General features: G+C 33.2%; 2 protein-coding genes across 12 annotated transcripts; both read left to right on the top strand.

Annotated features, from left to right (window-relative positions):
- The first annotated feature begins 19,413 nt into the window (after positions 1-19,413).
- LOC133182925 (eukaryotic translation initiation factor 5-like) lies at positions 19,414-24,076 on the top strand. The gene is made up of 12 exons (XM_061317783.1): positions 19,414-19,462; positions 19,575-19,714; positions 20,211-20,457; positions 20,675-20,756; positions 20,897-21,069; positions 21,386-21,502; positions 21,675-21,839; positions 22,000-22,167; positions 22,309-22,467; positions 22,635-22,802; positions 22,931-23,068; positions 23,267-24,076. The coding sequence occupies exons 3-12, from the start codon at positions 20,383-20,385 to the stop codon at positions 23,378-23,380; spliced, it is 1,359 nt and encodes a 452-aa protein (XP_061173767.1). The 5' UTR covers positions 19,414-19,462; positions 19,575-19,714; positions 20,211-20,382; the 3' UTR covers positions 23,381-24,076.
- Positions 24,077-30,726: 6,650 nt separating this feature from the next.
- Positions 30,727-60,705, top strand: LOC133182926 (kinesin light chain-like). Of its 11 annotated transcripts, XM_061317791.1 has the most exons (20): positions 30,727-31,007; positions 34,055-34,126; positions 44,002-44,245; positions 45,450-45,689; positions 46,008-46,098; positions 46,874-47,102; positions 47,911-47,998; positions 49,384-49,485; positions 49,672-49,755; positions 50,000-50,089; positions 50,523-50,612; positions 51,257-51,356; positions 51,535-51,584; positions 51,756-51,823; positions 53,182-53,290; positions 53,969-54,124; positions 55,074-55,186; positions 55,373-55,462; positions 56,324-56,387; positions 57,077-60,705. In XM_061317791.1, exons 2-20 carry the CDS (start codon positions 34,110-34,112, stop codon positions 57,155-57,157), a joined length of 2,106 nt encoding a protein of 701 aa, XP_061173775.1. In that variant the 5' UTR covers positions 30,727-31,007; positions 34,055-34,109; the 3' UTR covers positions 57,158-60,705. The 11 variants fall into 11 exon arrangements, with proteins under 11 accessions (XP_061173775.1, XP_061173776.1, XP_061173768.1 ...); XM_061317792.1 differs by lacking the exon at positions 34,055-34,126; XM_061317784.1 differs by lacking the exons at positions 30,727-31,007; positions 34,055-34,126; positions 47,911-47,998 and adding exons at positions 39,665-39,865; positions 47,501-47,588.
- The last annotated feature ends 4,730 nt before the right edge of the window (positions 60,706-65,435 follow it).

The raw sequence follows: 65,435 nt of genomic DNA on the forward strand, positions 1-65,435 counted from the left end.
TATTATTTATTGTATTAAAAGTCGCTTGGCACTATTTTTAGCACTGGGGCATGTGGAGAGTTATTACGTATAATACAGGTTGTCGGCGGACTTAATATTCTTATTACATCTATTAGAACTGTTTAGTAAAGGCTAAATTAGACACCATGTATTGTGTAAAATTTTGATAATATCGAACATGAATATAAACATTACATGTGACCTAATGTTTGCATTTAATTTGCTATACAATCAAGTGCCTCTGTGGTCTAGGGCTATGACTCACGCTTAATATGTGAGAGGTACCGGGTTCAAATCTCGCTCGATCCTTTTTTTTTTTTTTTTTTTTTTGAATTTTTTTTTTGATTTACTAAATGATAGTATTCAGCATGTGAAATGAAAAAGTTATTACGTCTGGCTTGTACAAACTCATAAAATCATCAGTACAGTGTGATAAATATTCTATATAAAAAGAATCTTCTAAACACATATTAAAGAATAAGCAATCAAATCTTTATATCCATATTCATTTGGCATTTTTATTTGCTTCAGTATATATGTATACATTTAATAATTCTACAAATCCAGGGGGGAGGGGGGTCCGACACCCCTCCCCCGAACTGCGCATGCTTTTCTTTTTTCCTAAGCGGGGGACACAAATTCTCTGAATTAGCTTGTTAAAGTTGACATTAATTTTTAGTGAGTATTTCCCCCTTATAAGACAGAAAACGTGGTACTTCCAATCTTTATGACAAACTTTGGGTTTTGTCTCCCAGAACAGTTGAATACTAAAAAAAACATTTCTCTAAAACAGAGTTCTAATCTTTCTGGAGTGGGCTTCAAGGGCGTCATATATATGCAAAGTTAAAATAGTTATTTAGAAAAATAGTTGTTTTCTGAAGGCCATAAAAAGTTTTTAGTCGGGGCGTTTTTTGTCAGTCGGTCGGGAGAGGGCAAACAATCAATTTTTTGAAGATGATCTAATACAAAATGCTGTGTGCTTTGTACTCCTATTTTTATGAACTTTCTTAAAATTCGGTCAAAGGATTCACTAATTCCAGTCAACAGCCTGGTTGTTGTTAACGAATACTATTTACATGTAGAAGTTCAGAAATACTTCCAAATACGTTGCGATAATTTCTCTAGGGAAATAAATATTTACTACTTGCCCATTTATTATTCCTATGTTTGTTTACATGCTCTATTGTAAACATAAACTTGATTTTTGCCCCACACAATTAAACTAGATCCACAGAAACGGCCATTCAGCCGAGATTTGGGGATAAGGTTAGGCCTCAGATATATTACTTATGGGAAAATGTAAAAATAATAATAATAATAATAATAATAATAATAAACCCCTTATTTCCCTCTCGTCTGTAATATATAGTAATCTGGGGGTTAAAGTTTTTCTTTCATACTTCATCAAAATATATTTTGATTGTTTATTCATGCATTTTTGTTGTTGTGGAAAACTACAAATGGGAAAAGATCATCTGCCAAAAATTAAAAAAAATAATAATTGTATCGTTTTAGTGTTTTTATATAATCTCTCATTTTTGCCCTCGTTTTAAGACTTAAAATATGTCAGTACTGCAAAAAATTATCCCTGAAAATACAATGAAACAGATCAATAATGCTACAGAATTCTCTAGAGAGTTTTTAATCATAACAGACGTTTATGGTAAATGGACTCGAATGAGGAGTTGCAAGTTGAAATTGATAAGGTTAATGTTCACAGGTACGACACCTCTTCAAGGTTCGGTTTAAGGCATTTTCAGTATGCGCATTATCTTAAGATATACCAGTGTTCTGATTCCAGTCCATAAAGAACACGTCTGAATTCCACAATGATCGAAAGGAAAATAATGTATAACGTGTGACCGTTTACTTGACGTGCAATGCAGAGAAAATGACATAACACATAATGCTCACGAACAATAAACAAAATAACCTGTATTTTGTGTTTTTAAGGATGGCATGAAGATCAATAACATATAATTATGCCTTTATGACTTTTTTAAAGATATAATTGATATTTTATTTACTTAATCAGTGTTGCTTTGCTTTTGACATATTTTACTGTCATGAGTTCATTTCGTGTAGTGATTTACGAAAGTTTGAACAAAGAAACGATATAACAGTGCATTTTTGTAGCCACATGTTTTATTCACACACACACACACACACAGATAGAGAGAGAGAGAGAGAGAGTCTATGCATGTTCCTAATGGGGAGTTTGAAACATAGGTCACTAGTATTTTATTTTTCTTATAAATACGTGTGCATGTTTTATTTTTTTAAAAAAACATTACAAGTTAATTACAATCTATACTTAAGAGCGTCGTGAACAATTTTTACTACGAAAAGTGACAGTCTGGTACATGTACTAAATCGCAGCTGAAATATTAAACACCTGACCAGTTTTTGCATCTGTCTATATAGATATTTTTTCTGGTCAATATTTAACCATATCAAACATCTCAAAAGTCCATACATAATTTAATTATATAGTCTATTTACAGTCCCTTATAATCTTTACAAACGCAAACGGTTCGTCACACTACATATTCACTGGATTTGAAATTTATTCACCGGAGGGTAAGTGCGCGAGTAGCAGCGATTGTCACGTCACAAACGACACCTCAGATACGTAACGACCAGAGCCATCTATGTATCTGAGCAGGAAAAGGGTTAGGCAAGCCTATTGCTGGATTAATATCTAAACATTTTAATGGAAAATGATGTCTTACACACTGAAAGGAAAACACGGAAGATGTAACTTGTAATCTGGACATTTCTTAATCTTTCTGCGACAGAAGTTCGTTAATTATTGAAAATGGTGTCGTCGTGCAGCCTTCGATGCACAGGCACTTGTTTCGGTAATAAATTTTTAACCCATAGTATAATAATAACATTATTATTCTATGGGTTAAAAATTTATTACCGAAACAAGTGCCTGTGCTTCGATGTCCCCATTTATTCGAATCCGGACTATATAATAGTTTATATAGTATATTATAGTATATAGTATACTATATAATATAATATAATATAATAATACAATTATGGACTCTTTTGGTAACTTCGGTTAATATTGATTTTTTCTGGTGAATATCAAACTATTCCCACCAAAAAGGACCATAATTGTATAGTATAGTACTTCGCTTTAATCAGTTGACTTTTAACTACGCTTAAGAGTTTATGAGAAAAACATATTCGGGAAAAAAAAATTACGTAATCAAAATGGCGGCCCCTAACCTCTGCTCAGTAAATTTTATGCAAAAGTTGTTCTGTTATTCAGTACATTTTCATCTTAAATACGTTTTACCTTATTGCTGTAGAAGGACTTGATAATTACTGTTGTATTAATTCTCCTGTGTGTGTTTGAAGGTTCTGAGTTAGGCTGCATATTAAGTGTAGTAAACGTTGTTTGGTATACCACTGGGACTAAGCAGGGATTTCAAATTCTAGTTATCGAGAAATATTCCCAGGACTTCTTTCAATTATAAATCTATTTGATAAAAAGAGTAAATCGTCTTCCGGTAGGAACTGAGGATATAATGTCTGTTCTGATGGGAAATTCGTCTATGAGAAAAAGATAGCTATGTCTCAAATGCATTAAAATGGTTTGGTAACGATAGAGTGATACATGTAGTTATGTATAACGATGAAAATTCAAACTTCAAACTTTAAATTGGAATTTATTTTACGTTATGTCATACCAATCTTTCCTACAGAGGTAGATGCTGTTATACATGCATCGTGCAATTCTCAAGACTAAAAAGATACTGATTATTTTCGGAAAGGTTCTTCCTTTTCAAAGAATTGCAAGCTTTTAAATTTTTAATTTTCATATCTTCTATTGAACTTTGATTCTTGAACCACCAAGAATGATAAAATATAGGCCTACACACAAAAAAGAAAACTGAAATCAAAGAATAATATTAGATGATATCTAGACAAATATCGTGGAAGTTAAAATATAGCTCAGGTAAGTTTATGTCAAAAAACCCGATATACAAACACTGACGAGAAAACCGTACGTGTCAATTCTCCGAGCAATGTGTTATAGGCCTATAGTTTTCGTATCAATATTGACCAGTTACTCTCTGCATACGGAAACATGCAAGGAAACGTCATAGAATGCATTTTATTATGACATCACAATAACTTTTATAAGTGACGTCATAATTATCCCTTTGTTGTTGTTGGTAAGTGTTTTACGAATTTACATTACATTTTTAGATAAAATCAATCGATAAAACTCTATAACTTACTTTGAAAAGCAGTCGGTATAAAGTAAGAAGACAACTGTTGCGGTAACTCCTATTACAGAATATAACTTTGAATAATATCAGTTCAGTCGATTTAGCGAAAATGAATGCCCAGCGTCAAACTAACTGTAAAAGAAATTATTTTGCGATAAGTAATATCTTACATGTACAAAATGCATAAAGTAAAAAAAAAAATAAAGGTCCATAAACCCTCTGCTCATTCATATAAATTTTTTCTTTAACTCATGATTTTCCAGAAGAAATGTAATTGATGAGTATTTACTATTTATTTTAATACAAACAGTTATAGCAGAGCTTGCGGGGCAAAATTGGACAAAAAAGACACTTCAACTTGACAGATTTATAAAGGAATAATAGACATTTATGTTATTAAGAGTTATCTCTCTTATCAGAGTATCGATGAACATTAAGAAAATCTGATGAAGGGAAAGCATAAATTTGTCATTGAATATTACCTATGGAAATTTCTATAAAGAAAGGGGGCATAACTCTGTAAACCCGTCCAATGTTATGAAGAAGTAATCAAACGAAAATTCCAATATTTAAGAGATCGTTATTTTACATAGATAAATACAAATTTGAAATAATGTTTTGAATTTAACGTTACAACTTTTTTTTTACACATTTCCTTTGATTTTGGCTAGGTGGGAATGGTATATATGATCAAGCACAGAGAAAAACAAGAAATAGACTAGCTGCTATTTATAAATGCTCTTATTTATGTTTTTGCAATGTGTTTGTTATTGCAATGCATACAATTAATATGATGTCTGAAATTTTACACTCCTATCTGAGGGGAAAACATGTGATTGAATTTTGAATGTGAATGGTCAGAAAGACAGTTCGACACTGGAAAACATGTTAAAATTCTTTCCAGATAAAACTATGAAAATTTTAATTGGACTTCTCATTCAGTCTTTAGACTGCTTTGCTCAAAACTTTTAAGATTATAGCTCAACGCTAAAATATACTGTGCAACGAAGTAAAGGAACGCTTAAAAGGGGGCGGGGTGGGGTGTAAACACTTTAATGTATTGCTGTTGATGACCTACAAATGTTTTTTTTTCTGCTGACAGCTTGTGACATTTCTGTAAAATGGTCTATGAATTTATGATTCAAATTTCAATCAATTTCATTAGAACTTTGTTTGCTTCTGTTCCAGGTGATCACAGTTACTATCTTTTGCTAAGAAAATTTGGGCGCGGTTTTTTCCATACCGCCCTTCGAAATTGCCCTCGATATGAAGATTTGAGCTTTAGAATTTAAACTAATACATGGTTATTATTTTTCTTGGGGGGGGGGGGGTAGATGGTTAACTGGTTAACATCTAACTTTACACAATTGAAAAATATGTTGGATATGCTTTACACCAACAGTTGACACTAGTATTTGCAATAACCTATGACTTATTATTAAAAATTGTCGATATGCTGCATTCAAAGGTTTGTTGATATCAAATTGTGATTTAATATCAACGATAATCTTTAGATCTACATAAATTTTATTTGTTGCTTATGATTGACATTGGTTCTGACGTGACGGCCTCCTTTATCGTTTTTTTTTTTCATAATGTGTGCACATTTCAGAGAATTTATTTAATTTTTTAAGATTAAATTCTTCATGAATTTCTATTTATATATTCTGCAATAGAAAATGGAATCTCCTACCCAGAAAAACTGTTCTCCAGCCAGCAGCGACTTCTGTGAATCGGAGTGGTCCATAAGCTCACTTGAGACGGAAGGGGAGCCAACTCCTACACCAACACTGCGAGAGAAAACGCAAAGTATATCACCAGAGTACAATGCTGACGAAATATACCACAGTGTGGATACACAATCTGAATACGATGTAGTGTCAAGCACAACTAAGGACAACTTCAATGAAAGATCGTATTTTGAGGACTCGTTTCCTCCGTTTCGAGGTCTGTTTGATACTGTAAGATATGGGGTCCCAGAAATCCCAAATAGCAGGGACTCGAACAGAAGTAATTGTACCGAAAGCAGCATGAGTAGCGCCTATTCCGAGTTTGTTTCAATTCCTGAACCGCAGAGAGTCCCATCTAGATACAGCACAGGAATTGACACTACAGACATTAGTTACTACAGCTCCTCAAATGTCATCTCCAACTCTCCAGTAGAACTCATATGTTGTCGATCTACAGATAGAAAACATTGTTCAAGTTCTTCCAGACAGTGTACTCTGAAGGAACATGCAAGAAGAAACAAAGTTGAAGACACTTATCATTATATAACTTCTGAAATTCCACAATGTCATAAAACTCTTTCTGTCTGTCATCAAAAAGAAAATTGTTATGATTTTGATGTCAAAGCATTGAAAAATTTCGAAAAGTTGATAAATAATTTGTCCGAGCAGGAAAGGGATAGACTTATGTTAGCAGTTAGAGGTATCTCCACGGGAAGTTCCTGTGAGAAAACTCCGGTTCGAAATAAATCATTTCAGAAAGATGATATGCTTAAGAATGTAGACTTTGTTGGTGCTTTCAATGCAAATGATGTCGAGGACAATAGAATCATTGCTAAGAACAACGACAATTTCAACTTTCAAATCCCCACAACTAAATCCACCGCAAGTAATGGTAATATAAAAGAAACCGAACGTAACTCAACAGTCCAGGAAACTACGTCAAACATGAACCCAAGGAGGAATAAGTCTGCTAATTTTTCAAAGAACTCTCTTCAAAGAAGGAAGGAATATGAAGCAACAAGAACAACAATAAAAGGAAAACTTTCAAAATTAAGTCATGACAAAAAGATACAAATGTTTGAAAACCAAAATCATGTAAAAACTAAACGAAAACTAACTGCTAAGAACGGTTACGTCAGAAACCAAAGACCTTACCCAAAAACAAGAACTATTAATGCTCTATCCAATCAATATGTGATGAAAAAAAACAAAAAAGTCAACCCATTTACATGTATATACGAGGATCTGAAAATGAAAGCCAGAATAGTAAATTCTATTTGTCCCAGCACAAATGTTGAAAACGAGAACATACATTCTGAATCTTTGAAACACAGAGAGGGTTCAGGTGAACTAAAACATAGTACAGAAAGGGGTAAGGTGTCATTGATTGAGCAGTCAGGAGTGGATGTCTTCGAAGATTTTGAAGACGATGATGTCGAAAAAAGTTTGAATTCAGTTTCTATTTGGAAATTTGATAGAGAAAACTTGATTGTTGATGATGAGGAAGAGAGTCAACATAAAAACGATCCACACTTTAGTATTATACCAAAGTATGTACATCAGACTGGAAGAATTAAAAGTATACCATTTATTAACATTCTTCCATGGGCAAATGCCCGTGGCTTAAATAAGTTTATAGAACGACACATGGATTATGAACGATTGGGTGGTAGAGGAAACCCGAATACTGAGCGACTGGGCACACCTGATCCATCGCTAGAAGGATTCGTTCATCAGTTCAGATATAATGGCAATTGCAGGAACCAAGAAGATGTCCTTCCTCTTGCAAAGTCGCGTTTTCCTGTTCTCGCAAATAGATGCCATCCAAGGAACGGAAACAAGTGCTTTAGTTACACACCTGCTGCTCCGGGGAAATTGACTAGTCGGGTCCTTTCCACTGCAGAAGCAGACAACTGCATCTATAGCAACGCAAGAAAGAAAACAACTGTCGGACATGTTCCTGGTTATGGAGTACTGCGTATAAATTCAAACAATGTCAAACCTATTCGTAAGAAATGTGTTGGAAATTGGGCAAATAGAAACAGTACTGTCAACGATTCTAAATTCCATTCCGGGAAAAATAGATTGTACTCTGTCCTGGGATACAGGCAAATTCGAGCGGAACCTGCTCAAGCAGTGTCACGAATATCTTCTGGAAGCACAAGGCTACCTCCAATCCTTTCTAGGCAAATTAAAGGTATTCGACAAGGTGATGTCAGAGAAAAGAAAAGGAATTCCGTCTTAAAGAAGACCAAAAACAAGTCTGGTGTAAATATCATGGAGTCCCGCGCCAAAGCGAGGCAATTCAACACTTATGTAGACCCCGATGCATCCGCAAGATTTGAGCGTCAGTACACTGTGGATCGTTTATTAGAACCATGATTATAGCTTAAGTAATCATGGCATCGTCACTCAATAAAGATGTAACAAAATTCACGTTAAATCAGTAAAATTAAAGTAAAAAAAAAAAATAAAGTAAATGAAAAAAAACGCGGCTTAGTTTTTAATGAAGAAGTATTATTCGTTATGCACAAGTGATCGATGTGTGCTGACAAATGGATTGTTCTTGAGATTAAATATTATGATGTACGTTTAGAACAGAGAATTCAATCCAATCTGAATTACACATGAATGCAATAATATTGACTATTTTACATTTCTCTAAATGATTTCGTTTTTGAGAAGCAATTTTATAACCGTAAGTCATATACATGAAATTTAATTGATATATGCTACATATATTTAATTCTTTTTCACCTTTATAGGTTACTGATGATTTGCTATCTAGTCGAAAGTATGTTGTAAATAGTATGCAATACCAGGCGAGTGTTACTAAATTAAATGGCTGAAATATAGCAATGATTTTATTTCTAATTGTATTTGAGAATGACTTTATGTTATTCTGCTTGAGGCCGGGGGGGGGGGGGTTACAAATGTGCAGTAAGGTTTCGGACGATGCCACTAACCCATATTTCATCAGATTAGGTGTTAGCCAAATTTTTCATGTCATTGAACTGTCTGTACATACTAGTATTGGGCTTTTATTCCCAAGTAACTAGAATTTTTTTTAAGTTGATGATTTGCACATGGATTGTGGCAATGTAATATACAATCAAGGAATCGTGTTCAAGGTTCAGCAGGTGGCCTACTTTTACAGCTGAAATATCAGTGTAAGATTTTTTTATAAGCCATTATGTAAGCAGTGGTAAGCTTTAAATGTCACGGTCTTACTTGAAAAACGGTATACATGTATATACCAACAATCTAGAAATTGTCAATCTGAGACATTTGTTTACATTAAATATGGAGGAAATCGAGTTCAAAAAGAGATGGTCATTTTTATATAATTTATTTAAAGATGATTAATACTTATATATGTGGCAATTATAAAGAAACACTGGAACTTTTACTTCGTATTATTTTGCCTTATAACCCCAGGAATCTTGATGTTACATATTTTTATGCCCCCGTATCGAAGATTCGGGGATATATAGTTTTTGCCCTGTCCATCCGCCTGTCTAGCTGTTTGTCCGCAAAAACTTTAACCTTGCCCATAACTTTTGACTGGTTGAAGCTATGGTTTTCGTATTTCACATGTGTATTTCTTGTGATAAAAACTTTCTTTTGGGACCACCATATTTGACCTTTTGATCTTGACCTTGGAGTTTGACCCAGTTTTGCAAAATTTTACCAAACTTTAACCTTGGCCATAACTTTTGGACAATTGGTGTTAGGGCTTTCATACTTCACATGTGTAATCCTTGTGACAAGACCTTTCTTCGGATACCAACAACCTTGACCCTTTGACCTTGGAGTTTGACCCACTTTTGGAAAACTTTAACCTTGGTCATAACTTTTGAAAGATTGGTGCTTCGGATTTCATATTTCGCCTGTATTTCTTGGGAGAAGGCCTTTTCTTGGGCACCATTAATTTTGACCATTTTGACCTTGATGTTTGACATACTTTTAAAAAAAAACTTTAACCTTTTCCATATCTATTCAATGGTTGCTGCTAGGGCTTTCATATTTCACAGGTTTATTCCTCGACACAAGACCTTACTTTGGGTACCAACATATTTGATTTGCATTTGAGAAAGTTTAACTTTTGCTACAAGTTGCCATACGGGGGCATCAGTGTTTCACAAACACATCTTGTTCTTATTAAAAATATATAACCCCATACCTAATACATTGTAATTCACAAGGGTGAATTATTAGGTATGGGGTTATATTTTTTAAAATAAGAAAAATAGATATGGAAAAGGTTAACTTTTTTTCAAAAGTATGTCAAACATCAAGGTCAAGGTGAAATGGTCAAAGTTAATGGTGTCCAAGGAAAGGACTTCTCCCAAGAAATAAACAGGCAAAATATGAAAGCCAAAGCACCAATCGTTCAAATGTTATGTCCAAGGTTAAAGTTTTTCAAAAGTAGGTCAAATTCCAAGGTCAAGGTCAATGGATTAAAACTGTTGGTATCCAAAAAAGGTCTTGTCACAAGGAATAGACATCTTAAATATATAAGTCCTAGCATCAACAGTTCCAAAGTTCTGTCCAAGGACAAAGTTTTCCAAAAGTAGGTCAAACTCCAAGGTCAAAGGGTCAAAGTTGTTGGTGTCCAAGAAAAGGTCTTGTCACAAGGATAACATATGTGAAGTAAGAAAGCCCTAGCACCAACCGTTCAAAAGTTATGGCCAAGGATAAAGTTTTCCAAAAGTAGGATAAACTTAAAGGTCAAGATCAAAGTTGTTGTTATCCAAAGAAAGGTCTTGTTACAAGGATTATAAATATGAAGTATGAAAGCCTTAGCACCAACCGTTCAAAAGTTATGGCTAAGGTTAAAGTTTTTGAAAAGTAGGTCAAGGGCAAAAGGTCAAAGTTGTTGGTATCCAAAGAAAGGTCTTGTCCAGAAAGGTCTTGTGAAGTATGAAAGCCCTAGCACCAATTGTTCAAAAGTTATGACCAAGGTTAAAGTTGGGTAAAATTTTGCAAAACTGGGTCAAACTCAAAGTCAAAAAGGTCAAATATGATGGTACCCAAAGAAAGGTCTTGTCACAAAAAATACACATGTGAAATATGAAAGCTATAGCTCCAACCGATCAAAAGTTATGGGCAAGGTTAAAGTTTTTGCGGACAAACAGAAAGACAGACGGACGAACAGGGCAAAAACTATATACCCCCGAATCTTCGATACGGGGGCATAAATATGCAACGTCAAATGCCTATGTTTTATAACCATTGTAAACATTGTATACTTATATATTAACCCTTTATTCTGCGGTCAATGTTTTTTTTCTTATCAGTTCCACTGCTGCGGGGAAAGTTTAGTGTAAACAGATATCAAACAGTGAATGTATGCTACCTTTACTTATCAGCTTGTAGCATCCTTATTTTTGATGCAATTAACACGCAAGTTGTGTGTAAAATAAAGGAAAAAGAAAAAGCTTTCTACTCATATAAGTTTTATTTCTATAATCCTTAGATCTATTGAGTTTAAATTGATTTATACTCAACAGTATGATTATACAAAAGTAATTTATATCAAATGCTATAAAAAATTATTTACAATGAAATAAAAATATTATAATTATACCTGCAAATGGTAGGAAATATATATATTCTTTATATATGTAGTTTATATATGGTATTTCTTATAAATCTCTGGAGGTTAAAACCAATTTTCTCTGTCCTTGACTTCCATCTATTTAGGACGGTGATCTTTCTGATTGGTGTATATTTTTACAAATTCTAAACTTTTATTTATATTTATACTTGTATCATTGCTCTGCTAAAAATAGCATGTAAACATGCATCAGATGAGGAAACCCTCCAAAACGACCTGAGGTCGCGATCAGCAGCAGCTTATCTGATAATCCAGCGCGACTTAGAGTCGCGATTAGCAGGATATAAGGGTTAAATATAAATATATTTTATAGTATATTGTCTTCCCACAATTTTTTAGTAAAATAGAAAATTTGTTGTAACGACAAATAGTCTTAACACCAAATTTTCTATTTTAATAAAAATTTGTGGGAAGACAACATATATATATATCATGGTGATACTAAAATGAGAGAACAATGAGTGAATGTTTAATGAAAATCTGCAATGTTTATATTATACACCTATTTACTGGCTATGAGGACATTTATGGCACGCCGATTGCTTCAAAATTATTTTCTGCACGACCTTAAACAAAAATTACACGAGTAAGTAAAAACTTACACAAAGTGAGGAAAATATACACGAAGTTATTGAAATTTACACAAACTATAGAAAAACTGCACAATCAACAAAATATTTACACGATATAGTGAGAAAATTACACAAACGTAAAAACGAAAACTGCACGAGTGAGAATACAACATCGACATAATAGGCAACGCATCCTCATTGCGCACATTTCATTAATATTCATTAGAGAACGGGTCAATGTGGCTTGGATGCTTGAAACATACTATAAATACGAGTAACGTGTTAGTAATCTTTTTAAAAAAGATTCTTTTAAAATTCCGCTAGACTCTCAAGAATATGTACAAAGTATATTATACATGTAGATAAATTGACAGGCACACAATCTTAAACTTTAAAAAAGGGGGGTGCATATTACAGTTGTATGTTTAATTGTTGGATTTTTTTTAGTAGGTCATTCCTCTAAATAGCTAATTCTTTTGAAAGTTTAAAACAATGACATATAGGCCTAAATTAAAATAAATAAAAGCAACATGTGATATAATACAGGAGAGTTAACAACAAATGAAACTCTTCTCCTCCACCATCCACTGAGTCTACTTTTGGTAATGATCAAGGATGTGACTGCGTGACCTTTTCATACAGAGATCCCTCCCTGCTGGTTCTGGAACGAAAGACACCTGTACGTACGCTAATCGATTTATAGCTATTTCACACACCAATACCTTTTGATTAAAGATTACTGGCAATTCATACAAAGATGCGATCATCTGGGTTGTGGAATTTGACCGAAAACGTTTTGGAAGTCAACAGTAAAGACAATCGAGCAAATAATTGCGCAACTGAAATTTTAATATTGAAACGCATATCTCACTTTTTGATATATGTAACAAAGTAGTACATGTAGTTTTAACTTTTGAGCAACGTGTTGGTGATTTCATAAAACTCCATGAAACTGTAGAAAAATCATACAGTCGTTTTACTTATGTGAATTAAAGCTTAATTTTATGTCGTTTTTAATGTACCGGCGGTAGTCTATTTTGAATAGTTAAAATGCATATAAAGGAGTGAAGAAAATTTAAAATTATAAAATACAGGCACGTAGTATTATTCTTTAAAGGGGGGGGGGGGCAGCCAGAATTTTTTTTTTTGACAACCTACCTGAAAAAAACCTTGACAAGCAAAAAAAAGGTAAAGTGTCCAAACTCGAAAATCCTATTTCGTGGTGGTGGTGGTGGGGGGGGGGGGGGGGGGTCCACCTTCCATTTTGTTTTAGAAACACATTATAATACCAAATTACCTTGATTTAAACTATCCTACAACAAGGGGGGGGGGGCAACCAGCTTTTTCAGTGGACATTTACAACAGAAGTAGGTTATGTTTGGAAAAAAGGGGGGGCAGGCCCCTACTGATGCTACGTGCCTGAAATATTTTCTAAGAATTTGAATGTACATATAATAGTCTATCGAAATCAGGATTGCAATTTAACTGATTTGTAACGATATTGTAAGACCAAATTCAAGAAGATGTACAAGACGAACTTAATTAGCTGGGACTTGGCTACACATGCACATTTATTTTCAATACAGATTTTGACAATAATAAATTTGCACACGGTAATAAAACAAAAATTTCTTGAGGTTTATATTCATCATATGCTTTCTTATATTTATTCGTAGTCATGCTCAAAGTAAAACAAGACCTGGTTGATGCCATTGATACACATGTACAATATTGTTATAAAGCAAACTTTTAATTACTTGTACATATATACGTACAAAATTCATATTGCATAGATTATTCACCCATAATCTGAATTTCAAAAATGTTAGATATGCACATGAATAATCTTTTAAAAAGTGGAGCTTTATCAAATATGTTCCTTGAATGTTATTGAAGATTATTTTCATTTTATAATTATACAGTCATGTTCTTTTCATAATGACTATAGATTTGGGTAAAAAAGTGTTATTACAAAAAACAAGTGTTCGGATAATAATTAAAATTTTATGCATACAAATTCGAAATGTAAGGAAAATTTGTTATCTTGGAAAATCTTTGTCAAACCTCGAGCTCCATAAAGAACAGGATTTATTTGTATTTTTCAAGAGCGATAAAACACGTTCTATGTTCTTTCTATTTAATGTAATATCCATTCCCATTTTCTTATTTGTAACATTGTACGTAGATGTATTTAGTAATTCACTGTTTTAAAATTTCTGATGAGTCATTTTGGTCCAACGATTTGAAACTTTAATAAATACATAGATTCAGATGTTGCGACTCAATCAATCCACGAACCAGATCCGCCACTAATGTCATTAGTTTTACCGGTGACAGGATCATTTGAGTAGAGTTTTGTTATTTCATTTGGACAAATTTTAAGTAACAAAACACAAAACCGCATGTATATAAAGCACATAGAGTATATATTTTTCCTTTATCTGGTCTTTTTATTAAAAGTGAAAGCATTTATCAAGTAATCGCCATTATGAATGAGGGTAACGCTTACCCTTAGAAATGTCTTGTTTTTTAATGAGCAGCTTTTGACTGAAAATATGCGATATCATGGAAGGAATTCATAACAGTGTAGGCTACAGATATCTACCAAAATTGATGTCCTCATATTTTATAAGTAAAGATACATGTTTAATTAGAAATATTTTTTTTTTATATTTGACTTTAAAAACATACTGTGTTTATCTAAGGTCAGGTAATCCCCACTGACTTTTTAATCTTTTTGAAAATAAAAAATATATCCAGCTAATTGAATAATTTCCTATTCCCAAATGAAAAAAATAATCTGCTCAAATGAAATCATAATTAGTACAAATGAGAAGTACCGAAATAAATTCTACAATTTAATGATTATAATCAGCAGTAAGTCTGCCATCATTTTCATGAGGAATCCACTTTATTAATCGTTTTATTATGCATGTGTTAATTTTATTTTGTACAAGTAATTTCCGTTAAAGTTGTATCTGTAAGTTAGATAATTTTAAAAGGCCATAGAGCGTATATTTTGAGAAAAAATAAATTAATAATTCTATCATTTTTTTTAAAGCAAGACCTGTTTATCGTTATGAATTTAGAGTTTGCTGTTTATTACTTTTAGTTCAGAGTCGAGTGCATCATATGCAATGGTACTTTTTTCCCCGCATTATAACACAACCATGCGATTCCTTTCTTGTCACAATTTATGTCCGGCATCATATAATACCTCTATATTTTGGCTAGGATCTCGGTCAACATAAGAAAAATATAATATCTCCGAACAACTTTTAATTTTTTTCACACAGTTCACAAGAAAACACTTCATTCGTTTGATTTGCATTAGCTAGAAATCGGATCGAGTTTTAGCAAAGAAATAAAGAAGCAAACAAACATGCATATCATCGTCAACGCCGCGCCATTTTCTCTCGATTACATCCAGCATTCAAGAAGAGATAAAGAGTACAGAAAACCAAGAACACAATGAATATTCTATGTGCATAATAATGATATGCGCAGCTGTATGCGCAGTAAAATTGTTTGTGTAATTTTAAGTTTCCACTGCTCGTGCAGTTTTTGATTTTACGTTTGTGCATTTTATACCCATTAATCGTGTAAAAAATTTCGGATTCGTGTATTTTTCGTTATGTTTGTGTTAAAATCTTTCAAACTATGTGCAATTTTTACCGATACGTGCATTTTTATTTTACTCGTGTATATTTTACATCAAGCTCGTGTATAAAATCGTGATCGTTGTGCAGAAAATAATTTTGAAGCAATCGGCGTGCCATAGACATTAGCAAGTTTATCGTCCCCCAAGACAGCGACTATTTCCCGAGGCGCAGCCGAGGGAAATAGTTGCTGTCAAGGGGGACGATAAACTTGCTATTGTCCGAATAGTCAGTAAATAGGTGTTTTATTATACCGAAGCCGACTTTACTTTTGTTACGTCACAAACCAGATACGTCACAATACAACAATCCATATAGTTTTGAGATGAAAAACGAGGGAAATGGAATGCTTCCGGTGAATAGTTTGATGACTATTTCACCATGGGCAATGAGCACAAAAACTATTCCACGGTAGGGGCTGTTTAGAAAAAATAGAAGATTTATTTGTCATACTCTTATGTAGAAAAAAATCACAGAGGTATAATAAAAGTGTATACTTTTATCATTGTAATTCAAATGGCAGAAAAAGCGGCGGTAAGTCTTAATCAAGTTTTAAATTTTGAGACCTCTTCCCAAGTATTAAACATCAACTAGGTGATAAATATAGGATACATACAGTCATATATGTCTAATTTGCTGTTTATTGCCTCCATGATAATTGATCGGGTTAAAACGTTTGAAAATCTAATTAGAGTTTCTGTATTATCCAAATTTGAATCTTCATTACATATTTTATCGTTCAATAGTCAAGTGGGTTTTAATAGATTTATTAAATGACTCCAAACTATGGATAAATGATATCGCAAACAACCATCATTTTGAATTTAAAAAATGCATGTTTAACAAATTTCAAATTGGACACATTATAAATATGTACACGAACAAGCATTCTTAGAGTATTGCATTAGCAATACTAGTCCCCTACAGGCAAGTGTAATCTGGTTCCCGTAAAAAATTAAAAATGTCATAATTCCGTCAAAAATCAATGAAGCGGAGCGAAATGCAAACTTGATCTATAACTAATCAAGGTTAGGTCACATACCAAAAATCAACTAAATATCTGCTAGCGTTTAGAAGAAAATTGCGGAAAACCCTTAAAAATTGAAAAGGCCTGAATTCCGTCAAAAATCAATAAAGCGGAACGAAATGCAAATCTGATCTGTAACTCATCAAGATATACCCTTCTACTAAAAACCAGCTTAATATCTGCAAGTGTTTAGAAAAAAGTGCGGAAAACCAAGTGGGACAGACTGACAGACAGAGGGACAGACAGACGGATGGACAGCTGGACAGACGGACGGACAGACGCAGAGAAAACCTATAGTCCCCTCCGGTTTCACCGGTAGGGGTCTAATAATGATTAGTCATAAAAACAAACAAAACAAAATGTGTTTGTGAAACACTTATGCCCCCGTATGGCAACTTATAGCAAAGGTTAACATTTCTCGAATGCAAATCAAATATGTTGGTACCCAAAGTAAGGTCTTGTCTCGAGAAATATACCTGTGAAATATGAAAGGCCTAGCATCAACCATTGAATAGATATGGAAAAGGATAAAGTTTTTCAACAGTAAGTCAAGGTGAAATGGTCAAAATTAATGGTGCCCAAGGAAAGGCCTTCTCACAAGAAATATACAGGTGAAATACGAAAGCCGAATTACCAATCATTCAAAAAGTTATGACCAAGGTTAAAGTTTTTCAAAAGTAGGTCAAACTCCGAAGTCAAGATCAATGGATTACAATTGTTGGTATCCAAAGGAAGGTCTTGTCACAAGAAAAAAACATGTTAAATATGAAAGCCCTAGCACCAACTTTTCAAAAGTTGTGTCCAAGGTTAAAGTTTTCCAAAAGTAGGTCAAAGTCCAAGGTCAAAGGTTCAAAGTTGTTGGTATCCAAAGGAAGGTCTTCTCACAAGGATTACATATGTGAAGTATGAAAGTCCTAGCACCAACTTTTCAAAAGTAATGGCCAAGGTTAAGGTTTTCCAAAAGTAGATTAAACTCTAAGGAGGTCAAAGGGTCAAAGTTGTTCACTGTTGCTGGTACCCAAAGGAAGGTCTTGTCACAAGGATTACACATGCGAAGTATGAAAGCCCTAACACCAACCGTTCAAAAGTTATGGCCAAGGTTAAAGTTTTCCAAAAGTAGGTCAAACTCCAAGGTCAAAGGGTCAAAGATGTTGGTATCCAAAGGAAGGCCTTGTCACAAGGATTACACATGTGAAGTATGAGAGCCCTAGCAACAACGGTTCAAAAGTTATGGCCAAGGTTAAAGTTTTTCAAAAGTAGGTCAAACTCTAACGTCAAAGGGTCAAAGTTGTTGGTATCAAAAGGAAAGTCTTGTCACAAGGATTACACATGTGAAGTATGAAAGCCCTGGCACTAACTGTCCAAAAGTTATGGCCAAGGTTAAAGGGTAAAATTTTGTAAAACTGGGTCAAACTCCAAGGTCAAATATGATGGTACCCAAAGAAAGGTCTTGTAACAAGGAATACATGTACACAGGTGAAATATGAAAGCCATAGTTCCAACCAATCAAAAGTTATGGGCAATGTTAACGTTTTTGCGGACAAACAGACAAACAGCTAAACAAACAAACAGACAAACTGACAGACAGACAGACGGACAGGGCAAAAACTATATACCCCCGAATCTTCTATACGGGGGCATAATAACATGTTTAAGCACCCTTCTTAGGAAGAGTTGATCCTTACAATGTAAATCATATATACGGTACCAATTTTGATGCACCAGATGCGCATTTCGACAAATTATGTCTCTTCAGTGATGCTCATGCCGAAACGTCGGAAATCCGAAAAATTTAAATTTAAATAAAACTTTGAAGAGCTGAAAAATGAGGGTGCCAAAGACTATAGCCGAATACGTCGAAAGCATGAGGGAGATAATCCTTAATTTTGAAATAAATTTCTAAATTTTACCACAACAATTAAATGCATATCCGTATTTTCAAGGTAGTACCGAAGTACTTAGCTACCGGGCTGTAGAGACACTCGGGGACTAACAGTCCACCAGCAGAAGCCTCGACCGAGGGGTTATAATGCAAATCATATTTACGGCATCTCGCAGACAAAACTGCATGATTCTAAAGAGCACTAAGCCCTCTCTACCGAAATTTGATTTAAAAAAAAATTATTTATTTATTTATTTATTTATTTATTTATTTATTTATTTATTTATTTATTTATTTATTTATTTATTTATTTATTTATTTGAAATAAATTTCTTTTAAAGAAAAGAAAAGAAAAAATTCAGCAAAATTTTTTTTGTAAATTTGAAAAAAATGTTTGGTTATTTGAGATTTCAGTGTTTGATTCAATATTCTAAAAAATCTAAAAGGTTTTGAAAGTTGAATTTTTTAAAACAGCATGAAGGACAAAAATTTAGATTGTTCAGCGTAAATTTTCTAAGCAATGTAAGGATTTTAAACTTAGAAGTTTTAAATGCATTTTTGAACTTAGATTTTTTTCAATTCCCTAGTTAAATTCAGAAATGTAAACTAAAATAATATTTTTATTAAACATCATGAAAACCGTTTTTATCCGATTGGAAACATTTATTTCATTTCACCTTCGCATATGCGCAACATTATCTTGCCGGACCTCGACGGAGGAGGTGGGTGAAACATATTGGGAAATAATATAACAGTAATCTTGGTTATTGTTCCAGATTCTTATTATATCCTTTTACTATTGTGTATTTCACTGTTTTTATTATTCTTTTTTAGATCCAGCGTGTTACTTGAAGACAGTTTCAGGGCGTTTGAAGGAAACATATTGGGATTGAAATCCCTTGGCGAACGCCAGATATCTTTTCACCTTTCTTTATTCGTTGTGATCGGTTTTATGACGGTTTTGAGAAGAGACGGTAAGAAATTCTATGTTTTTGAAATTTTATCGACAGTTTTAATGATATATTTTTTTATGTCGTCAAGGTCACCAGTAATATCACTTGCTATGTCGCGCCATTATTGGCATGTTGCCACAGTCAGAACACGTGGACCGAAAATGGGAAGGTCCCGACATGTAAAGGTTACATCGATTTTCCACGTAACATTTTACCATATGGGGAATATTTTTCGAACGTATATTTCAAACCACTATGAATTTTAATGAAAGTTACCAAATTATTGATTAAAAAAAAGAAGAGCACCTCACTATTATCTGTTCGTTATTTTTAAAGAAAAAATTAGGGGGAAAACATTTTTAAAAAAACCCATATTTTCTAGCCTTTGCGTCATTTATGTAAGGCACATATTTTAAATTGAATTACTCCATATTTATTACTATTTTTAATGGAATCAAATATAATAGAAATCTCCAAAACATATAACAAAATCAATTTTAACATAATTATATTTCAGGGCCATTGCCGTGGCAGCCAGGAAGTATAGAAACTATAAATTTTCAGAAGACTATTAAACCTATACAGGGGTTTATGAATTTCCCACAGTACTGTTACTCATTTCAAACCGGGAGTGGACTTCACCGAAAACACAAAACAAGCAGTAGGAATTTTACAGGGAACCGGTCAAAATGGCCACAATTAACATCAACAGCGAGGTCACTGACCAGTTCTACCGCTATAAGATGCCTAGGCTCATAGCCAAGGTCTGTATAGCAGTAGTGTTGGAAACATTTGATACATATTGATTATTGAATTCCTGCAGAGAAAAAAAAAATCTCTCAATATGGAATTCATCTTTGATATATGAGTAAAATATAAAGTAGACAAACCCTATAGTGAGTAGTACCAATGTAAAGATTTATAATTTTTAATATGATTAGTTTCTCTCTGAAAGTAATTTTTTTTCTTTGTTTTTGACAGGTTGAGGGTAAAGGGAATGGGATTAAAACTGTAATTGTGAATATGCCTGAAATTGCAAAGGCATTATCAAGGCCACCAACATGTAAGAATCTGAGCAAAAAAATGATGTGACTAGTTATATTATAAAGATTTATTTGCTAAAGAAGTTAATACTGAAATTTTTGGAATTATTTTAAAGGCATTTCTTTTTAAAAGTTGAAATTGATTTCATTAATATGACAGATCCAACGAAGTATTTTGGATGTGAATTAGGAGCACAAACCATGTTTGACTTTAAAAATGAACGCTTTATTGTCAATGGTTCTCATGATCCCAGCAAGCTTCAGTCGCTTTTAGATGGTTTCATCAAGCGTTTTGTACTGTGTCCTGAGTGTTCCAACCCAGAAACACAACTGGTAAGATATTTATGTCAGTTGCGTGCTGTAATTTTTGTACTGATCAAGGTTCAAGTATTTTGTCATAACATGACTTATCTTAATCTTGAGAAAGATTAACAATTAACATAATCTATATGTAAACATATTAAACACTAAAGAGTAGTGTGTAATTATTTAAAATGTAAAAAAAATAATAATAATAATAATAATGCAGGAGTGTTTTTACAGTAAAATACACGGACAAATTTAGAAATTTTTGGGCCTAATTGAACTTATTAAATGCCTGGTATTATGAAGTATATCAGAGATTATAATAACCTGTTTTGTTTCGTAGACTGCATTTCCAAAGAAACAAACTATCTCTCAACGCTGCATTGCTTGCGGCTATACTGGGATGGTTGACATGCGGCACAAACTGACCACTTTCATCCTGAAAAATCCCCCAGATCAGGTGATTAAGTCTGAGTAGTGACTAAGCTTTGTTACATTTTATGTGGAAATGAGCTGACCAAGAAATAATTATGCAAACAAAGATAAGATGCCAAATTTCATTTTCAGTATACAGTAACTTTTTTATTGCATTTCTAAAATACATTTAATGAAGGATGTTATTATACATGTAGGATCCGGCTGCTACACCTACCAAGCAGACCAAGAAGGACAAGAAGAATAAAAAGGCAGTGAATGGAGAGAAAAAGGATGATAGAGCCAGTCCTGAGGCTAATGCCCAGGAACAGATGGCTCAGCAGAGAGCCAGTGGGGGTGTGGTTGATGCTCCCCCAGTTGTGGTTAGTAAAGTGTAATTTGTGTAAATTTGATTTAGGATTTTATGTATTTCTGAATGCCATAAGATACTGAAAATTTTTGGTTCAAAGCCTGATGGACTTGTGTGAATTTTAAAGCTAAAGCACTTTTAGCCATGTTACATTTTGTTTACTTATGTTTTAGGAGACCAATAAGGATGAGAATGATGATGACTGGGGTGAAGATTTTAGTGAAGAGGCTGTGAGGGAAAGGATGCAAGAACTCAGTGTAGCCGCAAAACAGATGGCCTTCACTGATGACTTGGAGAAAACGCAAGAAGAACGACTCAACATGTTCTACAAGTTTGTTGAGGTAAAAAAAAGTTACAAAATAAAAGATCAAACACCTGGGTGAACACGAATTTCACTTGAAAGACAGGCTTGTCCATTACAAAGATTTGATTTGCTTTATGATTTATTAGCATACATGCAGTGCTCCTTTATTTGTTTGTAGTTGAAGCGTGAGACGTTTTCAACAGGAGGAGACAAGGAAGTTGTCGCAGAGGCTGAGCGATTAGAGATCAAGGACAAGGCACCTCTGATATTGGTGGAGGTCCTATTGAATGTAAAAATCCTTCAACAGCTGAAGCAGTATCGCAATCTCTTCTTAAGAGTAAGTACTATTAAGGCATTCTAGAATCATTGTTTATTGTAAAGGACATTCAGAATTCTGATTATGTATTATTTCCTAATAAAGGTTATAAATGTGAAATGAACAAGAAATCATTTACTTGATGTGTTTAAGATGAAAAAATTTCAATATCTTTTTATGCTTTTCAGTTTTGCCATGAAAATCATAAAGCACAGAAATATATGTTGGGAGGTATTGAACAGCTTGTAGGAAATGTGCACAAGGAGGAATTGCTACCTAAAGTTCCTCACATCCTCAAAGCTTTGTACGATCTTGATATTATTGATGAGGAAGTCTTGTTGGATTGGGGCAAGAAGGTCAGTGGTAGTGAATTATGAGTTTGCAAGATGAATCAAAGTTGATCTTCTTTAAAAATTTAGGATGAATTACTATTTTGCATGAAGAGTAGTAATACTTAGACCATGGGGTGTTAATTAACATTTAGGTGTCAAAGAAGTACGTTGACAAGAAAATTTCAGCAGAGATTCATGAAAAGGCGACTCCTTTCATCAACTGGTTGAAGGAAGCAGAAGAGGATGATTCTGAGGAGGAGGAGGAGGAGGAAGAAGAAGACCATGTGGAGGTAAGGCCCAGAACTCGGTATATGTGGAACAATACTGCACACACACTGTGTAACTATTTCCAATCATAAATGTGAAGAGCCTAATAAGCTGTGAATTCTTAGAATATGTAATTGATTAACATATAATAATGCAGGTATTTAACCACAAGAATAAAGGATACTTGATCTTATATTCCTCTTTGTAAATCCTCTTAACAGGTGGTTTATTCCAACTTTGAGAAAGTGGGTCAACAGGAAGTCCCCAAGCCAGCGACCAAGGAAGCACCTTCCGAGGAAGATGATGATGATGATTTAGATATCGATGATATCTGAGGATGTTTTATATGAAAGATACACATTAGATGTTTAATGTACTCTGCTATCTTTTAGGACTCTCTTCATTCCATGAAATAACTTGAGCTTTGTGTGATAGCTGATATATCAGCAAGTGCTGTAGATTCATATAACTCTTCACAAAGTATTTTGTATTTACTTTTTTTTAGTACTCACAGAAAAAAGAATCTGACAAAAGAACTGATGAGTAACTTTTATGAATTGTCTTGCTTTCACTATATAAACACAGACAATATTATGTCAATGTTGAAACACCATTGCTTTCTTTTGAATGTGTACATTTGACAATGCAAAATACGTTGCATTGTTTGAAATATATGTATTGGTTTTGATTCATTTTATGCTATTGATTCATGATTTTAAAGATTGACAGAATTACTGATTTAGAAAGATATTCTTCAAAATTTTGTGTAGTTTTACCTTCGGGAATTGCAGTGTTAAATTCGTTTCAAGATTTAATTTTCTTTCAATACATCATTTTCTCATTGTACATATATATACTTAGAATATGTGCCTCATACTTTCTATATATAATCGTTTTCTTGACACAGAAGATATATATTGATGTGCTGTATCTTTATTCTGCACTGTTACTGTTGTATCTCAATTTTAAAATGGAAAAAAAAAATGCATAGAAATCTACTGATATCAATAAAATTGTATTCTTGATAATAATTTCATTATTTCTTTCCCAGTAGAGGTTGTCATTTGATCTTTCAATCTTAAGGACTTCATAGAGGCTAAGTTTATAGGATTCAATTTTCCATTGAAAACAGCAAATCATTTTGCCCAGACACACCATATACTGATGGAAAGACAACATGAGTAAAACTGAAGGCTGCATTTCATGTCCAAAATTTTTATGAAATATTCCAACTTTGACATTTTAAAGTTTTCATCTCTTGACATTTATCATATAGTACTCTCCCTGCAATAAAAAAATAATTGAAGAATTTTCTTATAAGAATGTTTAAAGAATAAATCTGTGATATCCAAATAATAAATTTTGCTTCGCTTTTAAAGAAGTTTATGAAGATTTAAGTTTAGGGCACTTGTAAGTGTTGTGAACTATTCAGTGTTAGTTTGAGATCAGATTGGTTAAAATGGAACTTATAAAACACAGAAATTAAGTCATCAGCAAGGGAATTTGTTTTTCGGTGCTGTCACTGACATATATTCTGTAGACATTAAATTTGGTGAACAAAAATTACATGCTCATTAACTCTAGCAAAACATTTAACTAGACTTACTGCTGCATACGTATACAATGTATGTAATGTTTGACCAGGTGGTATTCGGAAAATGTGGTTTGAAATGAATGTAATATTTAGATCCTGTGACAAACAAAAGGGAATCAAAGCCAATACCCAAATACTCTCTTTGGAACAAAAAGAGTAACTGTATGTCAGATTGGTAAACAGGAAAGCTGTAATGTGCTAATTAGGTATGCATCTCTCCCTCCCCCACCTCCCCCCCCTCTCTCTCTCTGTGGAGCAAGAAAGAAATTGATGTGTCATGTGTGTTCCTCCTAATTCAGTTCAGTAATGGTCACTGGATTCAGGATGGCCACAACAGATATTCAAAATAGTGAGCCCTTTGTGCTGGTCTGGTAGCTTCCTGCATCTAGTTAGAGGTTATATATTTGCCAAAATTCAAAATCAGGTTAGAGGTTTATAATATAAACATTAATCAAAAAACTTTAGGGAATTTGCATACACTGATACATATCCAAGGAAACTAAATACTTTTCTTTCTTTTTTAAAAATTTCCATGGCAACGCTTTATTTCAAAAATGAATTTTGATTTTTTTTTTTTAATATGGAAATTTAGACCACACAATTAGTTGCTTTAAAATTTGTTTACAGTCATACAGACATATTTTCTGTAAAATAAGATAGAAGCAGATGAAGACATGCAGAGTTAATTATAAATTAACTTTTACCTATTACTATTGCAACCATTGGGAACCAATAAAAATATCACATTTCTTCCTAATAATATGTTACATGAAAGAAATAAAAAGTAATAAGCAGGTAAGACGTAATTTTAACGACTTACAAAAAGTCGTAATAACCAAATAAAATCATTTCGATGACGAGATAAACAGTCGTAATAACGAGATAAAAAAGTCGTTATTGTGACATAGGAAAGTCGTAAAAACGAGTTAAATTATTATCACATGAATGTCACAGCTATTTTGTCCATCGTTATATAGAATCAATGTATGTACAGAAGGGGATGGGGTGGGGGGCAACAATTGCCAATTTCATGGTCTCTGTCTCCCTGGGGAGTGGGGCAACTTCTTCAAAATTAATAGTCTTTGGAAACCTTATTAGCTCTTCTGAGCCAAAGGCTCAAAGAGCTAATGCTATGGCCATTTGTGCGGTGTGCGTAAACTTTTTAGAATATGGGCCATAACTCAAGAACCCCTTGGCCAATTATTGTCAAATTTGTCACAGGGTATCCTTGGCCCAAGGGCTCCCATTTATACTAAAGCTAGGGTTATGACCCTTAAACAAGGGGAGATAATTAGGAAAATAGAAACAAAAGTACTGGTTGCTAAAAAATCTTCTCAAGAACCACTGGGCAGATTATCACCAAACTTACCAAACGTTTTAGAGGCATAATTTGGACATTTTAAGACTTATGATTATAAAACTTTGTAAGTTGATGCATCTTGGGTCCTCGAAAAACGTCAAATCAAAAGTAGGTCACTGTGACCTACTTTTGAAATTTTATGGCTATATTTAAATATTTAGGGTACTATTTGGCTTAGAATCATCATAATTTGTCATTTGATGTATCTTGGGTCTTCAGAGTACGTCTACTGAAAAGTAGGTCACCGTGACCTACTTTTGAAAATTTATGGCTTTAATTAAATATTTCAGGTACTAATTGGCTTAGAATCATCAAACTTTGTCAGTTGATGCATCTTGGGTCCTCGGAGTAGGTTGGCTGAAATGTAGGTCACTGTGACCTACTTTTGAAATTTGATAGCTATATTTAAATATACCAGGTACTTATTGGCTTAGAATTATCAAAGGATCATTCTCTATAAGGCCGTTTTGCGGCCTACAATGACTTCAAATTTTCAAATAGTATTTTTTCCCTTAAAAACTGCATGAGTCAGTAGGCTAATGTTCCAATTTAATGATAAATGTTGATTGGTTAATGATACAAAAGTATTTGTTATGATATAGGGTCACAAAGTAAGGTACTATCGGTCCGTATTAGCATTAGGGTAATGGGAAAACTCAAGAGGGTTGGTGTGTTAGGTAACTCCTACACATGTCACAACCACCTTTAACCAACACCAAAATTTGCATGTAAACTTCTTATGAACATAAAAAGTGACTACCAAATTATCAACTTGGTTAAAGGTGGTTATGACATGTAAATAAAAACTTTTCGCTTCATTTTTACGATATTTGCAGGAAAAGCTAACTACTTACAATGAAGGATATCAGCTTATGTAGATTATTTCTTATTATAAACTTCCACGTACATGTTTCTATTGATTTACTAAGAATTTATATAAGCCATGCATGTTTACTCAAAAAAGGTAAACTTTTTACTTAAAAAATCTAAAATCAAAGGACTGAAATGACTGGTTGTTATGAAATTACGTGAAGACAAGTCTCATTGAACTATCTGCTAGAAATAAAGAATTTTTTTTATAGACTATAAGGCATGAATATAAGTTACTTATTATAATTATATTATTTATAAGGATAGTTTAGTTTATCTATGCTGCTTCTTTGTATTTGTATTTCCTTAGGAGTACTGCATATTTGTTATTAGTTCTAGAAATGATAAAAACTATTTTTGTTGTAGCGGGAAGATGCATTTGCTATTTGTGTTATAAACTTAATTTTTCTATGGGTACACATGTAACTTTTATAGATAGAGAATTACTGATGGGATGGTTTCATAATGGAAATTCTCGCCTCGACCTTTTAGAAGGACACTTTTCCGTATGAGTGACATAGGATCCATGTATTTTGTTAACTGGGTGTTGAGAGGACTCAATCTATTCATCACACTTCTTTGGTAGCATCAATATAAGTTATGAGAACAGTAGTTCTGTCTTCGAAAATAAAACGCCAAGGAGGAAAGGGGTTCCTAAATGTCACGTGATTGATAATTGAATGTTGCTTTACGTCATTTTAGAATTTTTCACCCAGATAAAGAGATCATCCACCTAAGGTGAAGTGTCACAATTTTGATTTATGCATGGTTTCAGTATTGACCAACACCTACCGTGGGACAGGACCTCCTTCTTTAAGATAATATCCAAGAGACCCATGACTTTTACTTTCAATGCTGAGGACTTAGCAAAGGAACTGTCACTACCCGTGTTAAACACCTTAGTTCTTGACGCAGCACGGAAAGAGAATTTAATTCTCAGGTTTCAAGAGTGCGAAAGGAGTGTCATCTCTTACGGTCCAATTTGTACCTGGGATGTTGTAGAACTCTGTTAGTCCATGGATATACTAAAACTTCTGATATGCGTAGTGGAAGGAACTGTTGAAAATCTACTCCATTTTATGGAATGCCCTAGGGGGGGGGGGGGTCGACTTTTATACATACATTTGTGTATTATAGTTAAGATAGCATTTTGAATTAAATATATTGTTTTACATGCGTAAAATTGAATCAAATCAACTCTTACGATGTTATTTCATTTTACGTCGATATATATATTTCTAATACAACCGTTCTGAGTTTTATGTACTGACTATTAAAATGTACTTGCATTAATATTTTCATCCTGTAAATTAATGAATTCTTTATTTTTTTTTGCAAATGTAGACTATATTTTATAAATTACAACTTAATTTTGATTTAATCACAAACAAAATTCATTCATTGCTTTAAACATTTGATACACAACTTTTATAGTTCAAAAGAAACTTAGAAATCTCATGTCTTGCATGGGCATTTTATGCCTAAAATAGGTACCACATCTATAGAAAAAATACACAAGTACAATATAAACATATATGAAATAATACTTTTAATTAAATGCTAATTAAACATTTTTCAACATCGTACGAGGTGCATTTTGTAAAGATTTACATTCAAAATATGCAAAATGTGAATGCATCAAATTCTTGCCATAAAAAATATCTTTAGCCTTAAATTAAACAATCTTTGCTTTTATTACTTAAGTCTGATATGTTTCCGACATAAATAAACAATTTTTGATCATTTACATCTAGAAACATGCATGAAAACTTGATGTAAATAGACCTACCCTCAATTTTTCTTTACTTGACGGCCGTTTGTGATCTTTAAATCACGCGAATTAGGTGATCGATGTTGAAAAACAAACATCAAAATCATGAAATATAATGATTAAAGTTACATAAAATCACATTTTTAAGTGATTTTATCGTAGGCCGGAAAATGGCCTTATAGAGAATCATCCAAGTTGATGCATCTTGGGTGCTCAAAGTATGTCATCTGAAAAGTAGGTCACTGTGACCTACTTTTGAAATTTTATGGTTATAATTTTCAAAATATTTTAGGTATTAATTGGCTTAGAATCATCAAACTTAGTTGATGCATCTTGGGTCCTCAGAGAATGACAAGTGATAAGTAGGTCATCATGACCTACTCTCAGGTACTAATTGGCTTAGAATCATCTTGGGTTCTCAGAGTGTTTCATCTAAAATGTAGGCCATGATGACCTATCTTTGGAATTTAAAGACTTTATCTAAATACATGTATACAGGATACTTAGAGGCTTCAAATAGAAGTGATAGGTTGTACAGTTTATCAGAAGAGCGATTCAAGGCCCTTGGGCCTCTTGTTTACTCTTGAACACCCATGGCCGTAGGAACCTGGGGGCACGGGGGGGGCGTGCCGGGGGGGGGCCTCCCCCCAATAATTTGGTCGGTATATAGAATACTATAGAAAACATAGCTACTATATGCTTGTGTCCCCTCAATAATAATGTCTGATGACCTTCTTTTTTTTTTTTTGCTTGTCAAGGAATTTTTGTAGTTGATAGTGCCCCCCCCCCCCAACTGAAAATGTATGGTTGTGCCCCCTCAAAGTGAAATTGCTTCCTACGGGCCTGACACCAAGCAGTCAAACCACTGGCATGATTATAAGCCATGAGCTCTCTACCAAAATTGTGAAATTCGTGGCTTCTAGATTCAGGCTCCTGAGTGGGTTTCAGTCATATATTGAAAATACATTACATCTTTGAAATTTTCTCTGCTCATGGACAAGTAGCGGGTAAACTATTTCCATAACTATGATAGACACTTGGCACTGTACCAAAATAGAAAAATTCATTACACCAAGGCCCATGGTTAAGGTACCAATTGGGACTAAGTTGGTATATATTGGAATTACATGTAAGTTAAACCTTTGAGAATATTCTTTCTTTATAAAGCTGACAAACTGATTGTATGATATTAAAAATAAACACATAGCCCTCTTCAAAAAAACCATGTCTCTTGCCCATGGTTCACGCTCCAGGGTGGGGCTAAGTTGGTCACATATTCAAAGTACATTACATGTACATCTTTGAGAATCTTCTTAATTTACTCATGAACTCATGATTATAATGATCAGCTAACTCTAAACAGAAATTATAAAATTCTTTTCCTAGGATTCGGGAGTCAGGCCCTAGGGTGATGCTAGTCACGTGTTTTGTTCAAGCTTTAGGATTGGGGGGGGGGGGCATAGCTTCAGAGAGTCGAACTCAGGTGACCGTCAAAATATATTAGCCTTTAAATTGTTATCTCATAATTATGATAATACCGACTTTTAAAAATCATCAGAACGACTTTTTATCTCGTCATTACGACTTTCCGAAGTCTTAATAAGACTTTTTATCTCGTTAATATTACAACTTATTATCTCATTAATAAATACGACTTGTTATTTCTTTGTTACGATCGTTTTCATGTTCTTAATTCGACCTGTCTACATAATCCATACCATAGAAGCCCTTTCAAATGATTTTTACTTTAGAATTTTTGAGTACATCAAATTTTACTAAAACTCGAAATAACAAACCCCGACCCCATCCCACCCATAGTCTTAAATGAAGTGTACGTAATTTTTATTTAAAGCTAAATATGTATAATTTTCATTATTGAATAGGGTTCCAATAAAATTTTTAAAATCAAAATTTATAACTCAAACTCTTGTATACGTGTGAGTATCATCACGTTTCAGAAAACATTATTTTTAAAAAAGCACTAGAGTTTTATATGTGAAAGATATTTTCGGATTGACGACCTTTTTTTCTTATCCGTTTTTATCCGACTGAAATTATTCTCGAAAAGAAATTTCCACGGATGAGTTACGACGAGAGTTTCTGATCATTCCGCCATGTTATGAGATGAAATGATGATTGGGAGGTGTGAAAAGAAGTTTAAATGACAGCCAGCTGTTCACATTTCCATCCTCTTTCAAATCACACATATTCACACAATCTATCAAACCAGTAATATACATCTTTTCACGCGTAACTTCGTCAAAATCACATTTTAGCAGAGAGAATGTGTCTGTCAACAGCATATTTCAACTCTGAGGAGTGAACACGTCAACTCGGTCAACTGACTGTGTACCAAGAAATTCACAGGTACTGAGGTTTTTGTGCTTATGTGTATTGAATGAATTTTAGTTTCATGAATACATACAGAGTATTTAGTTATGAGATTTCACGTCATCAAAGTGTAGTTTTTGGAACAGGAGCTCATGTTCATGATGTATTTCTGATACTGTACAATTTAGTTTCAATGTGTTAAATCGTAGTCATGTTGATGAATATAATTATACTCAGACAAACCCTTGAGTATTTTAAATTTATGGTATTTCCTGGTACTTGGACTGGTAGACTGGTATAGTGTGTGAAATTGAACTGATGTCCAATTGAATAAAAAAAAGCCTATAGATAAGAAACTGACCATGATGACAGATCCAATTTACAGACTTTGCAGAGAAAAGATTTCAGATTTACATTTTATTCAATGAAATTCAGGGAGAAAAGTCAATTCTGCTAGTTACTAATTTCAGGTGTGATTTTCTGCAGCTGGATTCACTGCAACTAGTGCAAGGTCCAAAGTGTTGTCATCCAAAGTCATCTAAAGGTTTATCAGAAAGCACAAGCAGCATAGGAGATTTTTATTGTAATATTTACAACAGCACATACATGTTAACTCAACCGCTTTAGGTGGAAGTCTTCCACTTGTTTTTTACTCCTACCGCTTTCATTCAAAAATCTGTTGTTTTTTTTTATTTTTGGTTCACTTGGTAGTCATTTTTGAGAACATTTGGTCAGAAAATCTTGTTTTCAAGATATCCCATGATTTGAACTGGGAGCATACAAACACTTTTTTCTTGCATCTTGTTTACACTGATTTCAAGCATGTGTTTGACAATGACAAGTGCATACATGTCAGTGATTACATTCGTTACAATAAATTTCATTGACATAAAGGAGAAAAGGGAGAGGTAGTATTCTAGAACCTGGATAAAAATTTCGACTTTGTTCATAAAATTAAGAAAGGAAATCAGCATTCATTTAATACTTCTATTACATCTCTACTTTCGTTTTCGGTCATTGCAGGAAATCTAAATCTTTGTTTAGATTGGAGTTTGTATTATGACATCATTGCTCTTTTTTGGCAACTAAATGAACATTGACAATTTTGGCTTTCAGGCTACATCAACAAAGATCATATGACTCTTCAATAGGCTGAAGTTGCCACTCAAAGCTTTTGTGATGAGAATGAAAGTTATTTATTTACATGATTTATGTAAATATTGTTTTTATGCCCCGCCATGAATATGGCCGGGGCATATAGTGTTTGTCATGTCCGTCTTCCGTCCTTCCATCTGTCCTTCTGTCACACTTTGCGTGTAGCTCTGTTCAAAGCTCAGTTTCAAAGAAACTATCCAAGAAATTTTTATCAAACTTCATATGCTGATAGATATTGACGAGAGCTATGCAATTGCATCAACATTTTTTGACCTTGACCTTTTCTTTGACCTTGACCTCACTTTTCTTAACTTCTTAACCTTTCTTAGTGTTTAGCTCAGTTTTAAAGATACCATTCAAGATAGTGTAATCAAACTTCATATGTTGATACATACTGATGTAAGCTATTCAACTGCATGAACATTTTTTGACCTTGACCTTTCTTTTGACCTTGACCTCACTTTTCTTGAATTAGTGTTTAGCTCAGTTTTATTGAAACCATTCAAGATATTTTTAACAAACTTCATATGCTGATACATACTGATAAGAGCTATTCAACTGCATCAACATTTTTTGACCTTGACCTTTCCTTTGACCTTGACCTCACTTTTCTTAAATTAGTGTCAGTCTTCATATGCTGATAAATACTGATGAGAGCTATTCAACTGCATCAATATTTTTTCACCTTGACCTTTCCTTTGACCTTGACCTCACTTTTCTCAATTTGTGTTAAAATGTTGCATTACTAATATACCCTCGGTGGGGCATTCATGTCCTATGGACATATTTCTAGTTGTCTTCTTCACTGCAGTTGATATTTGATTTAAATTACTGCAGTGGTCATTTGAGGCCATATTTATTATATATCTTCTCAAAATCGCAGTTTAAAACACCTTGTGCAATGCTACCGCTTTTGAGGTCCTAAGTCTCCCTCTTTTTCATCACAGTAGGCAAACATATATATGACAGCACTTAAGGTTATTTTCAATATACACATCTAATCTTAATGGTTAGTATTAATTGACAAAAAGAAAGCGTTACTGTATATACTATTGTTAATTTTAAATTACTTGAATGAATAATGCAGAATAAAAACAATTGAGTTTAATGAAAACATTAAAACCCTTTATTCCTAAATGAACAACATCATAAGAATATACAATTATAAGAATGATTTCCAGAAGTTATTTTGCCTGATCACAGTATTCAGAAGTGAATGAAATTATAATCTTGGAAACAATATAGAAGGGCGTTTACCTCCCCAGTTATGAATTACTATTATACAACTGTCAGTTGTGTTTGAATCAGTTTTATGTTTCATATCTAGCAGAGTCTTTTTTTTTTTTCTATGTAAGATTCAAGATAAATAAGTTGATATATATAATAATTGGTAATATATGTATTTTCTGTTACCTATACTTTTTAAATTTAATAATAAGAGATTGTGTATTAATTAAAGGAAGAACAGGTTTTCTCATATCATTTTACTGCAAAAATTTAAAGAGCTTGATTTACTTTTATGCATAATTCTCATTGTTTTCATGAAAGCATGAAATAATCTTGAATGACATGTACATGTATACATTGTATGCATCTGACTGAAGTGGCTTTATTGATTCATTCATTTTGCATGGCTACTGAGAGTTCCAGTAGCTCCAAAAGTAAACATGGTTATTTTAATTTTGCAACATGAATGAAATTTTATTACTAACACAAATTACCAAACAATATGAAATCTATCCAAGAAATTTTTTTTCTCATGTTTGTTTCAATATACTTTAGGCATCCTAAAGACACATAGTTCTGAGAATCAACCGTAATCAGTGACATTGAATAATTCTTCAAATTTGCATTGTGTATCCTGCCAGTAGCACTAACTTCCTTTGTTTTTACTTTGAATGCCTTATGCTTGCTTATTAACATTTTAGGGAATGTGTTACTGATAGTTAACCAAGAGAAGAAGAGACAAGAAGTGCACAAGTCATGGACGAAGACGAACGGTATTGACTGTTTTCTTTTCTACTAACAGTTAATCTAATTAAGAAATAAAGTCCACGTTATCGTGAATGTTGCAGGATAACCTCCGAGGTCGAGAAATGTTGTCTGAAATATAAAAGCCGAGGCGTTAGCCGAGGCTTTTATATTTCAGACAACATTTCGAGACCGAGGAGGTTATCCTGCATCATTCACAACAACAAGGACTTTATTTCTATTCTACTAACGGCTCTAAAATACAGTTGATCGTTTTCTCTAAAGAGAAACGAATTAGGTCACCATGTCGCAATTCCGCTGTTCCATTTAACACCAGAGGGTCAATCGATTGCATAAAATGCAGACGATTTTAACTTTTGTTGGATTAAAAATATCCTTTAATTATTTATAAATTTGCTTGTAACATAGATTGATTAATTTTTATGAATGAAAAATAACAAAATCAGTTGTCTTTTTCATTGATTTATCAGTAAAATCACGGGAGTGTAAATGTTGTGGGGAGGTCCGTAGAACAGCCCCATTTGGCTATAAAAATGGATATTTATCAGCTGTTTCAGGCAATACACACGTTTAGACTGCGGAAGACGACACATCGATGTGGTCTAAATAAGTATTAGATTATACAGTGAAATATTTATTTCAACTGTACAGATTTGACATGTGTTTCTGATCTGATAATTTTTTGATGACGTTCGTGATTTATTGGAGAATAATGTCCGCGGCATTTCTTTGATCTCGGCAATAACCGTAGTAGAATACCATATATACTTCACATCACAGATGTTGTGTTCACATATGTTTGGAATGTAAATGCATATACATGATTTGTATTGAATTTCTCATTATTGTTAGAATGTGACAAACATGTTACATTTCACTATAGACCATTAAGTGGTATGGATATCTGTGAAGTCCTTAAGAGGTATATATTTAATTGAAAAGTAATGTCTTCATTGAATTCAATTGAAATCATTTCCATTTCATGGATTTAAAGTTTTCAGTGAAGTACCATTTTATCACAGTTTTAAAAATCATTATAGTTATATAATTTCCATGTCAGAGATTCATGCATCCGAGGCTCTTAGCCTATCTCTGACATTTTGTCAGTGTATTCCTGGTTTTCTTCATCAGAGGGTTCAATCGTCTGTAAATTTTAGATTCAAAATTTTAGCAATTAAAAACCACACAGAACTAAGTATAGGTGAAGTGGATGAGGTGAAGTCAAGAACTGCAAACAACTGTATTGTATTCCCGCCTACCTCCAAGTCAATTTTCAAAACACAATTGAATGATTTTTAATTGAGGCGCATCGCTATCAGCGATGTAGCCTCATTGCTGATGACCCCCAATTCTTTCTTTCGATTACTGCGGCGACAAAGGACTCCGCAATATTGATTCTAAATACGCTATTGAAAATAGTGCAAATGTATATTGACGAGTTGATGATATTCATTGTCTATTTTTAAATATCAACTAACATAAACTCTCACATATACCAAGGTATGTGTTGTTTATACATTGAAAGCAAGAAAGAAAACAAAAATGAAACAAACAAAAAAAGAGAGAGAGAGAAAAAACAACAAGAAACAAACGTGTGCTTCGCGGAGTAAGATCTGTTTGCATCACAACAGCTCGTACTATAAATTATTAGGCCTTGTAAGACGACATTGCTTGTAGGAATACCTGAGAAAAATATACAATAATTTTATTTTATAAACATCACTAACAATAGGAACAAGATGGTTGGGTTTTTTTTATAGAAATAGAAGGGATATTATTATTTTTCACTTCGATGAAACGAATAGTAAGATATCCAACTGAATAAATGTTTGCAGCAAGCGCCGTCTTTCTGGAAAAAAATTCCACGAGGGTAACATGAAATGGTGAAATGATCGGTTTTTTGGTGAAATGTCGGTTGAATATGATTAAATGACTGATAAAAACATGCAATGGCTGTGGATTTCAATTAATAGGATTACCAATACCTTATAACATAGACGTTTTGAGTTCAATCCTTACCGCCAAGGTTTTATAGAGCCAATTTTATCGAAAATATTGGAGGAAATCGGCCGCCATTGACAGTTTTCATAGTATACAGTATACCATGCCCGATTGTTGTTTTTTTTAAAAAATTTTTTTTAGTCCCGTATTATTTATGCGAACATTTCATGTATCCCACTATGCTTTACGTATTATGCCTTTTTGATTGAGAAAACTAGTCTAAGGCAAAGTATTGATATTAAAAAAAAAGTGCACATAATGAAGAAACTAAAAAAAATCTGATATGATATTATATAGAATAATTCAATTATCATTCCTTTCTAAATTCTCAATCATTATTTTCATCTTCCTACTATGATAATAATGAAAGAATAAAAAATAAAAATATAATTAAAATCAATTATGAATTAATTTATTATCAATGAATTATAATTGATATCTTTAAAAAAATGTTTGTTTGACCTCTCCCGACCGACTGGCTAAAAATGCCAAGACTCAAAACATTTTTTAGCCTCAAAGAAAGGATATTTAAATTTTTATTTTTATTCCTGATTTTCCCTCAACATGTAAGTTGAATTTTTCTGAGAAATCTTTTTTTTTTTTGGAGTTTTCTATTTTCAATGCAATGCACTTCACAGGCCTTCAGGCCTTTGATATTTATATAGATATTTATATGAATTTTCATAAAACATTACTTATTTGGGAAAACAAAGAGAGATAACTCTATAATTTTGGTAAAACTTGTGTTTTTTCACTTTTGAAATCAACGGAAAATATTTTTAAAACATCTTCCCAGGTGAAGTCAAGAACTGCAAACGATAGTATTGTTCTCCTGCCTACCTCCAAGTCAATTTTCGAAACACATTTGAATGATTTTTTATACATGTGTATTTATATAGATATTTGTATGAATATTCATTAAACATTACTTGTTTGGGAAAACAAAGAGAGATAACTCTTTAACTTGGTAAAACTTGTGTTCTTTCATTATTGAAATCAACGGAAAATATTTTTAAAACATCTTCCCCCCACTGAAACAAAAATTTCTTTTAACAGGTAATGTGGATTGTTGTTTCACAAATTCATACCAAAGCTTTTTGTGTTTCATGGGGAGTGGGGGGGGGGGGTCATTTTATGATCAATTTCTCATGAGATAGCAAGTTAAAAAATGTACTTTATCAATCTTATTACTTTGAATTTTACATAATTTTAACAAATGGAAAGATTTAAGGGTCATTTATCCATTTCCATGCATATTTGAAATTTTGGTGAAATTTTGGTGATGTTTTAAAGCCTGATTACAATGCATAAAATTTTCTACCCCCTTATGAAAAGAGTTGTAAAAAAAGGGAATTAACTTTTTTATGTTGGTTTTAGAATTATTAATCAATTAGTAATGAACTATTCTTTGCATTCAAAAAAGTTTTAATGGCCAAAATGCCATTTATACTGAATCAGATGGGTATAAAATGTAGGTGGGAATCGAGAGTTAGCGTGCATAGTTCTTAAAATAATTGAGCATGTCTGTTATATCCTGAGGGAGATAAAAAAAAATTGTGACTCCTCAAGGCTTCAACTTCAATCCTTGAAGATCATGATCTCTAAAAATCAGGTCCTACGATCCCAGTCCTTTTTTTTTTCTTGTAGTAAAACCTGCAGTTTTTCTCTTGAAAGTCAAGAAGTATTTTTTAGTCTTGTTTTAAATCTAAAATCCTGCATATTTTACTTTTGATCCCTCAAAGTCTATCAGTGATGATGACACCAAGCTATCATTAACATGTGTCTGTGTGTGTGTGTGTGTGAATCACATATCCCAGTGTTAAATGGGCCTGTTAACTAGATGTTTATAAATGCAAGTCACTAGTTACTTGTAGATACACCAATTGATTGGTAATTAAATTTATTCTTGATTATATTGGAAGTTTACCGATTTTATTGTGGAAGAGAGTTAAATCGATGAAAAGTATATTTACAAGACTGAAGAATGGTTGTATGATGAATGATGTATTTTTGTTAAGGACTCATTGCAACCACTGATATATACATGCACACATACAATTGAACTTCGGTCTCTTGAACGTATATCTCGACTACCATGGATAATTTTTTTTTTATTTATTTAATTCATTTCTATTTTATACCAAATAAAACACTGTAAAATATCCCATTAATGAGTATTCTTTCTGCAAATTGCAAATGGGGGGGGGGGGGGCAAAAACTAAGCAATATATCATCTTTGTTATTGGGAAAAAAAAGTTGCTAATTCAGGGTCTTTAACTGCTTTAGGATGGTAAATGATGGTAAATAAGACAGGGAGTGTCTGAATACAGGTAAAATATAATGAAAAATTCTCATTAGGAAATTAAATGATTTCAAATCAATGGAGGTCCCTATATACAGGTGGTCGCTATGACGTCTGACTGTATTAACATGATTATTAAATTTAAAAGTTATTTTTACTTAAATTATTTTTGAAAATTTTGAAAATAATGTGGAGGTTAAAAAAATCTGTATTATCCACATTATTTATTTTTATCTGATAATTGGCCCCAAACCATGAATTGTATTTTGGGCCAATCCATAGTTCGCTGGGGAAAATAAAAAACTGAAGGTTCACTCGTTGACGTTTCCAAACCTGGCTGATACTAGCAGTTAGATTTTTCCCCTTCTAACATGCTTCAAGTCTTAGTGTAGATTATATGTTTATAATGAATTTTCTCCCCACCCTTTCCCTAACAACCAGCCATTAACCAATTTATTATATTTACAACATTTTTAAGATTTTTGCCAATTTTAGACTGCTTTATCAATAACATTTATGGAGAACAGTTTTTGTTGATTATTCATTGTAAATAGTCATTTTGAGATAATTATAGATACATTTTATATATAATGTCAACATTTAAATGGCTTTGAGGAGCATTTAATGGTATTTCTCTTGGTACCATTTCCCCCCTTCCATCATATTTCTTCCATAAATACTGGCTATGAATGTCAACAATTGTCTACTTATTTAGAGTGCAAACAAATGACTTTTTCCAAAAACAGGAGTTTTCCTTAGGACTATTGATAACTCAATACAAACTAAAGGTAATTTATGGTTGAAAATTACTGGTAAAATGAACCTGCTTCTTATAGTGGCATTTAGAAGGTAATAAATATTGCAGCAATATATATAATTATGTATGTAATATATTCCAGCAGTATTGTTCACAAGAAACATGCCATAGTAAGTACAGTAAAAACACAGTTATTTTTCTTTTTGGAGATGTTCATAAATTATGAAGAAGGGTGACTTCAATGCAAGCATGCATCAGGCCCAGTCTCGGATCAATAGCTGCAAAAATCAATAGCTCATTTCAACATGCTGAGGAGAAAAAGCCAATGAAATGCCTATATTGATCATATATAGTACAGGATTAATCCATATTGAATAATGAAAGGGTTGTGTCTGGCCAGATTGCTTTTGTTTTTTGGCTATTCCAGGCTTGTTGTGTGATTGTTAATTTAGACCTTGCAGTCCAGATTGGTGCTGTGAGGTTTGATAGAGGAATGAAGGATATGCTTCTAGGATAAACACTTGTTGAAGTAAAAGTCATTAGCCTTAGACCCCTTTAAATAATGGACTTGACTAGTTTTGTGGAGGATTTGTATCATGGAGGATTTTTGTCCGAGAAACAACAAGTGTCTGGGATTTTAGATTTGCCTTACAAAATGGAGACAGACACTGTGAAGGCCTATAGAATGTAAGTGGGGGTCAGGTCTATTTTTGGGGATTCATTGGTTTTAAATGAGCTGAGTAGTGAGTAGACTTTTCTAGCATATATTATGGTTGGGATGATGTCATCGGATGCTGGGACAATATAGCAGACTCAGAATTAAATAAATTTGTGTATATGCAATGGGGTATGGTATATTTTTGGTGTATTTGAGAGAGATTTTCTGGGATTTTAATTGATATTGTAAAAGTTAAAGCAGTAAAATTTGAATGAGTCACACATTGGATCCTCCTCATCCATCCTCTTCTAGATCAAATTTCCTGAATTCTGGGTCTGATCAATGTTTTTAACATGTACTTTCAAATTACTTTATAATGATAGAAGAGTCAAACTTGTTGTCTTGAACTCAATCGGACCAAGAAAATGTCGGTGTATTTGAGATACTGAGGTTAAAAAACAAAAATAAAAAATGGTTGGGACTTCCAACTGACTTCAAGGAACCTGTGGTATTTGAGATAACGTTGTTTAAGATGAAGTCAACTGGTCTGTATTACATGCATGTTTTGTACCTCTTTCTTTTCTTTTTCAATGGAAATTGTGCCAAATTGTTAAAGTACAGTCAACTCATTATCTCATACTCAAAGGGACCAAGAAAATACTTCGAGATAACCGAGGATTCAAGATATCCAGAGTAAAATATTTAAGGAATAAGAAGTTGGGACTTCAAAATGACTTCGACATATCCATGGTATTCGAGATATCAGTGTTTGAGATATACCAAAGTTCAACTGTATTTTGAATATTAGTGTGAAATACCAGTGTAATGAATCTTGATTTGGGGGGGGGGGGGGGGAGGAGGGTAGGCACATATTTATTTATTACTTTGATACTTGTGTGCTTTAAATTCTACATTTTCCTTCCTTTTGTATCTCATTTTTGCAAGTTTTTTGAAATCAATCCCTATCCCCAATGTTCTTTATAGTGTTTTGTCTTTTTTCATAAGGCAAATCTGTAGTCTTTTTTACATTCAATCATATAGACTCACTATATTTCAAAACTTGCCAAAAAGGGGAGAGGGGTAAAAAAAAAAATTGGAATACATGGTAACATATATATTTACATGTACATTATTAAGTTTTTGGAACACATTTGGGAATAGTTTTATATAACAGAAACTGATTCTTTAACAAAATTCACTTCATTTATGATTGTTATAATTGTCTAGAACTCACAAGAGGATGTGGAATCACCCAGAATGTCTATATTTTATAATTTATATGTCATAGAAATTAATGTGAGGAAAAAGTGTAATTGTATAAATTGATGTTCTCATGTGCATGGTTATACTGGAAATACCCCCAAAGTACACTGAGATGAATGATGACAAGATGGCAAATTTATATTACCATTTCAACGGTAACAATCAATATCTATTCCATTTAATGAGGCTAGCTGGAATGTATTGCTATTTTGGCCTATTTTCCTCTGTTCTTTTGTTTTTCTTAGCATAAAAGAATCTGGAATTAAAATGACAAGAACATGACATTTAATGGGAGTGGGAAGAAATTTTATGTGAATTACTTTACATTATTACATTACATGCAAAGAAATTTTTAGGGCACTGTAAGAATTATAGGTAGCCTGATGTATTTCTGCATGTAGTGTTGTTTTCTTAAGTTTATGCTTAAACTTATGCACTGATATTCTTCATAATCAATTTCCTGTTTGTTTGTTTTTTTAAAGATAATAATGGAGTAGAACTGTAATGTTCTGTGGACCTTTTCACAAAAAATCTTACGACATATTTTTATCTTAAGTGAAAACATATGATGAAAATCGTTTTCACAAAAATTCTTAAGAAAGTCGTAAGTGCAAAATCTGTCGTAACTTTACGAGAGCCCCAACCCTCTCTTAAGTATTTTAAAATCGATTTTATTGTAAAAATATAACCGCAAAAAACAAAATACACGTTACATAAAACTTTTTAAAGCAACTTCCAATAATATTTTATATTTTTTTCACAATCATTGTCGAAAAATTAAATGAAATACACTACAAAATATTTACGATGTAAGTTTCACTTAAGATTTTCGTATGACCTACTTTTACGTCAGACTTGCGATTGTGACGTCAGATTTTAAACTTCCTTGCTTCACAAACGATTGCATTCGATATTTGTATTCAATAATGTTTGTTTTGCTCACAAATGTTGAAAACTAAGTTTTATTTTTATTTTCACCCACTTATTTAAGGATTATAAAGCATATTGAAGTCGTTGCTAGGGATGAAGTCTGTCGTAAGTAAAATCTTAAGTTCAATCTGCTACGAATGCGTTCGTGAAAAGCACTTAAGATTTGTCGTAAGAGATTCTTAAGTTAAAATCTTACGCAAAAACTTAAGATTTTTTGTGAAAAGGGCTACTGATATTTTCTTAATGTTGTGACTTTATGTCATAATACCTTTTTATCATATATCAGTATATCCTGTGTGACAAAAGGATTGTGTATTTTTATCAGTACACTGGAAACCTGGACACAACCTGAATAGATTCAGAAATTTAACAACTGTATTGATTTATTTGAAATGTGGTCGCGATGCAGCCTTCTTCACAATCTTTAATTCTCTAATTATGGGTTTCTTTCCATTGTATTTGTCATTTGGCCTGGTTATCTGTAAACCATCAGATGAAATGAATGTACTAGTCCAAGGTTTTAGATTGATAGACTTGGTATGGCAGTGCATGTAGTAGGTTGAATATGATGAAAGCTATGCCAACCATCAGATTTATTTGAAAAAAAAGGTTATCATTGTTTTTGCATCAAAGAAAATGTTTTCTTTTGCATGAAAAAGAGAGCAAAGAAGCATTAATTATTGTGCAATGATATGCTTTGCACAATATCAATGAATGAAAAAGCCGACAGAAATTAACCTCACTGATAATCTTGTGAATATATATAAATTTTGTGAAGGTGAAAGTATAAGTGTTTGTTGTTTTCATTGCAATTAGAAGGTAGAAGAGGGTTTAATTAGGAGTGTTTGTTGCTTTTGTTGCAGTAAGAAGATGGAGAAGGGTTTAAATATAAGTGTTTGTTGTTTTTGTTGCAGTAAGAAGATGGAGAAGGGTTTAAATATAAGTGTTTGTTGTTTTTGTTGCAGTAAGAAGATGGAGAAGGGTTTACCGGTAAATATAAGTGTTTGTTGCAGCAAGAAGATAGAGGAGGGTATGAATATAAGCCTTTGTTGCTTTGTTGCTGTAAGAAGATGGAGAAGGGTTTAAGTATAAGTGTTTGTTTTTTTTGTTGCAGTTAGAAGATAGAAGATGGTTAAAATATAAGTGTTTGTTGTTTTTGTTGCAGTAAGAATTTGAAGAAGGGTTTAAGTATAAATGTTTGTTGTTTTCGTTGCAGTAAGAAGATAGAGAAGGGTTTAAGTATAAATGTTTGTTGTTTTTGTTTCAGTAAGAAGATGGAGAAGGGTTTAAGTATAAATGTTTGTTGTTTTCGTTGCAGTAAGAAGATGGAAAAGGGTTTAAGTATAAATGTTGTTTTCGTTGCAGTAAGAAGATGAAGAAGGGTTTAAGTATAAATGTTTGTTGTTTTCGTTGTAGTAAGAAGACAGAAGATGGTTTAAGTATAAATGTTGTTTTCATTGCAGTAAGAAGATAGAGGAGGATTTAAGTATAATTGTTTATTGTTTTGTTGCAGGGTTTAAGTATAAGTGTTTGTTGTTTTGTTGCAGGGTTTAAGTATAAGTGTTTGTTGTTTTGTTGCAGGGTTTAAGTATAAGTGTTTGTTGTTTTCGTTGCAGTAAGAAGATAGAGGAGGATTTAAGTGTAATTATTTGTTGTTTTGTTGCAGGGTTTAAGTACAAGTGTTTGTTGTTTTGTTGCAGGGTTTAAGTATAAGTGTTTGTTGTTTTGTTGCAGGGTTTAAGTATAAGTGTTTGTTGTTTTCGTTGCAGTAAGAAGATAGAGGAGGATTTAAGTGTAATTATTTGTTGTTTTGTTGCAGGGTTTAAGTACAAGTGTTTGTTGTTTTGTTGCAGGGTTTAAGTATAAGTGTTTGTTGTTTTCGTTGCAGTAAGAAGAAAGAGGAGGATTTAAGTGTAATTGTTTATTGTTTTGTTGCAGGGTTTAAGTATAAGTGTTTGTTGTTTCGTTGCAGTAAGAAGATAGAGGAGATTGGGAAGATGACGTCTCTATCACAGGAGGAGATAATAAGTGGTACAAAGACAATAATGCAAGGCCTGGACACACTGAAAAATGAACATCACCAAATTCTTAATGGACTGCTCTCCTCCATGAAAACTATCAAAAAAGAAAATGAAGATACTAACCTGATGGAGGAGAAGACTAATCGCCTCAAAAAGTCATTGGAGACCATAGAACTAGGCCTCAGTGAAGCACAGGTAAAGGGGAAATGTGTGAATACAGAAAATGTGGAATTCAGTAGAAATGTAATGATTTGTTAGCTACTCTGGTTCATCAACATCTAGATCTCATTATGGTAGCAAGTTCCAGGAAAAATGGATCAATATTAGAATATAGTTTATCTCCATATGAACCACCAACAGGGCCTGATGGTTAGAAATTACATAGAATAAAATAAATGTCAATATATTTGTTGTGAAATCTTTACATGCCCTACCAGCATGGTTTTCAGAAGTTTTCAATTAATTTCCTTTATGTCCTAGTTGCTTGTAAAGGTGAATGGACTGCCTGACTGAAATGTTAGCGATAATATTGATGAGGGTATGGGGTAGATGATTTCTGCAATTAAGGGTTGGATCTCTTTGAAGGTCTTGTCCTATCCAATCTTTCTGTATTCTGGAAATCTGTTTGATTTTCAGCAGATCAAACACTACTTAATGAATAACGCCATATTGACATTCTGTAAGTTATTATGTGCAATGGCTGCCTGGCATTGTCTTGTTTTGGTCTGTAAGTGCAGTACTGCTCAAAAATTTTAGTCAATAATAATACAGATGTGAAATCAATATCTCGCAAGAAAATTTCATATTCTTAAAAATTAATATTCATTTTGCATTTCTATCTGTATGAGATAATCTAATTTGACATTTGAGCATTTCTTTCCCCCACAGTATCTATTATATAAATGTAACCATTGATAAAAGATTCAGACATGAAAAGAATTCACCTTGCAGTTACATTGTTTTATGGTATATATGCATCTCCTTTGATGTACGCTGCAGTCTGGATCTAGCATTCGATTGATGTTTATAACTGTAGAATGAACTTGTAGACAAGACAGGGTCATGACATTTCAGTGGCATTAGAAAGAATCACAGAGTCTTATTTTTAATCAGATATGATAAGTAGTACACCTATGAAGGTGCTGCAATACAACATAAAGATAAGAACATGCAGTTATTACAAAAGAAAAACAGTTGTGAAATTTTAAAGTGGATTAAGTTTTAGCAGGTACATTGTGGTCAAGTTTAATATTTAATTCTTACCCCTGTATTTAATTTTCTTTTGTTTTCTGAGTAAAAAAAATGAGATATTGAAATCTGTAATGTTGATGTATTTGTATGAATTTCATGTTTGAATGCAAGTTGTCACATTATATCTTTGAAGTCCCCTTTCTTTTAGGTAATGATGGCATTAGCAAATCATCTTCAGCATGTTGAGGCAGAAAAACAAAAATTACGAGCACAAGTGAGACGTCTGTGTCAAGAAAATGCCTGGCTTAGGGACGAACTGGCCAACACACAGCAGAAACTGCAAGGAAGTGAACAAAGAGTGGCCACGCTAGAAGAGGAACAAAAACATCTCACTTTTATGAATGAGATGAGAAAATATGATTCATCAGATCCCAATCAACAATCACAGGTGTGTGTAGCAGTAAAGAAAACATTGATTTTTGTTATAAGCATGATTCACCACTTTATACAGTTATTATATTTGTATGTAAGGTTAATCATAGGTCAACCTATGAGGTTTTTCCTCAATGCAGATTCCTTTTTTTTTTTTCAAATTAGTTAACAACTTATCAAGTGTGTAAATATTTAAGGACAAAATTAGTTATCAGCATTCATTGCAAAATATGAAATGGCAACAAAATTTAGCTTGAAGCAAGCTACATTCTCAGTTTTCTTTAATGTGAACAGGGAGTATTGGAACAGATACAATCTTTATCTGTGTTTTCAGACCTCAGAAGGAGAGAAAGAATCTGACCAATCAACACAGTCCTTGGACCTCGGCTTTCCAGACGATGATGATGAACCTCCACAACAAGAAGGTGAGACTAATGACGGCAAAGCTCCCTTTTTTGGTCCTGTAGCAGCATTTCACACATCATTGTGATACAGTTGAAGTTAATTTTGAACTCAGTTCACACATTGTCATAATCATAATTGATTTAAAGAGAATGAATGACCTTTCATGTAGATATGAAAATCTCTCGTGAGTCTGATCTTGACAAGATCGTTGAGAGGTACAGAGTTGCCAATGACCCAGATATGTATATGGCAGGGGAAGGTGAGATAGAAACAATCTACTTATGCACTCTCAATGTTCTGCGCAATCATCCCAACATAATACAGCCTCTGAAACCAGATCAAAATAGCTATTGAATAAACTTGATGTGAAATAGGCACTATTGGAAAAGTGAGGATTTTTTGAAATGTTTGTCTTTAAGAGAACATTTTTTTTTTTTTTTTTGGTTAATAGTACTTGATAAATATCTTTTGATTGAACTTCTACATAAGAACACCAGCTGCCTCAATTCATTTGTTTCCTAGACACTGCTATGTTAATTTTATATCAGCTATACTTTTATGTACATCAAATTTGAATCAATGGTGAGTATTCACATGTCATTAGGTTAGTTATAGACCACATACTGCAACCAGGTACCCTTACATCCCTTCAAACCCATGTAATTATCCCAACAGGTATTCAATAAAAAAAAATCATTAAACAAAAATCATAAAAAAGGTTTTCCAGGGGTAAGTTTTATAATAAATACTTTCAGATATCTTCTTGCATATTTATTTTTTGTATTTTTTTTACAGTCCTTTCTCCCTCACAACCCAGTGCCATGGCCCAGGCTGCTAGTGGAGGGTACGAGATTCCTGCGCGACTACGCACTCTTCATAATCTAGTCATCCAGTATGCCTCTCAAGGCCGCTATGAAGTGGCTGTCCCGCTTTGTAAGCAAGCCTTAGAGGACTTAGAGAAGACCAGTGGCCATGACCATCCTGATGTAGCTACCATGCTTAACATTCTAGCTCTTGTATATAGGTAAGCCCCATATACCTTTGGACCTCTGAACATCAACTTTATTGACGAAGTTTGACCCATTCTAGATACTGGACATATGTCCTTGTTGCATTTGTTCTTTTTTGTAGATGATTTATATTAGCATGGATTAAATCACAACTTTAATACAATGAACATTTATTAGAAGTTAAAAATGTCATTTATGAATTGATTATACAGTAAATGCTTGTATAAACCTATTCTATTATAGTTGAATTGGGATGTTGCATGTTTTTTTTTTTTTTTTTGCATGATATGCAAGCAGCAATACTCCAATCTTTTATTTAAAAACTTCATTTGAAAGAAGATTTTAATGATATACATCCTAAATTGTGATGAGAAAACACTGTGAAGAGGTTAAGTGCAAAGTTCTTTTACAGAGACCAAGGCAAATTTAAAGAGGCTGGTAATCTACTACAAGATGCTTTAAAAATTAGAGAAAAAACACTGGGTTCTGATCATCCAGCAGTGAGTGTCTGACAAAGCTTGACTGCTGTTACACATGACAGAATAACCAGTTCTACACAACAACCACTGGAAAATTCATAGCAGAATCAAAATTCATAAAATCAGTATGAATATAGTCAATGGCATATGAACACCTTGATGCACTTTCGGTATAATACTTGAATGGTTTGTTCAGGAATTGGAATTCTGTCATTTGTCACAACAGTTAATGCTTGATAATGTGAAGGAACTTCCCAAGGAGTAAGCTCTTGGGAGGTTTTTCTTCACAAAGTATTTTGAAGTATTTGTCTTAAAGGTTTAATGAAAAGTAATGCCATTTCAGAGATCAAGGCAAATATAAGGAGGCTGCCAATTTACTGAATGATGCCCTGGGCATCAGAGAGAAAACACTCGGTCTCGATCATCCGGCTGTGAGTTTAATCATGCATGAAGTTGGTTCATAATCGGTGTTGTTTTATTCAGTCACATATTGTATCTTTATTTGGAATTTGGCCTTCTAATAGTTGAAGTTTGCATGGTGTAATTTTATTTTTGTTAACAGTAAATCTTTGGTTGTTATTAAAATAATGATTTGGCACTAGTTGAAATTAGATATGATACCAGTATATTTCAGTTCATTACAAACAAATCTTTTATTAATTGTTGGGCTCCTATCTGGGTATTTACTTATTGTAGAAGAAACATATTTCTTCTGTATAATCAAAGAGTAAGTGTTTAGTAAGTGAGAATTTTTAGCTACATGCAGCCGGTCGCAGCTCTTGTCTGATTTTACAAACATCATGCCAATGGAAGCTATAACTGAATAGTTTAAAATTTGTAAATGCGAAGACACCTCTCCTCTTTCCCTTAATTACTAAAGAGGTTTGAAAACGAGGTCAATTCCACAGCTATATGTGTAATTCTTTTCATCGTGAAGAATTGTTAGACTATAGTGTACTTCTGGAATGACTACTATGTTTTTAAGACATAGCTGGAGGTGCCATAATTTACATCAGTTTGCATGATGACCATTACAGGATGGTCATATCTTTATTTTTAGTGAGGTTTCCTAAGGACTGCATGAAATTTATTTTTTTAAATCCTGATATAAAGTGCTAATTGTTGTTATGTTGTTTTTTTTTTTCATTTTAATCAAAAATGTTTCAAAAGTGTTAAAAGTTAATTTTGGTTTTTGTAATGAAAGTGTAGAAGACTTACTGTACATGTACATAAATTGGCGTATTCAAAATTTAGAGCAACCACTGGGTATGGTGTTGTTGGCATTATCATAAATTAGAGCTACACATGTCCTGCCATGTATTATATTTACAAATGATTCTTAGCGGTATTCTTGAATTAGCGAATCGTTGTCCATGCCAAAACCGCTGAAATATAAAACCGCTTTTTTTTAAGCACACATACAGTATTTTAGCTTACTATGCATCTATGAACACTTAAATAAAAAGAGAAATTTCATTTATGCAGTTACAAGCTATGAATTACATATATAAGAGAAGAGTGTTGTATTTATAGGTGAAATAATCTTTTGAAATGAATATGCAGGTATATTTGCCATGAAATTACCAGACTAAGTATAAAACTCTTATAGATAAAATCTACTCAGAAAAATTTTGCTATCAACCCATTATTATTGAAAGTCTAACAAAAAAGCATCTACAAACTCAATACATGTACTGTTTCAACAGGACTGCATAATAGAAATGTAATCACTCTGTGCTTTGTCTTGGTGCAGTTTGTATTAATCAGTTTTATACTCATGGATCCAGTCTGTTTCATGAATCAATCTACATTGTAGGTGGCGGCAACACTGAATAATTTAGCTGTTCTATATGGAAAGAGGGGCAAATATAAAGAAGCAGAACCTCTATGTAAAAGAGCATTAGAAATTAGAGAAAAGGTAAACTGTTCTGGGGTTTGAAATAAATATGAAATGTTTTTAGAAAGTGAATAAATGTAAATTAGTTTAAAAAGATATTGAATATAGCAAAATTATGCCAAAATATTAAATAAGAAAATTGAAGTATTGTTTCATTATACATAAACATTGTACCTGTATATAATTTAACATTTTCAAAATTTTCAGGTTTTAGGAAAAGATCATCCAGATGTTGCTAAGCAGTTAAATAATTTAGCCTTACTTTGTCAAAATCAAGGAAAATATGAAGAGGTAAGGAAGTTTCTTCTGTCTTGTGATTTTGTTTTGACATGCAATTGAATTTTGAAAATGATAAAAATATGACTTTTGAAGCAGGTTTAAAGATGATCCCTATTGATCAAGTAAAAGTACAATGAACACTATTGATCAAGTAAAAGTACATCTATAATTCAAAATTTCTTAAAAACTTTTGAATACATTGTAAACCAACTTGATTTATTTAGTGTTTTTCACACATTTTTAAAATGCTGTCCAGGTTGAACAATATTATCAGCGAGCTCTTGAAATTTATGAAACCAAATTGGGACCAGATGACCCCAATGTTGCTAAAACTAAGAACAACTTGGTAAGACTGGTCCTCAGAATCATCAATCAGGGTGTTTATATTGGATCTGTGGTTAGAACTGAGGGACTGAAATCATGAGAATTCTTTTTTTCATTTTTGCTTTTGCATGATATTTTAGTATTCCTTGTAGTGCCTTTTTTTTTATCTCTTGCAGCTGCCAGTCATTCCAAAGGGATATTTTTCTCAGAGTTTTTCATGCAAATTCTCATGATCTATTGGTTGTTTGAAAAGAAACTTGTGAAACCCTTCATGTACTGAACATGTTATACTGTGTGCAAATGAAAAATTCACATCTTTATAATGTTCAAATTAAGCCATGGAAAAGCAGTTCAAACCACAGAAACCCAATTTATTTTATTTATTTTTTTTATTAAGAATTTTATTTTTGCATGTCTTATTTTGATTTGGTGTTGTTACCCATTGCTTTTTGCAGGTGGAACATTATTATAAGAGAGCTTTAGAAATATACCTCATACGTTTAGGTAGAGATGACCCAAATGTATCCAAAACAAAAAATAATCTGGTAAGAATTTGTCTCCAACTTAGAATAGGAAGTAGACTAAACTTAAATATGATTTTAAACATACTTGTAAATGTGTGTGTATATTTCATATATAAATAAATGTATGTGGCACTGTAAAATGGTAGTGACCTTAACATATTGTTTTGAAGTATAAAGCTTTCCTTGTATGGAAATATCTTGCTTAAATTCATTAACCTTCTTGCTAAAGTAAGTGGTAGGTGTAGTGAGCTTTCATGTACATAAATTTGCTTGTAATCAGCCATTTTCTGCATATACAAGTACATGGAGAAAACTTGGGTTTTATATAAATATAACTTTTGTCATTTGTCTATTTTAGTATAATCAGTTACCATCTTGCTGCTTTTTATAGTAAAATTTTCTCTTTTTTTATCAGCTTGGTGCATGTCTATTACTACTCTCTCATTTTATTTTCTTTATTTTTCTATACATATGAAAGATGTATCAATTCAAGTAAATAGCCCACTTTGAAATTGTAACAATAAACATGTTCTTGTTTCTGTATTGGCTATATGAGTAAATCATATATTTGTTTTCTCTTTTTGATAATTGTTCAAAGTCATTATTTTATTCTGCTTATGTTTAAATGTGGATTGTAATTATTAATTATTTTTAAATTGTTTTAGGCCTCGGCATATCTCAAACAAGGGAAGTATAAACAGGCAGAAGCTTTATATAAAGAAGTCCTCACTAGAGCTCATGAAAAGGAATTTGGAAAAGTAGATGGTAGGGCTTTGTTTGATACACAAGACACATTTTATGTGTAGTGATAACATCAAATAAAGCATCCAAATATTTATATTTAAAAAGATATTGAACTTTAAATTGAGGATAGATACTAGTCTGAATATGGGAAAGAATGTGAATAAGGGTGGTAAAAATCTAGTTTCTGTTTCATTTATAGGTGAAAATAAACCTATATGGATGCAAGCTGAAGAAAGAGAAGAAAATAAAGTAAGACAAATTATTCACAAGTTATTTTGAAGCTTAATGTATCTCAAGGTGATAAAATTAAGATATACTTCTTTTAATGAATTAGATATTGAGTATGATGAATGTACATATTTACTGGTGTTTGTCACAAAACTGTTACTTGGTTAACCAAATGTACTTTGTATTTATAAGGGTAAAAGTAAGGAAGGATCTCCACTGCCTGAGTATGGGGGCTGGCATAAAACTGCCAAGGTTGACAGGTAACAGTTATTAAACTTCACGTTATAGTGGTGTTATGCATAATATATATGAAAAAAATAGGTATTAAAATGAAAAAAATTGTTATTTGTCAAAAACATCACAAGGTTGAAATGTATTATTCTGGATTAGATTTATGTTCATTGGTTAAAATGCATACATGTGACAGAGTTGAACACTCACAACTGGAGATATGAAATTTTTCAGCTGGAGTTTGGGTCTCAAAACTGGAGATTTTTTATCGACATTTTTTCTTGCCGCAAAAAAACTATCCTAAGCCCTAAATCTAGGAAAAATTATTTTCAAAAATCTCTGTTATCAGTATAAAAAAAAGTTCTGAAAAATTGGAGAACTTCACCCCTCACAGTTTAATTATTACAGTAAATTAAAAATATTATGTAATAAAATTCTTGTCTGAAAAAAAAAATGACAATGTTTTTAATCAAGTGAAGTGAAATTTATATCCAAAATAAAGAAGCTCATTTAAATTCAGAAATAACAGCATTACAAACATGATTAAAATTTAGTCCTGATTTGATACTGATATATCAACTTGTTGCACATGTATTATAGTAAAACATAGGATTTGTTTTTAAATTGAAATGTTATCCTGTCAAACATGCACAGATATTTAAATTAAAAATACTCTCTTAAAAAATAATAATTTAAAAAAAACTAAAAGTCAGCCATGTTTTTGCTAGGAGTTTTAGCAACACCCTGTAGTTTGATCTATTTTTAATTAGAATGTGACATGAAAAGAGTATTTTTCAGTGATCACTGCAGCATTAAAAAATGATTAAAAGAGAATTTTAGCAACTAATTACAATGTTCTGCATGTAGTAATAAAGTAATAAACATCGCTGGCCATTTATCAAGAGTTAAATAGGTTATTTTTACAACCTAATTATACGACCTCGTGTAGATTCATACGAAGCCCACTGCTGTGAAAATTTATTGCACTGGCGTTGTTATCTCAATTTCTCTTTTCACACTAGTAATTATATGAAAAGTGGTGACAATTAAGTCAAATAATAAATAATATGAAGATTTTCAAAACACAGAAGATTTAAAAATTAATCGGGAGTGGCGGAAGGGGTTGAAATATCGGGAGATTTTGACTCCCGCCGGAAGAATCACATGTATGAAAATGCAAAATACCAGTATGTGTTTTTATGAAAGCTTAAATATGTGTGAATTACAAAATAATTTTTATAAGAAAGAAAAAAAAAATATTTGAAAAATAGAAATGGTTTATTGTAGATAATGAAAAATACAAACATTGTTTAATCAGTCTTGAAGATATGGGAAAATAAGTGCATAAAGTTAAACTTGTATTAAAATATGCTTTATTATTACGTAGTCCAACAGTCACAACAACTTTAAAGAATTTAGGAGCTTTGTACAGGAGGCAGGGGAAGTATGAAGCTGCAGAAATGCTAGAGGAATGTGCAATGAGATCCAAAAAGAGTGTGAGTTGACATTTACTTTTACCACTCTTTGTGTAATCATTTTATATAGTTGCTGCACAAGAAAGGATTGTTCTGGAGTCACTGGTATTGTCACAGTGGTAAAATTCTCTGTCGTGATGATTTTTACCAAACAATTCTGCATGTGAATAATCTGTTATATTTATATGCATATACTTACATATATATCATAGATAACTGCAGAATCTGTATGCATTCTGCACTGAAAGGGCTATTAAGCAAAACCTGTATGGGGAATTGTAGATGCTGTCACCCCCAAACTCTTACAAGGCAAGGCTAACATGCAGTCGGCCAATATTAACTGTGTTTTACTTGACTTTCATCTGTTCAATTTTTTGCGTTTTTTTTTTTTTTTTTTTTTTTACTTAACATATTTTTGAGCTGCTTCTTGCAGTCTTATTTTATCTCTGATTTGATTTTTTTTTATTCATTTTAATTATCAGTCTTCATTGTTACCAAAAAAGTGAGACTTTTCTGAGGCAGCAAAATATATAACTTCAGGGTTTTTTTTGCTCAGTGCTTTAGCATTGGACTAATTTTTGTTCAGTCTCGTATAAAAAAAATATTCAATTGAAAGTATCAAGTGAATGGTAAGAAAAGGAGAAGGATCAAGGAGGCAGTGTAGGTCAGGGGCTTGATCTGATTTTGGTTTTCTGCTAGGCCCTGGATGTGGTCAAACAGACCCAGGTCTTGGGTGCTGACTATTCTAAAGACCACTTACCCCCCACCAATCCGGGGCGGCGGAGATCGGGAAGTAAAGATCGGGGGTTCAGGAACTCCATGGAAAATGTGTCACATATTGGTGATACGGAGGATGTAAGTATATAGGGCTGGAGGGGCCCTAAATGGGGGTGAGTAAAGCACATTGTCACAATAAGTGTTCCAAATAATCAAGGTTTGCCCATTCTGAATCCCAAATTCAGTTTTGGATAACTCATGCACCATAATAGAATTAATAATAAACCTAACACAATACTTTCATTCTTAAAACTAATGGTGAAATGATGAAAATCATGCATACCCAGTATATTACTCTTGGACTTCATATTTTATCATGTGGATGTATGATCTTTGGCAAATTAATGTGGGATTATTGTTGCTTTGATTAATTGGAACAGTTTGGAGAGAGGGAGAAAAATCCATTCATTGATAGTGCACTGCTAACATCTGTCACAGAAAATCAAGCCTTGTCTTATCCTGCACTGATAATTTTATCTATAACATTTTCATTGCATGCATGTTGTGTATGTGGTATTTGAAAGGAAAATCTAATGTAGACTGTAGTGTAGCTTTATATTGATGTAGAAAACTGTGGGTTCTAGACCATTTTTATAGTAGATGGATCTTTTAATTCATTTAATGTTAAAACATCACTAATTAAGAATCACCTTGCATGGATTTTACTTCATTTATTCTGCTTTGTGGGAGAGGGGTGGATGGGTGTCAATGAATGGAGTTTACCCTTTCTTATGTTGTACTGTGCTTTACATGTGCAAAGGGATAAAAAGTAACCCTCAGTTTCAGATTAACCAACAAACAGCACTGTAGAATTAAAAAGAACTAAACCATAGAGTACTGTTAATGGTGTTTGTATCAAACTTAGAAGCACATATCATGTTTTAAGCAGACTAAACCATTTTATTTAAAATCCAACTGAAATTCTTAAGAGTGATTCGGAACAAAGAGTATTTTCGGCTCTATATGAAACATTCTGAAAACTGAGGCTTGTTAATTGGGCTTTAACCCCTCCTTTGTAAATACTAAGGGAAAATTAAAGAGAAGTGGGTCCTTCACCAAACTGCGAGCTTCCATTCGACGGTCCAGTGCTAAGTTGGTGCAGAAACTAAAAGGAAAGGGCACAGGCGAAGAAACGGGCAGGTAAGAGACGATTTTCTTCAGTGATCACCAGAAAAAAATTATTTACTCTTTTATTTTTTTTCTGGCCAAAAAGTTCTGTTATTGAATGAAATGTCCATTGAAAAATACAAGATGGCAGATTGCTTAGCCTTGCCTTGTGCTGGTAATGGGACGCTTCTGATTCGTTGTTTTTTGTTTCTTGCCCAGCGTTTGGAGTTTGCCAGGGTCAGGTTACCTGGATACTCCCATTCCCCGTTACTGGGACGAATCTAGCGGCCCCGCCTACTCTAGATCTGGGTTTGTGTTTTCATCTCCTGCCACAATAACTCTGTACTACTACTGTTGCTTTAGACACTCAGCTTCTATATCAAAGTCCTAACCCCATTTCTTATCAATACTATAATGGTTTTGTATAACAAATAATACAATCTGGATATTGCTAGCAATATGTCAAGTGGTACACAGGTAATATTAATAGATTTTTACTTAAAATTGAGCCACACTCTCTTTTACCCTTTTTTTCTGCCTGCAACACAGCAGCAAGTAGCAGCTAGAAGTGTTTCTTATAGCTTTTATTTTAACAGACTTACTTTTCAGCTTAATGACAAGATGGCTGTCACTTGCTTTAAAGAGTGATCAAGGGGTTGATGGCATTGTGAATTTTTAATTTTTTTGTTGTTGCTAGAAGTCAAATAAATAAAGACCAAAATTAAAATTCCCTAATTTTGTAATTGACTCTTTTTTCATGAAAACAAAATTTCATTCCGAAAGAGTGTGGTAGAGAATGCCAGAATTTGGTGATGGATATTTTGTTTTAGCCATTTAGGGGGATCAAAAATATATATTTGGAAATAGCATGTAAGATATTGGTACATTTTGAAATAGATTATAATTTAATACAATCTAAATATTGAATATTAAGTTTTTTTTGTATGTTCGGGAAGAGTTATATACATGATGATAAATATATATGTATTACATGTTAGCATGTTTCTGTTTGAGGTTTTCCAGGTGTACTAATATTTTTCTGAATTTCAGCTTTCTTACTTTGAGGGTGACATTTGTTACTTGCTTCATAGATGTTCATTTTCTTTTACCAAAGACGAGAGAATTTATTAACCATCCAAGACTTCAATAATTTTTATCTTTGGTTTACAGTATGAAAAGAGCAAGTTCCATGTCAGTTCTCAACACAAGCAGTAACCAACCAGATAAATTAAGTGTAAGTGTCCAATTCAAGGCAGTTCTAATTCTAGCAACAATTAACCAAATCAAATTAAGAGTAAATCTCAAAGACATAGTTATTTCTCAACTGAGGCAGTAATCATCCCTGTTCATATAAAGTGTAAGTCATAATTTCTCTGTCAGTTCTCATTTGTAGCGGTTACGACCTAGTTGAATATATTGTATTTTTCTTCACCATGCAAGTTCTTCATCAATTTTTTGGTTATTTTAACTTGTAGATTGGACATAACAAATGTATCTTTTGTAGCTATATGGGGGAGGCGTTGGAAGGATTTCCATAGATTTAACTTCTTAGAAAATTTAACGATGGATCATTAGAATATATGAGTGAAAAATGCAAACTGAATAAATGTTATGACTTACTTTCTATCGCTTACTGTAAACCAACTATTATTCGCGTCATCTTTATTCGCGATTAGTCTGTTTAAAATCAATTGGCGACGATTAATTTTCACGAACAAGGGAACATTCTCTACAAATACAAAGCAAAATAAATGGTTTGCAGCGATTAATGTTCGCAAGTTAAAGTAGGTAGCAAAACTCGTGGATATTTCTTGCATGCAATAAAAGTTGGTTTACAGTATCAGTCAATCCTCCCCTCCCAACCATCACCACCAGTAACAAAAGAATTAACTTAATAAGAAATTATTTTGTTTTTCTCTGTAGGAAAGCAGACGGTCGTATGGGGATCTAAGAGGGCAGGGCAGGACAGCCAGTTCCGACCACTTAATTAACCGACCGTTCTGATGCCGGCTTGGTGTGCAATCACGTGGGCTGATATCATCACCATTCCTGACACATGTGATAGGGTTCAGAGTCAGCCTCACCCCTCCACTTCATACTATTATCACCCCCCGGGGCTGTGTACTTATATCAAACTCCTTGTGTGTGATTCTGAGAGAATTAGTGGCTTAGTCACAGTGTAAATTGCTTCAATAAAAGTACTTTCATCATTTGCCACAGTATTCTGTGTCAAATGCTGTCAGGTCAAGATCAACATTGTTATGGATTATTTATTATTACAGCATGTTATTTATTTTCTTGGGTCAGTTTGCTATCATATGTCATCACTGTAAATGGCCATTCAAATTTGATGTTCATGTTATATATTTAGCCTCTTAAATGTGGAAAACCAATGAACTTCTCTTACAAACTGTAAATGATTGTTGTTGCTGTTCTTAATGCATGTAGTTAAGTATTTCTAAAATATCACACTGAAGGTTTTTTTCCTTCATTTTTTTATACAATAAAAACAGTCTGGTAGTCTGGTTAATGTAATATGTAAAGAAGTTTTATTTTCAACCATATTTTCATCTTTAGGGTAAATATTTGACAGGTTTGCTTTTTAGAGTGTTATATAAGTGTACAGTTTACAGATGGTGATAATTTAAGAATTTAAGGATGAAACGGGTGGATGGTGTAGTTAAATCCCAAAGCTTAAGTATGCTTCTGTTTGCTTGCATTCTGGAAAATGTTTAGATAATGTTACACACTTGAGGGTGGGGAAATTGATTTTATGTTTGGGTTTAGAAATGATATATCTGCTATAAGGAACACAGAGCTAATTGATGAAGCTTGGACATGTTTGTCATGAGTAACTCCATCTGTGCTCCTAATAAAGTATATACATGTACCTATTTAGCCCATTAAGTATGGCATACTGATTCTTCACTTTTTTTCACAGAATTTCATTTTTAGCTCACCTCGACGAAGTCGAGATGAGCTTATGCTATACCGTCGGCGTCCCAGTTAAAGTTTTAGGAGCAAGTCCATTCCCAAGTAACTATTAGCCCTACCTGGACTTGCATGGATGATGCATCTAGGGATGGACACTACAACACTTGCTTCGGATGGTGGATATGACCTAGATATTCCAGAGTGACCATGTTAAAGTATTTGGAGCAGGTCCATTCCAAAGTAACTATTAGCCCTACCTTGACCAAACTTGCATGGATGATGCATCTAGGGATGGACACTACAACACTTGCTTCGGATGGTGGATATGACCTAGATATTCCAGAGTGACCATGTTAAAGTATTTGGAGCAGGTCCATTCCAAAGTAACTATTAGCCCTACCTTGACCAAACTTGCATGGATGATGCATCTAGGGATGGACACTACCACACTTGCTTCGGATGCTGGGATTCGACCTAGATATTCCAGATGAGTGACCGGGTTAAAGTTTTTGGAGCAGGTCCATTCCCAAGTAACTATAAGCCCTATCTTGACCAAACTTGCATGGATGATGCATCTTGGGATGTACGCTAACCAACCTGCTTCGAATGCTGGATTCAACCAAGCTTTTCCATATGAGTAAATTTTAGCCATATTTTAACCAAATTAGCATGGATGATGTAGCTAGGCATGGTCACTTCCAGACTTGCTTTGGATTCTGAATGTGACCTACATTTTCCAGATGAGTGACCAGGATATTTTTTTGGAGTAGCTATATAACATTATGGCTTGTTATGATTAAGCTTGCATAGATGGTGCATCTAAGGATGAAAACTTCCAGACTTGCTTTGGATGTTGGAACTGGCCAAAATTTTCTTGATTAGTAAACAGGATAAATGTTTTTTGAACAGGTCTATTTCCAAGTAACTATAAGTCGTACTTGAACCAAACTTGCATGGATATTGATCTTGGGATGTACACTAACTAAAAAAAGAATATGATGTGAAATTTGCCTTACTTAAAGATAACATTTGTCGAGGTGAGCTTCGTAATCTTTGATTACCTATGTTAAATATTTTGAAAAAAGTTTTCAAATTAGAATTTCAATGCTGAGAAAAAAGCTTGAGGTGTGTTTGCATTTTGTCCAATCTCTTTTACACATTGCAGTCCTTGGAAATCCACAGATTGGTTGGAGAGAAATTTTGCCAAATAGGTTGTGTTCAAAGTTCCTGAATATGATTTTTGCCTAGTTTTGAATACTCACTATTAGGGATCTCCTGTTGCTGCTCCTATGTTCTTTGTAGAAATTTTAAGTTGGTTCTTGTTATATTCATGTTAATTACATTTGTTATAGTTTCTATGTGCCACCATTAGCACAATTTCCCATAAGAATTGGCCAAGGATTTGGGAGTAAAGTTGTGTCGAATTGTGAACAAAAAGGGGTACAAGTTAAATGTGGATTGAATGTATGAGAAGGGTTTCCAGGTGATCTCAGATTATGAAATTTGTGCACTTCTTGAGATGATAAATCAGGTGAAAGCCACATTTTCTTATCAGCTTTGAGACGTTTATTTTCAAAGTGCTGTTCGATTTTTTTTTTTTTGTTTGTTTGGTATGAATATGTGCTATTGTTGCTTATGTGATAATTTACATGAACAAAATTTTTGGTTTATAACGGAACTTTTGTTACTTAGGTAGGCATACTAGACTAGGAGGTTAATGTTTATTTGTAAGAAAGTTGAACTTGCAGTGCTCAGGGCTTTGGTTATGTTGTAGATCAAATGCTTGCCATTTTAAAACGGAGTGCATATGATAAGCACGCCCTACTATGTTTTTCTATTATGGCTATGCCGACAGAAAAATATTTTACATTCTTGAATTTCTACACGTGGATTCTTATTAAGGTAATCAACATGTGTTCTGGTTATAAAGTTATTACATTTCAAATTGCAATTACTCTTTACAATGATATGAAGGATTTCATGAGTGTCCCAAGTGTACTGTTTATATTTATAAAACACATTCCTGTTCTGTTGTGTGAAGGGAAAAGGGAGGCTACTAGTAATTATGTGCAAACTGAAGTTGTGATTTTTTTTAAAAATTGTATAAAACATGATATTAAGCGAGTTTACATTATAGATATTAATGTTTTATTCAGTGTTCAAAGGAAGCCATTTGTAGTGATGGAAATAGGATTTTAAGATAAGGTAACCTGAAATTTCCCTACTTCAAACATGGGAAGTAATACCCACGAGTTTTTGGTTTTTAAATAGTAGATTGATATATAGTAATGGTAACAAAAAATTGCTGAAAAATAGTAATATTTAAATGTTTGTGTAAAATAGTAATATACATGTAATAAAGATTATTTGATACCAAGTCATCTAGCCATGCCTATATATGGAGTCCAATGGCCTCCTATTGTGATATCATTTGTTTTTTTTTGCAAGAATGGGTGTATATTGTTGCTGTACTTTGTTGCCAATGTACTGATTATAAAGCTAATGTATGCAATATAATATTTGTACAATAAATTAATGAAATCTAAATTCTTTCTGTCATGGCACTTTATAGAAATGAATTTATTAAACATGAATAAATGAAAGTGTTTTGTCTTGCATACTTGTGCACAAACTATTTTTGGTGATGCTTAAGGTCAGACGATACGTTCCTCAAATATCTGTTTTGTATACCTTCAAATTATGTTGAAAATATTCAAAATTTTAATTACCTTCTGATTTCTAAACTGGTTTCTAATTGTCTTTAAAAAAAAAATGAAACACCAAAAAATATGTTATTGGCTAATTAAGTTTTTTTTCCAAAAGGATTTTATAGGAAAAACATCCTCTGGTATCTTACACAAATGCCTGGTAAGGTACCTCAATTTTTTGCGAGTAAACATGTTAAAGTAGCAATACTTCAATGACAAAATCTTAGAAAAAAAATAATATATTATAGAGGAACGCATCGTCTGTCCTTAAGTACACTGTGTTAACTACATTGATTTAAGTTGTTGTTAACTGATTTATCTGCCCCTGCAGTTCTCTACTGCAAGCATTCACTATATACAATTTCCAAGAATAATTGATAGGCTGGATAAAACCAATTATTTATGTTGAGGAAAACATGTACAGTTGAACTTTGATATCTTGAACATCAATGCATTGTATCTCCACATATAGATATGTCAAAGTGAGTTGGAAGTCTCTTCCACTTTTTCTTTATGCATTTTAATCTTAAATTCTAAAACTCTCAGATATGCATCGGTATCAAAGTTTTTCTCGGTCCCATTGAGTACGAGGTTTGACCACTGGAACTTGTTTCGTATATGGGGTCACCCGCTTCTTTTTCTGAAAGAAAAAAAAAGAAAAACAAACACTGAAAAAAGAAAAAGAAGGGGGTGATCCCATATATGAAACAAATGCCTATGGTGACGCCTGGTGAAAGCTGTTGCAAATGCTACAAAAAATGAAATAACTTAAAAATATTTTTTTCGCACTTGTGACATCAGTGAATCGATGGAATGAATGAGTGAGCCAACGATGAAACAATATACCTTGTTTTTAGCTTACCTAAGCTAAAATCTCAAGTGAGCTTTTCTGATCACCTGGTGTCCGTCCACCTGTAAACTTTTCACATTTTCAACTTCTCAAGAACCACAGGGCCAATTTTAACCATAGTTGGTACAAAACGTCCCTGGATGAAAGGGATTCTAAATTGCTAAAAATGAATGGCTCAAAAAACCACTGGACCATAAAAGCTGAAACTTATGTGGAAGCCTCCTGAGGTAGCGTAGATATTGAATTGTTAAAATCATGGCTCCCGGGGGTAGGGTAGGGCCACAATAGGGAGTCAGAGTTTTACATTGAAATATATAGGACAAATCTGTAAAAATCTTTTTCTCAAGAACCACTGGACCAGGAGAGTTGAAACTTACATGGAAGCTTTCTGAGGTTGTGTAAATTCTAAATTGTTCAAATACAAGGCACCAAGGGGTAGGGTGGGGCTGCAACAGGGAATCAAAGTTTTACATTGAAATATGTAGGAAATATCTTCTCAAGAACCACTGGACCAGGAAAGCTGAAGTTTATGTTGAAGCTGTCTAAGGAAGTGTGGATTCTAAATTGTTCATATTATGTCCCCTGGGGTCAGATGGGGCCATAATAGGGATTATTAAGGGGGAAATCTTTGAAACTCTTCAAGAGCAAATCCATGATGAATCATTAATGTGGAAGCATGTTCTGGTAGTGTAGATCCATTTTTGTTCAAATCACGGCCCCTGTGGATGGGGTCATAAAAGTCATTAAAAATAAAGAGGAAAACATGTATGTTGGGGGAAAATCTGACGCAGAACAGCAGGGCCAGTGACTCAGGTGAGCGTTGTGGCCCATGGGCCTCTTGTTATTTCAATTTCTTCCTGTATCAGAATTTTCTACAATTCAACTTAAAACTTATTTAAACTCCACAAACTTTGCAATAACACAGCATGTTCTATGATGTACAAACAACTTACGCAGAGGACAGGTGAATTTAATATGAATATAACACACATCATAGGAAACGTAAGAAGGGATGGGGTGCCCCATCACCCTTAGAAAATTGTCCTAAACATATGTTGTATTTCAGTCAGAAAATAATCTTATTTATTGACTAAAATCCTCACACTTTTTATTGTTGCTCCAAAAATGTTATTTACCCTCTGTTATAGATCTGGAAATCCAACTTACATTCACAGTTCACTTTCTAGGGATGAAATTCTTCAAAATCACATTTCAGTCTTTAATTAATACTTTTAACATTCCAGTCAACAAAGGTGAGTTCAATCTACCCCAACTATACTGGATTTCTTACAAACAGATACTTTGCCGGGTCCAGCAAATGCTCTACCTAGCCGCTATCTTTACTCCCCACAAAAATATTAACAACTAAAACGGAGAAACTTCAGATGCACTATGCTACAGCATATTCTAGAAGTGGTGTAAATCAAATGTAGATTCTCAAAAACTCTAAAGAACTTTAATGAAAATTTTAAATCACAAAATTTTCAAAGGAAGTAACATCAAAATGTATGACTTTTCTACACTTTATACAACCATTCCTCGCGATAAATTAAAAATTAGGCTTTTTGATATTGTAGAGAACTGCTTCTATTAATGGAAATGGAACGCCATCTTCGCTAGTCAAGGGTTTCTGATCCACTACACACAAGTTTGTGAGGAGGGTAGCAGATCAGAAACCCTTGGCTAGCGAAGATGATGGAACTCGAAAATCTATGTAGTCTTTGGAGATCAGGTCTTCAAGCAAACTGTTGGAATTTCGATGGGCACTAATTGTGCTCCTTTGTTAGCCGACCTGTTTTTGTATTCCTGAGAAACAGAATTTATTCAAAAACTTCTACATAAGAATTTCGAAGAAGAAAACACTTGCTGTGGTTTCATCTTGACATTCAGATATACATATTCAGACACATTTCATACCAATTATTAGGCCTTTGTTTTTTTATATACTAAATTTGGTTAGAATAATCCGTAGGGCTCAGAGCGGGTGTAACTGGTTGACGGGATACTTACTCCTTGGCATCTGATCCCACCTCTGGAATTTCCGGGGTCTGTGTTTATGCCCTGTTCACAGATTTGTATTGTTTCTATTCCTTAAAATTATTATTATTATTATTTATTTAATTTTTTTTTAGATCGATCACTATTCGTTATCTTCAACTTTTTTATCCATCCACCCCCCCCCCCAAAAAAAATAAAATTATTATTTAATTAAAAGAGTCTCGAAATAAAACTTGAAATTAAAATCTTTTCGTGCAACAATTTTTATTCCATGCATCTCAATATGGTTCAAGGTTTTTCGTAGTCTAAAACACTGTATTGTTAAAAGTTGACATCCCATTAAATTACAAAAATAAATACATTTTGTAGAGAAAACAAATTTCCTTTAACTTAGCCTTAGATACCAATGCTTATTAGCATGATATGAAATTAGAAGTCATCTGTGAGGTCTTCCAGTGACAGCAGAAGCTTTTTACACTATGTGATAGCTAAAGGACCGTTTAAGTATGAAAAACATGCAAATTTCTCCGATTGTCTGGATACCTATATTTTTTTTATTCTAAAATATATTTATTGATCAATTTAGAAAATGCTGGTGAATGGCTAGATAGAATGTTCTATCGTTAAAATGATAAATGCCCTACGGACCGTGGTGAGGGCCTGTCCCGAGACACAGATTATTCCAACTAGTGAATGGCGAATGAAAGCTGGTGCTTACATTCGCCGGTTTCCTGAAAATATATTTTGTGATTTGAGATTTGATAATTTTTCCTATATAATATGATTTTAAAACTATAATGATGAACCTTGAAGAAATACCATGGGTAAATACACATTACTTTGTGAATTCAGAGACGTTTTTCTCAGTGAGCATTTTCAATTACGCACATTCTGATTTTCAGAAGCTGAGGATCGAACTACCATAACAAGAAAAAAAAACCCAAACATATGAATGAGTAAATGCATGTAAAATAGATAAAGTCGTATAACCAGACTTACATGAATCAGAACGCCGCCGTGTTAGAAGGCACCCCAAACTGAAAAAAAAAATCTGGATCCACCGCCTGTCAAAGAGACAGACTGAGACTGTAGGGGAATTTAGATGAGATATCTCTGAAACGCACTTTTTATATAATCTATAAAGGACCCTGATTTGGAAATTAAGAAATTTGTCTATAGCAGGCCCGTAGGAAGTAAAGGGGGGGAATCAAACATTTTCAGTTTGGGGAACACTACTGAGAAAATAATCCTTGACAAGCGAAAAAAAAAGAGTCATCAGACTTTATTGAGGGGGCACAGGAATAAAGTAGTTATGTTTTCTGACTATAGTATACTATATCGCGGGTCATGCATAGTACGTCGGAATGTTTAGTTCCGTTACATGTTTGTCTTTAATTTTACGATCTACAAATAGGTTTCCGGTTTGAACAACAAGCAAATTTTGCGGGAACGTTTTGGTAAGGAAATAATGTAGACTAAATGATTACCGAAAAAACAGTTTCATGGAAATGTTTGGTTTTGATGCGTATGTTTAATTAATTAGCGTATGTATATATTTTAAGGAACTTTTCCTCTAAAGTATAGTTCAGTAGGCCCTATATAGTTGAAGATCAGAACAGGGACCTGATCAGAAGAGCTTACGCGATTCTTAAGTGTCCGTCGTCCGTATTTCTAGTAGCCTACATGAAGACACAAAATACTGTATATTGGTTTTTGCTTTCGATAATTTGTGTTGCCATAGTTACTGACGGAAATTTCTTTGAAATGCCTTAAAAACTCGAATGCTCATTCC

This window comes from Saccostrea echinata, unplaced genomic scaffold (genome assembly GCF_033153115.1).
Source record: "Saccostrea echinata isolate AGI-Se365-2 ecotype Australia unplaced genomic scaffold, CSIRO_AGI_Sech_v1 ptg000009l, whole genome shotgun sequence".
NCBI classification, from domain to species: Eukaryota; Metazoa; Mollusca; class Bivalvia; order Ostreida; family Ostreidae; genus Saccostrea; species Saccostrea echinata.

Excerpts from the sequence above, each read along its gene's own strand:
- LOC133182925 (XM_061317783.1), top strand. The coding sequence starts at position 20,383 with ATGGCCACAATTAACATCAACAGCGAGGTCACTGACCAGTTCTACCGC. Across the intron at positions 22,168-22,308 it reads TGTTCTACAAGTTTGTTGAG|TTGAAGCGTGAGACGTTTTC; the intron begins GTAAAAAAAAGT and ends ATTTGTTTGTAG. Across the intron at positions 22,468-22,634 it reads ATCGCAATCTCTTCTTAAGA|TTTTGCCATGAAAATCATAA; the intron begins GTAAGTACTATT and ends TATGCTTTTCAG.
- LOC133182926 (XM_061317784.1), top strand. The coding sequence starts at position 39,741 with ATGGACTTGACTAGTTTTGTGGAGGATTTGTATCATGGAGGATTTTTG. Across the intron at positions 44,246-45,449 it reads TAGGCCTCAGTGAAGCACAG|GTAATGATGGCATTAGCAAA; the intron begins GTAAAGGGGAAA and ends CCTTTCTTTTAG. Across the intron at positions 50,613-51,256 it reads CCAAAACAAAAAATAATCTG|GCCTCGGCATATCTCAAACA; the intron begins GTAAGAATTTGT and ends AAATTGTTTTAG.